At 37.5% G+C, this 70,851-nt stretch overlaps 7 protein-coding genes across 9 annotated transcripts in view; 4 read left to right on the forward strand and 3 right to left on the reverse strand.

The window, feature by feature from the left end:
• Positions 1 to 26,606: 26,606 nt before the first annotated feature.
• Positions 26,607 to 30,580, forward strand: LOC103454268 (squamosa promoter-binding-like protein 9). Its single transcript, XM_008393866.4, has 3 exons — positions 26,607 to 27,494; positions 29,503 to 29,642; positions 29,788 to 30,580. Exons 1-3 carry the CDS (start codon positions 27,115 to 27,117, stop codon positions 30,411 to 30,413), a joined length of 1,146 nt encoding a protein of 381 aa, XP_008392088.1. The 5' UTR covers positions 26,607 to 27,114; the 3' UTR covers positions 30,414 to 30,580.
• Positions 30,581 to 31,311: 731 nt separating this feature from the next.
• Positions 31,312 to 32,658, reverse strand: LOC103454339 (F-box protein At5g49610-like). The gene has a single exon (XM_070811679.1). The coding sequence runs from the start codon at positions 32,656 to 32,658 to the stop codon at positions 31,312 to 31,314; it is 1,347 nt and encodes a 448-aa protein (XP_070667780.1).
• A 1,062-nt stretch (positions 32,659 to 33,720) lies between these two features.
• On the reverse strand, positions 33,721 to 37,132 carry LOC103454266 (uncharacterized). Its single transcript, XM_008393865.4, has 4 exons — positions 36,964 to 37,132; positions 36,183 to 36,728; positions 34,365 to 34,430; positions 33,721 to 34,242 (listed from the first exon to the last, which is right to left on the reverse strand). Exons 1-4 carry the CDS (start codon positions 37,048 to 37,050, stop codon positions 34,183 to 34,185), a joined length of 759 nt encoding a protein of 252 aa, XP_008392087.3. The 5' UTR covers positions 37,051 to 37,132; the 3' UTR covers positions 33,721 to 34,182.
• Positions 37,133 to 37,892: 760 nt separating this feature from the next.
• On the forward strand, positions 37,893 to 43,699 carry LOC103454338 (protein STRUBBELIG-RECEPTOR FAMILY 2). Of its 2 annotated transcripts, none has more exons than XM_070812532.1 (17): positions 37,893 to 38,043; positions 38,202 to 38,315; positions 39,027 to 39,159; positions 39,246 to 39,317; positions 39,413 to 39,478; positions 39,582 to 39,653; positions 39,740 to 39,811; positions 40,098 to 40,169; positions 40,261 to 40,326; positions 40,423 to 40,488; positions 40,573 to 40,937; positions 41,459 to 41,727; positions 41,830 to 42,095; positions 42,275 to 42,422; positions 42,581 to 42,720; positions 42,816 to 42,972; positions 43,131 to 43,699. In XM_070812532.1, the coding sequence occupies exons 2-17, from the start codon at positions 38,219 to 38,221 to the stop codon at positions 43,305 to 43,307; spliced, it is 2,238 nt and encodes a 745-aa protein (XP_070668633.1). In that variant the 5' UTR covers positions 37,893 to 38,043; positions 38,202 to 38,218; the 3' UTR covers positions 43,308 to 43,699. The 2 variants fall into 2 exon arrangements, with proteins under 2 accessions (XP_070668633.1, XP_070668632.1); XM_070812531.1 differs by having other exon boundaries at positions 37,910 to 38,043; positions 41,477 to 41,727; positions 43,131 to 43,483.
• On the reverse strand, positions 43,517 to 47,363 carry LOC103454265 (CDK5RAP3 protein homolog). The gene is made up of 10 exons (XM_008393864.4): positions 47,111 to 47,363; positions 46,870 to 47,004; positions 46,658 to 46,752; positions 46,464 to 46,558; positions 46,179 to 46,314; positions 45,924 to 46,073; positions 45,274 to 45,795; positions 44,929 to 45,137; positions 44,517 to 44,649; positions 43,517 to 43,818 (listed from the first exon to the last, which is right to left on the reverse strand). The coding sequence occupies exons 1-10, from the start codon at positions 47,169 to 47,171 to the stop codon at positions 43,687 to 43,689; spliced, it is 1,668 nt and encodes a 555-aa protein (XP_008392086.3). The 5' UTR covers positions 47,172 to 47,363; the 3' UTR covers positions 43,517 to 43,686.
• A 12,630-nt stretch (positions 47,364 to 59,993) lies between these two features.
• On the forward strand, positions 59,994 to 63,485 carry LOC103430996 (outer envelope pore protein 16-3, chloroplastic/mitochondrial-like). 2 transcript variants are annotated; one of them, XM_029092622.2, is made up of 3 exons: positions 59,994 to 60,259; positions 60,769 to 61,137; positions 63,075 to 63,485. In XM_029092622.2, the coding sequence occupies exons 2-3, from the start codon at positions 60,798 to 60,800 to the stop codon at positions 63,221 to 63,223; spliced, it is 489 nt and encodes a 162-aa protein (XP_028948455.2). In that variant the 5' UTR covers positions 59,994 to 60,259; positions 60,769 to 60,797; the 3' UTR covers positions 63,224 to 63,485. The 2 variants fall into 2 exon arrangements, with proteins under 2 accessions (XP_028948455.2, XP_070668635.1); XM_070812534.1 differs by having other exon boundaries at positions 60,121 to 60,259; positions 60,784 to 61,137.
• A 5,222-nt stretch (positions 63,486 to 68,707) lies between these two features.
• The window catches only part of LOC103454270 (rhodanese-like domain-containing protein 9, chloroplastic), a 2,603-nt gene continuing 459 nt past the window's right edge, over positions 68,708 to 70,851 (forward strand). Inside the window, exons 1-4 of the mRNA XM_008393867.4 lie at positions 68,708 to 68,955; positions 69,991 to 70,250; positions 70,454 to 70,604; positions 70,688 to 70,773. Of these exons, the coding sequence (XP_008392089.1) occupies positions 68,912 to 68,955; positions 69,991 to 70,250; positions 70,454 to 70,604; positions 70,688 to 70,773 (541 nt within the window). The 5' untranslated portion in view covers positions 68,708 to 68,911. The remainder of the gene's footprint in view (positions 68,956 to 69,990; positions 70,251 to 70,453; positions 70,605 to 70,687; positions 70,774 to 70,851) is intronic.

Here is a 70,851-nt window from a genome sequence, read left to right on the forward strand (position 1 = left end):
ATTTGTGCCTGATGGTGGGAGGTAACTGAATACATGAAGTACATACATGAGCGCTGCATTACGTTGAAGCGGAGGGCGTGAACATGAGCTTCATGTGTATAAAGGTTTACGGCAGTTTTGACAAGAGAGTTATTTCTCTTATCAAAAGGGATTATGCTCTCTTCTCAACAAGCGTGACAAGGTGTTTTGAGTGAGTAGGATGCTTGTAAGTACCCCCTAAATTCACTTGGGGATATCTCCCTAGAACGCAATGAGCATGACAATGGAAATCACAATCTGAGTAGGAGTACAGCCAATGAATCTGAAGACGTTTTCATACGCAGATTTCACAATAATATTCACCTAGCTCGTTGTTATCACTATAATAGGTGAGCTTACGAGGATGAGCATTGTATCTGTGCCAAGCAGTAAGAAGTACAATGTCTGTCTATTTGTCTCGTTTTGGATTGCATTGTATATGTCGTTAGGTTGATGAATTTTGTATGTAGTTCGTTTTGTTTTACTCCATGATAGCTTATCCTGGTAGCATGTCTTTTTAAGACGCAACTTTTGTTCCTGATAATCACGTTTGAGTTTGAGATAACTTTTTACACTATCATTTTTACTCTCTATTGGTGCTTGAATAAAACATCTTTTCCAAAAAAAAAAAAAAACACTGAGGGAGATGAGGTGCGAGAGAGAGAGAGAGAGAGAGAGAGAGAGAGAGATCAGACCTTCTAAATGCAAAATGCGGGTTTAGGCCTTAGTTATTTTACAATGATCCTCCTTTTTTTTTTTTTTCTCTTTCTCCCCTGCTGTTTTAAGTGGGCTTTGGTTACAAATAAGTAATGCTTTTACAGTCAATGACAAAACAATGCAGAAAAAAAAAACAAGAGTTAACAGGGTGTGGATGAGCAGTATGCTTGTAACTGCTACCTAACTTGACTTGCGGATACCTCCCCAGTCCCCAGAAAGCAATGAGGATGGCAATCAAAGTCTCAAACTTCGTAGGAGTTAGTAGGATCTCGTCCTCCGATCCTTCACATGTTTCACAATAATACTCACGTAGTTCGTTTTCAACTTCGTGATAGGTGAGCGTACGGAGAGGATCATTGTGGTATTTGTACCTTGCAATAGGAGGTAGTTTAACACATGCAACACACAAATGGAACTGACACTTGATACAACTGAAGCGTGCGTTGGTAAGAGAAATACCACAGCCCCTGCAATCTTCTTTGTTCGGCTGAAGGTTGACGAAGAGCGGATGCCTATGCATCATGCGTATTCGAAACCAAAATGAATTGGAGGTCAAGGTATAAGTCACATTTGTTACGATAAGCCTTGACTCAAGCTCCGGCACATATGACACTTAAACACTGTCAAATGAAGGAGCCACCGAGAGGAGTGTGAGGTGGCGTCGGTGAAGCGGGGGGAGCATTGTTAGAGGTAAATGAGCACAGATTTGGTGGAGATTGAAACGGTATGTATTGTTCTTGTTCGGCGCAACAACTATAAATGGCACCGGTGCTCACCATTGTTCTTGTTCTGCACAACAACTATAAATGGCACCGGTGCTCATGGTGTGACACCAAATTTGGACTCGTCTAATTATCATGGTGCATTCATCATATTTAAATTAAAGATGGTTCATATTTTCATTTAAGTTCATGATTAGTCTTGCATTAAGTTTTTGCTTAGTAACCTCTTCATGGAAGGTAGAAGGTTGTTCCATGCCTAGCTATTTAAAACCATTACTCATGTATGGAAATACAATTATTCAGAAATTAAGATTTACTTTTGAACTTGGTTTAGTGAAGAGTGTTTTTCTTCTTATCCATAAACTCTTATCTCTTTGGTGGATTCCTTAGAGTGGCGAGTTGTTTATCGTTGAGTTTTCACTTGTAGTTTCTCTTTGATCTCCGTTATCCGGTGTCAAATTGGTAATCAAAGCTCTATTCAATCATGGTTGGGAGGCATGGGCGTCGCGGAGGCCGACAAGCTCGCCAGTACTCACCACATCGTGAGAGAGATCTGTGTGACATTGAGATGGACGACCTAAGGAGACAAGTGCAGTAGCTCCAGCACCGTCTTGAGCGCTACGAACCTCTAGAACATGATGATCCCCTTCATAAAACAGAGAATGATAAATTCAATGAGAATTTTTTGTAGGCGACAAATTTCTAAATCTTAATCTTCCTCCAAAGTTTGATCTTTGTCAAGTGGTTCTTGTGAAATTTGTTGTGGTATATGTCGACATAATTTTGTCTATGATGATGGTGATGACGAGCATGCAATTGATGTGGTTGTTCCATGCCTAACTATTTAAAACCATTATTCATGTATGGAAATACAATTATTTAGAAATTAAGATTTACTTTTAAACTTGGTTTAGTGAAGAGTATTTTTCTTCCTATCCATAAACTCTTGTCTTTTTTTTTTTTTTTTGGGTGGGGGGGGAACCTTGATGGTACAAGGGTAATTTTATTGATAATGAAAAAATAAGTTATACCTAGTCAGGGGGGACATAAACCTTATCCCTTAAAAAAACAGAGACCACAAAAAGGAATATTCTAAAAAAAGGGGGGGACATAAACCATACCCTTCTAGAAACAAAAAACAAGAATGATACAAAGAAAAGAGGGGGGACATGAAATCTAACCCCTTTAGAAACAAAACATAAAGGTCTAAACCTGCAAAACAAGTCAAACAACACCAGGAGAAAAAACAAAAGATAAAGAGTTTATGGATAGGAAGAAAAAGTGTTCACTTGTGATTTCTTTTTTATCTCCGTTATCCAGTGTCATGGCGATGGGTCGCATGCAACCCTCACAAGTAATTGTACCATCAAGATCTCTAACCACTGCATCACTGAGGATGAAGAAATGTTGATCATGACTAAAATGCTTGATCTGCTGCACTGCCGGTTCTGTCTGGTAATCTTCCATGTTCGGCTGCTCTTGACCAAGCATAAGATCGTCATTGTCATATCATCAAAGGTGTCGGTTATTTCGTCGAAGGTGCAAAGTGTCAGCAACATACCACACCGACAATAATAAACAGCGCGGCTTCTATCTTTGCTCATTTGCTTGTATAGTAGATTTTACAAAACTGGTGTTGGATAATATGCTAATCTAACTATTAATAAAACTTTCTTTGTCATCTAAAAAAAATGTGAAAAGACTATTTAGTCTTCTATCACAAAAAAAAAAAATAATAATAATAATGGGCAGTAATGTAAATTCCAATACGCTAATCTAAACTACATATTAATAGAATCATGTCTTCCTACTCACACGTTCTCTTTCTCCCTCTCTCTTTTCTATTTTAAAAACAAAAATAAAAAATGTTAACGCAAGTGTGTAGGCATATACTAGTAAATAATAAACACAACTCAGTAAATTACCAAATAATAAATAAATGAAAATAATATTAAGCAGATAAACTGAAGATTGAGGCTTACATACAGCAATGTCCTTGAAACAGAAATTTCCCCCTACTATGTGCTTATAGTTCTGTAGGTGTCTCAGCTTCACCAAGATTCAACGATCTAAACTAGGATTCCATCACTGAAAAACTTAGTTTCTGGCGAATTTTTTTGTGGTTCTCTTAGTATGCTTGTATAGATGAAAGAATGATTTTCGATGATAGAATAAGATGCACATGCATGCATTTATATTTGCATAAACCTGTTCACAAAAGGTACCAAATGAGCGTGAGGCCGTGTTATGCGGCGTAGTAACGGAAAATTTTTTCATTGTGATCGGTACACGAGGTGGTACACTACATGTTACTATATAAATGGTGGGATATGTGTGTTAAAAGTTAATAATTTAAAAAATAAAATTTTCCACTACTTATATAAAAACACCTTGTGCGGTCAAAATGAAACATTTCTGGTAGTAACGAATGAGCACATCCTTTGTCAATCAAGAGGTGGGAGACGATACATGGATACGAGACAGAATCCCATGTTCCGCCGCAGATATGATGCACGTGACGGCGATCCTCAAGAATGAGGCGCCAATTCAAAGGCACATTTGATGTCCCTGAGATCGCAATCGGAACAAGTGTAGGCTAACCGGCAAGGCTGGGGGCAGGAATCGCAAGTGTAAACTGTGAAAGGATCTTTGTAACATTGGAATTTGAGGGGGTGTTTGGGTTGGACCGGGTGGCTGATCTCACGGGGTAGCTCAGCACATGATTTGTGGAGATTGTAGGGGAAAAAGGGGTCGACACATTGGTTACATGTGTAGCAAAGTCCATCCACTGTCTCCTCGCACCCGTCGCAAATGATGAATCGACCATCTTTTCTCTGCTCTTCTCTGTACGTCAATGAATTGTATTAGTCATCAGATAATCTTCGCCAGGCCTTTAACTTAATTATGTGAAAAATGAAGAGATATTCTATAATAATATATATTCTGGTGTGTGTGGAATTCAATTTGTATATATGTGGGAGGCTTTAACGGGATGTTTTTGTGCAACTTAGTATCAACTTTTAGTTTAGCAAAGATATTCTTTAATAAGTTTCATCTCGTAGCCAGCCATTGAAAAAGGCTGCTAACTAAGATACGAGTGGGAGACGGAAGCAAATACAAGATTAGCATAAACAATGGTGGAATCAGAAATTTTTAATAGGGTTGGTTACCAAATTTTTTTGGTGATGCCTGACGAAATTGGCCGTAGAATTTCTCTCTACACTAACTACATTTGAGTTTAGTACAATTAGGTTTAAGGATCAGTTTGATTGACAAACATTCAACATAAGAAGAACTACGTTTAGGAATGTTTTCTTTGCTAAAAGGCTACTTGTGTAATAGCACATGGTAGTATTATATGTAGCTACACCAATAATCATGACTGAATATCCTCAATCACTTAAGCTTCAGTTTGTTACAATAATAACATTCTAACAAAAACCACTTTCGATATATTATACTAGTTAGTACGTAGTTTTTGTATTTACCATAGGATAAGTGGGGAAAATGAGTTAAACAATATTATGCGTTGGATATTGCCAGTTACGCAGTGAATAGTATGATGTTGACCACTTTTCTGAGTTTGCTTCACAATATTTCTTATAACCTGAGCTGGTCATTTTTTTATGTTATCACTAAAAGATCAAATATGCAAAAATTCACTCAAATATGAAAGTGTCTACGACTTTATAGATAGACGCACAAAGTGTTATTGATAGATAATGAAATCTTCACAATAATAATCAAGGGGTTAAATAATTTCTGATTAGGGCGAATTTTTCCAAGAGTGATCTATAAATAAGAACCTAAAATGAATGGCTATGGTCATGAGACTATCAAACACTTGAGTGAAGAAAGTTTAGGTTTTGCTATAAAACCAATTGACAATATGAGAAGTAAGCCAACTACTTATAAGCACATGCAAGGTCTCTCATTTCCATGATGTGGGATTCACTTTCACCACGCCCCCTTTTGTGTGGCATATTTTCAAGTTTAGTACGTGCACAACACAAATGAGATGACATGGAGCACGTGTGGCCATTCGGCTTCACACATGTGGGATAACCTACTCTGATACCATAAAAATTTGAGGTCTACCAAAAAACAAATTGATAATATAAAGAGTAACTCAACTACTTATAAGTATATATAAGGATTCTTATTTTTCAGATGTGAGAAATACTCTCAACATTGAGTGCTCCTATATAATAAGTTTATTGCTATTTTTTTCCTACCCTATGCGACACATGATAGCACATAAACTCATTGCATTTCTTTTTTACTTAAGAGAAAAGAGAACAACAATATTGCAGTGCCTATTGGCCTTGCCTTGTAAAGTAATTGACAACAGAAGTAAAATTGTAGAGCATTGTCATCACTTTAAGTTTTAAGAAAATGATAACTATATAGTTTTTTTTTTCTCTTTCTCTACAAACACATTTGTTTAATTTATTTGTAAAATATATTTGATTTATTCAATTTGACGGTTTGAAATACAGAGCAATATGTAAGAACAAAAAAAAAAGTATAGTTATAATTACCCCATATTTTATGGTTGTCAAGAAGTTGGTTAAAATAGAGTAGATTCTCTCCTATCCAAATCTTCTCCCCTCCTTTCTTACTTTGTCTATCTTTAAAAAAGTAACACAAAATATTAAAGTAGCGTAATTGTGATCATTCAAATAAAAAGAGACTCTCGATAGAAATCTTATTCCGGTCAAAATGTTATATTATTACTTGATAGTTGTTCTTCTCCTGAGCAGTTCTCTAGGGATCCTATGGATCCCGCAATCTTGTCCGTTCATTTTATATCGTGCGGTCAGTTTTCGTTAGATACTATTTATATTTGAATTTTAAAATTTAAAATTTAAATAATTTCTAACCGCACGATATACGATAAACGGACATGATTGCGGGATTCCTAGGATACCTAGGAAACTGATCAGGAGAGGATCCTGGTTCATTCCTATAAACAAAGCGACCACAGTATTTGCTTTGTTTTGTACTAATTAGTCCTTGAAAAGTGTGAACAACTTGCAAAGAAAATATTCGTACATAATCATACCATACTCTTCCTTTAACAGGAAAGAAAACCAGTTCAGTGATACTTTTTATGTAAATTACTGTATGGAGAGGTGGTTTCGTTTGGCAATTGCAGATTGATCAAGCATTTTGTCCCCTCAAAAGAACAAAACAATTATACCAAACACCGCAAGAGCAAAAAGAGTAACACGCTGTTGTAACAAGAAACCAACCCACTTTAAGATTCCCCAATGAGGAAGCAACGCTTCTGGGATTAATCATAACTGACTGCTCAACTGCTGTTAACTTGCTATAACTTCAGGTTATTGGCCTCCAAAAGGACAGTCACCTGCCACACCAGAAAATGCTCACCATTTTTTGGCATAAATAATCAAATCATTATTCTATGCTTTAGGTGAAAGAGGGCAGCTGGCTCATGCAAGACGGGGAGATTTTTCCAAAACTTGAAGTTGGTCATTTGCTGATGAGTGATTCTGATAGTTTTTTATGGCTTTTGTAAGTGGGCTGGCTTGTTGGGAGTATGCTATAGAATTGATATTGACACTATAAAAAAAAAAAGGTCATACAGTTTGTATACTTTTTTTTTTAATGTTACATAGTATGGAGTACTTTAAGTGTTTTAATCATTAGATCTTGGTTTTTGTATTTTTAAATAAATACCTAACAGTTAAAACACTTGGAATACTCGTTACTCTAGAGCACCCAAGAAAGTCCCTAGTTTGCAAGAGTGTATTTCTCAATTATGCTATCGAGTTGATATTAACGCTTTAAAAGATGAGTGTAGAATGATTTTTGGGAAGTGTTGATAACAACTTAGTTATTAATAATGGGTTTGAGAGAAAAACTTCGGTAGGGCAGATGCTCCTCCTCTGACTCCTCTCGCTTTCACAAACACTATAAACTCTTTTTATTTGATGACGTCATAAGCTCGAATACGTGATTCCTTATTAAAGGAGAATAAAACGAGTTAATAATCACATGATGTTCCAATCTAGTAATACATTGTCATGTGTTGAAAAAACTACACATGTTATTGTTTTATTAGAACAGGACGTCACAACAGCAAAAATCGTTATATATAAGGCTCTCGTACCGAAGATTCTCTTTCATTCAACAGCCAGCCTTCATGTAAGGAAAAAGAAGAATTCATTGAAGTCCAACCAAATTGTAACCAAACTAAAACTAGTTACCAACCTTCGACTCCTTTAGGCCATCAAGTTTTCCCTTTTCCAAACACAGCTCTGATTTCATGTAGTTTCACTGGAAACGGAAAAGAAAACAATTCAGACACCTCACGCACTCACAGGGTTCAGAATTCAGAGTGAGATTCTTGCCAAGATACATGCAAAGCAGGTCTAGGACTCGTTATATAAAAATATAAAATATAAAAAAAAAATCAAAAGTACAATTTCTCAGGAAAAGGATCATTTTTTCAAAGAATTCTAGAGATCTTGTGAGCGTGACCGTTCATCGTACATCGTGTGATCAGTTTTCGTTAGGTACTATTTATATTTAATTTTAAATTTTGAAATAATTACTACCGCACGATGTACGATGAATGGTTACGATCACGGAATTTTTAAAATCCTTTTCCAATTTCTCACATGCAAAACACCCAACAAATGTCACGTCTTATTATTTTCCATAAAAAAAAACCAACAGGATCCTCTTCGGAATCTTTTGGTGAGAATCTTGAGAATCCATGAATCGTGTATGTTTATCGTATATCGTGTGATCAATTTTTATCAAGTAATATTTATGTTTATTTTTAAATAAAAATATTTAAAATAATTTCTGACCGCATGATGTACGATGAACGGACACGATTCACGTATGCTTGATATCCTCACAAAGAGAATCCAGCGAGAATCTAGCTCCAAAAAAAATGTCACCTTCAAGCTTCTATTTACAAAAAGAAACAAAAAAAAATTAAGAAAATGCTCTAATCTACCACTATTACAGTTTAAAGTGAATGAATGACCAATATTGCATTCACTTTGAACTGTACTAGCAGCCGCTTAACTAGTATTCCGTTTACAGTAATAGTTGTAATTTGGAGAATTTCTGAAAATGTTACTTTTTTTCTGAAAAACTAAAAGTCAATAGATGCTAGTTGGGCGGTGGATTGAGACCTATCGTTTAGGCGGTTAGGTGGGGCCTAACAGATTTAAGTAAATTTATTATATATCGTATAAATAAGTGTATATTTATACTTCAAAACACATAATTGTATTAGATTAGATACATAAATTGCAAAATAGAATGACATATAGATTATAAAATGTTAGAACATAACGCAAAATTAAAGTTATTTATTTTTGTCTAAGTGAGACTCGCAAGACTAAACGAGCGCCTAGGTGGTTTGAACAAGCTAAGCGGGCGCCTAGACAGTCTAGGCGGGCGCTTAGGCAGATTTAGACATCATTTTTTAATTTTCAAATGTTTAGGAATTAATCGAGGTCGTGACTAGCCGTCTAGCACCTAGACGTGGTCTAGGTAACGCAAAGTGGAAATTTTTAAAACAGTGCTTCCTTCTACTCCTACAGGGACGTTGGAATTTCAATAAATATCAAGTTTGAAATGGAACAACTCAAGGCTGAGTAGATGGTGACTTGTACAAGAGCAAGAGACAGATCTTCCCATCTTTTAACATTGGTTTTCTCGTTAGAACAATAAGATATGAGCCTTGGTAGCAGGAAACTAACGGGGCACTCAAGGCGAATTACTAGATTTTGACCACTGCTGAACACCAAGAGACAGTTTGTACCCTACTTTAAGGCAGGACTAGAAACATGTTCCTTTGTTTTGCCTTATTATGTGCGAAAATTCTACAATGTAACTGGTATAAGGGATGTACACCGATGCACTCGAAGACTAAATTTTAACAAATTTAATTTACCCATTCAAATATTTGTGCATCTCAAACACCAATGTGTTAGAGAGAAACTTTCATAGGCTTGTTTTGTATGATTCATCATTAACACGTTTCTGTGCAATCTCTTCATATGACATTTTGTTATTGAACTGTAATACCTACAAGTTGTTCTCTAACAGTACAGGTTGATACACACTCCAAGGTAATTATTGCCCTAGCAAACATGTCATGTTAGCATGACGAGCAAAGGCGTAAATGAGGGTGTGCCATATGTGCAACAACATAGGGCCCCAAAATCTTATTTGACCCCACAAAATATTATGCCACAAGTGATTATCCCAGATGTTATGAAGTTTTTATTGACATGATTGTTGAAAATTGAACTGTTTTTTTGTGAAGAAAAATTGTAAGGAGACTCTTTTAAAGTAGGACTTTTTATAAATTCCTTGTTACTTTACATTTTAACGTCAATTCTTGTACCAACATTACAAAATATTATACAAAAAATATAAAGTACGAAAAGTCTAAATATAGTCCTACTTTTGAAAAAGTCTTTTAGCATTTCTTTTAAGTTAATCGATGATGCTTTATATTTGTTCCTTTATTTTTTTTTTATGTTATTTGTAAATTAGTAATTTTTGTTTGCTAAGGAGGGCCTCGTTTTAATATTTTCGCACATGACCCCTATTATCTCAACCAAACAGTGATTTGAGTGTAAAATCATGTCCTTATAAATCAAGACTCCATAACATAAAACAACACTAAAAAGAAACTCTCATAAGAAGAGACTATAAACTCGCACAATAAACACATAACGAGTTGTTGTAGTTTATTCAGACTCACAAAAATTTTGTAACTTGAAATAACCCCAATGGCAATTCATATCCAAAGCTGGAGCCAGAAAACCACTTGAGGAAACATATCTTATTTTCACGATAAAAACATCGTTTGACACCATAAATGTTAATATAGTCATTCTTACATGTGAATAATGACTAACACATACCAATAATAACTCATTAAAGTTACAAAAAGAAAAGTTTTTGCATGTATGTGTGTTGACTCTAAAAATTATGAAGCCTACATGACGCGTATGCCGAACAACTATGAGCTAACTACGTCTTTCTTTTGAATGCGGACCTGACACACCCTGACCGGAATTGAGGCATGTTGGGCGACACCCAAAGGTGACGTAACCAAAAGAAAGTGATATATAAAAATATGGATAAATTTAAGGGAACTTTAACGAAAAGCACCCGGTACTGTTCACTTTAACGAAAAACCACATTTTCACACTAAAAAGTCAATCCTGGTACTATTCACTTTACCCTTTATTTTGTCCTTATCATTAAAACTCAAAGTTTTCAAGCCCTTTTCATTAGTTTTCCTTAAATTTAAACCAAAGCTAACATTTATTTAAGTTAATAAAGAGAGCGCGCAATAGTGGGCAGAACCCATAAAACATAAATAGTCAAAGCATACTAACCCCTCGTTGTAAAACATGTATAGTTTCCAGAAAATCATACTACATATAAGTATGAAATCAAATGCAAATCAACAAAAAAAATTCAAAAATCCAGCAATTTTTCCACAATCCGACGAACTAGACGGCAGTGGTGGTGGACGGCAGAGAACAACCGGAGAAGAAGGAGAATATTCTGTTAAACTTAATGGAATATTCTAACGCCGTTAGACTTAATAGAAGATTCCGTCAAATCTGATGGAATATTTCCTGGGAATCTACCAGCGCGTGCAGGCACGTGGGCACGTGGGCACATGTGTGGTCGCGACCTGGCGGCGGGTGGTGGCGCATGAAGGCGCGTGAGGGCGTGTCTGGTCTCGTGGTGGTGAGTGGTTGTCGTGCACGGGTTCGTGACATTGTGTAGAATGTTTTCGTATATTTAAACCCAAGTATAGTTTCCAAAATATACATACTACTTATAAGAAAATACATACCATAGCCTGCAATATCTCAAGAATTCAATACGTCACAATATTTCGTACGTAAGCACATGACGTTCGTAAACACATAATCTCGCATAGCAACCATATCATATAGAGTGCTCATCGACACATGCTGACACACAAGTTCATTCAAAGATATTCTTACATGAACATGACTGGGTGTAATAAGGATATACGCTCTAGTACTACAATCACGTGAAGACTAGCACTATGTGCAGCACATACGAGTCCTAATTGCCTATAGCAATATAGGACAGGACTGGCACTTACAATGGATCCAAAGTAAGCGTACGGTGAGATGTGCACATACACGTGGAAGATTGGCCCTGGCCCGGTTGGGTACTAACACCGGTGAAGCAAACGATGAGTAATAACATAAATATAGTCATGCCACAGTGATTCGATAATTCTAGTCAACATAATATTATTCGTTATAATTATGGCATCAATAATAATACGCATACTTGTGCATCATGTAGGACATAGCATAACTTCATAATTTCTATCAATGCGCTATATCTTATAAATGTCACACTAATCTAGGGATATTGTAGAAAACTCTTTATGAAATGTATAAATTGAAACTAACAATTATATATATACTATATAAAAGAAAAGACCCACTCACCCTTGTTTTTCGCCCTTCCAGGTTTTAGTGCTGAGCTTTCGTGTCGATGAGGATTCTTGGCAAATCTCGGTATAGGTGGCTACCTTTGATGGTATAATTCTTATCCTGCCTTACTGTACTTTACTTATACTCTGACATCATGTGCGAAATGAGTTCATTTCCATTCACAAGCGCACTCTTAAAATTAGGCACTTTTAGGTTTAAATTTATTCTCATATCCCACTACACTACACTTTATGGCTTCGTCACCTTCCAGGTGTCGGCTAGCACAGCTCGATTCAGAGTCCAAGTGGACATTCCGAGTCAGGGTGTGTCAGGACGTGCCAACTCGCAACCAAGCTTAGTAGGGCGAGTATAATAGATATGGTTCTAGAACCTGAAGACAAGATTGCTCAATTCACTAAAGTTCAGGATCATGCGTACTGGGTTCAACTGCTTCAACTATATTCATGAGAATATAGGTGTGTCGAATTGGTATCAGGTTGTAGGGGAAAAAGTACTCAAAGAATATGAGTTTATTTATGATAAATGTGGTTCAGCCATCGAAATCTTGAACTATGAAATACACCTGAGAGTAACCAACCATAGAACACCTCACTTCGCTTGAAGGGCTAATGAAATAACCTCTTTAATTAGGTGAAAAATTTAAGAACTTTTCACCAACTAAGACTTGAACAGACAACCAACCGACCAAAAGCAATGCTGTTTATTTATCTAAACTGAAGGTGTTGTTGAATCATCTGGTTTTACGACTCTAGTGTTGTTTACTTATCCAGATGTCGTCGGTTGTTAACAAAATTTTGTTTACTTATCCACACTGAAGAGGTGTTGACGAGAAGATTATGATAGTTAGTGGTTTTCTCAAAGGTATGAGAAGGCAATCGCATAGAGTGAGGATTTTCGTGTAAAACATTTTGGGTTGTTTGTTGAGTTGAATGGGCTTTTCATATTGTAAAACCTCTTCTATTTATAGAGATAGACCTTGTAATAAACATGATTATAGACCTCGTAATAAACATGATTACCGAGGTAAAGTTCTAATAGGACTGTGCCTACTCGGTAATTACCCGAATATTTTGTCATTATCCCTTCCTTAGCCGAAACCCAATCTTCATCCAGTCTCGGCTTATTTGATATGATCTAGGATTCTGAACCTAGTCCCTCAATGCACTCGATTCTAATTCTTAGAATACTCTGCATCTCATCAGAACTTATCCTAATCCTTGACAATCTTCACTCACTTAGGAATCAACCAAGGCACTGACACATCCCGACCGAGATCAAGGCATGCTGGCCGTCACGTGAGGGTGACGTAGCCATGTGCACAGTGCGGAAGCGATAAAGATAGCAACTATACAAATAATTAAAAATTAGATTACTAGGGTGCATTACTAAACAAAAAGTGATAGAAGTTAGTTACAACAGTAAACACTCCTAATAAGAGCATAAAGTCTAGGTGCAGTCTAGTAGGACAAATACTAGTTATACAGTACCAGGAATGTCCTACTATTATTTAGATAAGTTAGAACAACTGACAATCCCGAGCCACCAACAGTAAGCTTACTTAGAACCTGGAGGGGTGCAAAACAGAAAACGTGAGTGGGCAAAAACGAATGTTTTACAAAATCATTTCATTTATCAATATACTAACTCCTCGCTGTAAAACATGTATAATTTTCCCAGAATTAAGATATAAGTATATACATATATATATATATATATAATTATATCAATTCAATTCATGCTTCACATAATCATAATCATATGTATGCCATGTCAAAATATAACAAAGTAACCAATCCAGGTAAGAATGATTTCATAGAAACATGATATGTTAGCCGGAACCCCTGAGGTAGTCTGTACTGCTGAATTCATAGCTCAAAAGTCAATCTGGCAGGAGTCACTACAATGACCTATACGGCAATATATTGCACATAAGTCGAAACCACTAAAGAGGGTATGTACGACAAGATTGGGTGAAATATAATTATGCTCAACTCTATTAGCCGGAACCCCTGAGGTAGTTTGTACGGCTGAATTCATAGCTCAAAAGTCAATCTGGCAGAAGTCACTACAATGACCTATACGGCAATATACTGCACATAAGTCGAAACCACTAAAGAGGGTCTGTATGACAAGATTGGGTGAAATATAATTATGCTCAACTCTATTATCTCATAATAGTTGGTCGATGAATCGCTAGTCACTTACGAGTCAGAACCGTGAATAAGGTCTGTACGACAAGACTATGCACTTAAGTTGGATCCAATATGAGCATATAGTACGGGAGGTGACGTAAATAAACAGGCATGTACCTCATATCTCTGGCTAATTCACAATCACTCTAGGTGCAGCTTTATGAGCTCAACATTACTTAATCACATATCACATATCACATATCACATCATCGATGATTCACACAACCAAACATAACTTATTGAACTCACCTGTGCCTTCACAGCACCACATTTATATATATATGCAACCATGCAATGCATATTCAAAATATAGAAGCATTTGGCATATTATTTCAAAGCATACTTTCCTTAAAAATGCATTTCTGGGAAATATATCAAGTATATAAATATATACTGAAAACAAAAGCCCACTCACTGGTATGTCGAAGGGTCGTAGCCCCCGAGTCGCCTGTGGATACGCTCATCCTAGGGATAAGTCTCACCTATAAGCAAATTAACTATAAAAACGTTGTTTTAAAGTACATAAGCAAAACTAGCTAATAACTTCTCATACATTGCTCAATTTGGGTATATGAATATACCACAGTGATCTACACAACCTCACGAACATTGTGATATTTTTAGAAAAAAAATTCTATGGCTCATGTGCCCTCATGTGCCGGGGAGGGCACGGCCTCACGTGTTGCCCACGCGCATCGTCTTCAACCTCCAGACGCCTGAATAGTGTCGCCGACGCCGGATTCTGGGTAGACCTGCAATTGCCTTTTTCTCACTCGTTTTTGCACCATTTTCATGCAATTTATACCAAAATGAAGCTCTTAACTTGTAGAACATGATTATACTAATTTAAAGCTCTAAAAGTCACGGGATCTCACCGGAGAATTCCAAGAAAATCAGCCAAACTTCGTCCACACGATCCCGACGTCCAAAACCTTCAAACGAAGCATTCTAAGCTTCCTTGGGACCTCACTAAGCTTGCTATGAGCTTGGATTGTCCTAAAACATAACCATTTAAAAGTTCGTGAATAGTGCTTAACTCGGAGCTTGAATTTTTAACGTGATATCGAACGAGTTCTTACCTGAAATGGGTACCTTTAAACTCGTATGATCCTCACGAACACAATGGTACTAATTTTGGCCACGATCCATGAAGTTTCAAGGGTCTTGGGTGCTTGTTCGCCCCATTTCGAATGAGAGAAAGTGAAACCGAGAGAGAGAGCACGGGAGAGTGAGAGAGAGAGACAGGATTTGTGGTCCAGATTTTTGGGTCACCAATCAAAACAACCCATTTTCCTTACTTCCAATTGGTTCCAAAATAATAGGACCTTAACACATTGGTCCTCAACCACACATAGTCCCATAATGCCACAAACGCTCAAGGGCATTTTAGTCTTTTCACATCAACGATAACAAAATAATGTACATTTCCGGGACGGGTTGTGACAGGCACGCTTAACCTTGACCATTTCACAGTTTTACTGCTATAGGACTTAGTCTAATTAGAGATTTCTTGGACTAAAAGCCCACTGGCCTAAGGAATTATTACTGGGCTGAGAATTATAGCTTTTCAACTTGGGTTACTCGTTCTTGGCACAAACCTTTATTTCAGGCTCAAACAATGTGAAACTGTAATTTGTCTGCAATAGAAAATGTGTGAAACCCCACCCCCATTATTAATTTTTAAATTCATTTTGTCCCTGAAAGTTTATAAAAATATGCAATTTGGTCCCCTATCCTAATTTAATCCAGACCTTTCATCTAGATTTCCTTTCTCCCCCACGCTGCCACGTGGCACCACCTTAACTTATCCCCTATCTCTCTCTTTCCCTAATCTCTGTCTTCTCTCTCTTGTACTCATGCTCCCCTTTTCCCAGCAACACCACACCCACACACACCTACACTGTCACCTAGACGAAGGCATGGCACCTCCACCACCCCAAGGACATTTTTTCTCTCTCTCGTCATAGTGAGGCTATAAAGCCTAGAAAACCCAGGAGAAACCCCCGGCGCACCCGCAACCTTTCAAGCCCAGATTCTGGCCGTTTTTGTCCTCTTCACGGTGATCGGAGGTATGAAACATCTCCCTCTTTTTCCTACTTTCATTTTTGTACTAGTTTGGAAGCCTAGTTCTAGCGCCACTGTCGACAGGAGCATGGGAGGTTCCGGCCTCTTTTCTCGGCTTGTTCGAGACCAGGCCCTTTGGGCCACATAGAAAGTTTGGGCCTTAGGCCCGTTGTAAGCCCTCAGAGGCTTAAGGCCTTCGGGCCGTTTCTTGTCACCACAAGCCCTTGACTTTTAGGCCGGTCTTTAAGCCCATTTCCCTGAAACCTAAACCCAAAATCCCAAGTGTTCAGGCCCTGGGCCAATTGGAAGTCAGGTCTTAGGCTCATTAACCCAACCCATCTAAAACCTAAGCCCAACCCTAAACCTAGCTAAACCCTAAAACCCAAAACCCTAGGGCCCAACCCGGTTTAGACCCAAACCCTAAATCGGTTCAACCCGGTTAACTCGACCCTTTGACTCTGACAGACCCGGACCTATTGAATTTGACTCGATCAATGTTGACCGTTAACAGTTGACTTTGACCGGTCACGTTGCCCGTTGACTTTTCGGGTTGACTTGTTCAGGTTTCATTCATTTATGACATCCTGGACCCGTTTATGATTTCCATTTCTCCAAATTAAATCGTTTGAGTATAGTTTTATTAATTGTACTCTTTATGTGTTTAGGTGTAATTACTAACAGCGATTCCATCATTCCTATTTCGTACAGCTCATCTACAAAGGAGTATTTGTACCCTTTGACTCTGACCGACCTGGACCCATTGACTTTGACCCGATCAATGGTGACCGTTGACGGTTGACTTTGACTGGTCACGTTGCCCGTTGACTTTTCGGGTTGAGTTTTTCGGGTTTCATTCGTTTATGACATCCAACACCCGTTTCTGATGTCCATTTCTCCAAATTAAATCGTTTGAGTATAGTTTTATTAATTGTACTCTTTATGTGTTTAGGTGCAATTAATAACAGCGATTCCGTCATTCCTATTTCGTACGGCTCATCTACGACAGAGTATCTGTGAGTGGACCTATTCTAAAATGCATGTTTTAATAGTAGAAATGCATACATGAAAAGCATGATTTAATGTTCACGTTTTAGATAACGTTTTATGAGTAAATTGGATTTACCTTATATGATTATCATGCTTACTTAGGATATTTTGGAATACTATATTTTCTATAGAATCCATGGTCTTTGTAGGATATCTTATAGATAACGACATACTATTTAGAACATGTTTTTACACATTTCTTTATAGTATAGATGATGGATGACTTTATACACTGAAGATAGTTTTGAGATATTTATGTACCTATGTTTAGAAAGACTATGTTCAATGTTTTGTGCGTATCTAGTGGTCACTGTTCAGCCTTTGAGTAATGATACTTATATTGGCCTTCTGGTTGGGTGATGTAGGGGCCTTCCGGTCGATTGAAGATTTATATATTAAGCCTTCAGGTCGATTATGATACCACTAGTTAGCACACTATATACGAGATATGTTTTACAGAAAGGTTTTATGGCATGCTAGGGTTTTCGGAAAACCTATCACATATTATACTATTAGTTTTCATAAAACTTTGGGGGTTAGTATGTTTATAACTATTTTTATTATATATATCAACTTGGCCTACACATGTTTGTTTTGTGCCCCCTCAGGATCTAGGCACGAGGAATACGACCCGAGCTACAAGGCATTCCCATACCAGTGACATCGTGCCATCTTCCCTGATTGGCTACTCTTGTAATAACACATCCCACTTGTACTCTATTTTAGAATATGCTCTGAACATGCCAAGCATCATCGTTGTGAATTCATTGTTGGTAGTTAAATATTATTTATATCACTATTTTCACACTATGAATTGTCACATCTTATTATCTTGCTACAAATTAGTTGCATGTTCTCAGCATTTACATTTATAAATGGCTTACGTCACCTTTGGGTGTCGGCCAGCACGTGACCATTCCAATGTTCGTGGGACATCGGGATCGGGGCGTGTCAGATTGATATCAGAGCATACTTAGGACTTCATTATTTCAATTGGTAATCATAATCCTTTTTGTTCCCATAATATGCAGTCTTTTTAAATCTTGTCTGTTTCTTATCTGAATCATGGAACATCTTGGTGGGAATGTGTCTCGATGACCTCATTCTGGTCTTATGGGGGGATTTCAGCAGTTGACCTCTGTCATATGGAATGCTCTTCCTGGTAGTAGTAGATCGAGTCGTACGTACATGGAAATTGCTCGTAGCCATGAAGTTATAGAATTAAGGGTAGTTGGAGCCTGTGAAGAGGTTGAAGATTGGCTGGAGAAAATAGAGGATACTTTAAAGGCCATGAAATGCCCAATGACTGAATGAGCAACTACTTCTGGTTATTTCATCCAGGTGACGCGAGGTCTTGGTGAAGATCAATTAAGAACTCTTGTCCACTTGGTTCTTTGATGACATGAGCTACTTTCTGGAGATTTTTCAATGCACAATTTCTGAGCCCCAACTATCAGTTAAGGATAAGGCAGGAGTTCCTAGAGTTTCGGCAGGGCGATATGAGCATCACGGAGTTTGATAGTACTTTCCGGTGCCTATCGAGACATCATGAGGGAACCTATAGGAATCCGCATGAAATGAGGATTCAAACTTTGATTGCACTGAACCCAGACTATATCGCGAGATTGTGGCTGCTCAAAGTCTTAGATCCTACGAAGATATAATCGAGATGACTTTGAATATCGAACAGACAAGGTGGGATAGTTATATTCAGGATCAACTTTAGTTTCAGAACCAACCTCGGAGATAAAACCGACCTCGTAATCAGATTAAGGGGTCGTTTTGGCCCTAGACACTCTCATTTATTCAAACGATAGGGCCAGGGTTCGGGATCATTGACTGACGGCTTAGGAAGCGAGTCAACGAAATACTCATTCAGTCATTTTAATATGGGTGCTGCTAATCCGAGCTTGTGTTACTGATGTGGCAGTTTTGGACACCTAGCGCGTTATTGCGCTACTCCACGTCAGTCAAATAGTTCTACTTCTGGCTCGGGTTACGGTGGTAGTAATCGTCCGAACACCCAAAGCTATGTTGAAGCAGTAATACACAGAGTTATGGAGGTAGTGGTAGCCATAGTACTCAGTTTTCTGCCCGACATTAACCACAGCAGTCCGGAGTAGCTTCAGGTAGCTGTAATCAAGGGAACAGATCAGGTCGTAACAACTAGAGCCCTAGAACTCGAGGTGGCCGTAACAGTGGTGCAGGATGTCAGGTCCATGAGCGTATCAACACCATGACTCAGCATAAGGCTGAACATGATCCCTGAGTCATTACTGGTACGTTACTCATTTGTAGTTATCTGGCTAGAGTTCTGATTGATTCAGGTGCTACATTTTCATTTGCATCTTCATCATTTGCACGAATTATAAATTCGCAACCTACACCGCTTGGTTTTGATATGCTAGTACAAGTGGCAAATGGAGATCTCTTCTGTGCGTAGTTGGAGTATAGGGATTGCCAAGTGGTAGTTGAAGGGAAACTCATGGAGGTTAATTTAATTCCCTTCAAACTAGCGAAGTTCGATGTTATCTTAGGAATGGATTGGTTATCCAGGCACTATGCTTATGTTGGTTGTAAGGAGACGTTTGGGACGTTCAATCGACCTGGACGACCGTTAGTCACATTTCAGGGTGAGCGACGAATCATTCCTAATAGTATCATTTCTGCTATCCAGGTGACTAAGTTGTTGCATAAGAGATGTGTGGGATTCTTAGCCCACGTATTAACGAGGGATGAACCTTTTTTGCATCCTGAAGATGTGTCGGTGGTGAAAAACTTCAGCGATGTATTTCCTGAGGATTTGCCAAGGTTGCCACCAGCGAAGGAGATCAAATTCACCATCGATTTGCTTCCATGAACAAACCTTATTTCCTTAGCACCGTATCGAATGGCACCAGCAAAGTTGAGAGAATTGAAGATATAACTCCAGGAGTTAGTGGATAAGGGTTACATCCAGCCCAACATGTCTCTCTGAGGTGCTCATGTCTTGTTTGATAAAAAGAATGATGGGTCGATGAGACTTTGCATCGACTATAGACAGTTGAATAGGGTGACGGTGAAGAACCATTATCCTTTGCCTCAGATTGATGACCTATTTAACCAGCTGAAGGGTGCTCAGGTATATTTTAAGATTGATCTTCGATCAGGTTATCATTAGCTACTGATCCGTGAAGAATATGTGTCAAAGATTGCCTTCCGCACTATGTATGGGCACTATGAATTCCGTGTCATGCCTTTTGGATTAATAAATGCACATGCAGCATTCATAAATTTAATAAACAAAGTATTCAAACTGTACCTGGATCGGTTTATGATTATGTTCATTGATGACATCTTAATCTATTCCAAGAGTGTTGCCGAGCATATAACGCATCTGAGGTTGGTGTTGGAAAGGTTAAGAAGCAATTAGTTGTATGCTAAGTTTAGTAAATGTCGGTTTTTGCTGAACTAAATCATTTTTCTTGGACATGTAGTCTCTGCTGAGGGAATTAGTGTGGATTCTCAGAATGTTTTAGTAGTGTCTACTTGGGAGTAACCGAGAAATGTTACTGAAGTGAGAAGTTTTCTAGGTCTGGTTGGCTATTACAGACGTTTTATGCAGGACTTCTCAGCAATTGCCCTGCTTCTCACTAAGTTAACTCGTAAGGGGGTCAAGTTTGAGTAGGATGAGAATTGTGAACAGAGCTTTCAGGAGCTTAAACGACGTCTAACTCAGATTCTCGTCCTTGCCCTTCCAAACGACGGTGGTGAGTTTGAGATTTACACTGATGCATCTCTGTCAGGTTTGGGTTTTGTTTTGATTCAGCATAGGAAAATTATTGCTTATGCTTCCAGGAAACTCAAGAATCACAAGAGAAACTACCCCACTCATGATCTAGAGCTCGGAATGGTGGTTTTTACTCTCAAGATCTGGAGACATTACTTATATGGCGAGAAGTGTCGTATATTCATTGACCACAAGAGCCTGAAACATGTATTCACTTAGAAATAGTTGAATTTAAGGCAAATGAGATGGATGAAGCTCATCAGTGATTATGACTGCACTATTGAATATCATCCCGGACATGCCAATGTAGTGACGGATGCACTTAGCCGGAAATATCACGGACAACTTGCCTCCATTCGAGCTATCCATGTTCCACTATTATTTTCTCTTCTAGAAACCGGTGTTACTATGGAACCAGATAAAAAGGGAGCTTGGTTAGCGCACTTCCAGGTTAGACCTGTTTTGGTGGATATAGTTAGAGAAGCTCAAGAACTTAATCAGGAGTGTGCCGACATAAAGAGGCAGGTACATAAGGGAAAGAGAGAAGATTTTAAGATTCAGAGAGACAGAGCCTTAGTGATGGGAAATAAGTTGTATGTGCCTAAGGATAATGAAGCGGTGAAAAAGGAAATCCTTGATGAGGCTCACATTTCAGCGTATGCCATGCATCCGAGAAACACCAAATTGTATCACACTATCTATCTGTTCTATTACTGGGTTGGAATGAAACAAGATGTGGCAGATTATGTGAGGATATGCATTATCTGCTAGCAGGTGAAGGCAGAGAGACAAAGACCTGAATGGCTATTACAGAATCTCCCGATACTAGCATGGAAATGGGAAGACATCACTATGGACTTTGTGTATGGGTTACCGAGGACGCAATCGAGATTTGATGGCATTTAGGTGATTGTGGACCGACTCACTAAGACCATTCACTTCTTGCCTGATCGACAAACCTACTCATTGGAGAAGCTGGCGAAGTTGTTCATTGATAATATTGTCAGACTTCATGGTGTACCAGTCTCTATCGTTTCATACAGAGATCCTAGGTTTACCTTCAGGTTTTGGAGAGCTTTCAATGCTACCATGAATACTCAATTGTTGTTTAGCACTGCTTACCACCCATAGACTGATGGTCAGTCAGAGCGGGCAATTCAGACATTGGAGGACATGTTGAGAGTGTCTGTTCTCCAGTGGAAGGGTAGCTGGGATAATTATTTGTCGTTGGTTAAGTTTGCATACAACAACAACTATCATTCTAGTATCGGCATGGTACCTTTCGAGGCACTTTATGGGAATGCGTGCTGGATGCCGTTATGTTGGACAGAAGTCGACGAACGGGTATTAGTGGGACCAGAAATTGTTAACACCACTAATGCTAACATCCAGTTGATTAAGAGAAACCTAAAGGCAGCACAAGACCGACAGAAAAACATTGTAGACAAACATTCTAGAGACCGTGAGTATAAGGTCGGTGATTTTGTTTTTCTGAAGTTTTCTCCCTAGAATGGTGTAGTTTAGTTCGGTAAACGAGGAAAGTTGAGCTCTCGATACGTTGGTCTTTACCAGGTTACAGAAAGGATTGGTGTAATTGCCTATAGATTTGAGCTACCACCGTAGTTGGCACAAATTCACAACGTTTTTCATGTTTCCATGCTCCGGAAATATGTATCAGATCTCTCATGTCCTCCAACCGAAACCACTGAAAGTGAATCAAGATGCGAGCTATGTCGAATAACCAGTGGCTATCATTAACCGACATGATAAAGTACTAAGGAACAAAGTTATTCCGTTTGTGGGAGTAGTGTGGAGAAACCATGTCGTTAAGGAAGCGGCATGGGAAACAGATGAGTTGATGAGGAGCCAGTATCCATTTTTATTTGGTTCAGTTGTAATTTTAGGGACGAAATTTTTATAAGGGGGTAGATTGTGAAACCCTACCCTCTTTATTAATTTTAATTACATTTTGTCCCTGAAAGTATATAAAAATGTGCATTTTGGTCCTCTATCCTAATTTAATCCGGACCCTCCATCTAGATTTCCCTTCTCCCCCACGCTGCCACGTGGCACCACCTTAACTCATCCCTTATCTATTTTTTTTCCTCGATCTTTCTTTTCTTTCTCTCTTTCACTTTCAGTTCTCTCCCTTTTAACTTTCACTCTCTCTCGCACTCACGCTCATTTTTTCCCGGTGACACCACACCCATACCCACGCGCACCCACACCCACACCCACACCCACACCATCACCCAGACAAAGGCACGGCACCTCTACCACCCCGATGACCTTCTTTCTCTCTACCACCTCGTTTCTAGTCGCCATGGGCCCTTGGCCTTTAGGCTGGGCCCTAAGCCCATTTCCCTGAAACCCAAACCCAAAATCCTAAGTGATAAGGCCCTGAGTTGATTGGAAATCGAGCCTTAGGCCCATTCACCCAGCCTACCTAAAACCTAAGCCCAACCCTAAACCTAGCTAAACCTTAAAGCCTAAAACCCTAGTGCCCAACCCAGTTTAGACATAAACCCTAAACCGATTCGACCTAGTTAACCCAATCCGTTGACTCTGACCAACCCGGACCTATTGACTTTGACCCAGTCAATGCTGACGGTTAACCGTTGACTTTTTCAGGTTTCATCCGGAACCCCTTCTAAGCTAATTCTGACGCCGTGGACCCATTTATGACGTCCGTTTCTCCAAATTAAATCATTTAAGTATAGTTTTATTAATTGTACTCTTTATGTTCTTAGGTGCAATTAATAGCAGCGGTTCTGTCATTCCTATTTTGTACGGCTCATCTACTTCGGAGTATCTGTGAGTGGACCCCTTCTAAAATTTATGTTTTAATAGTAGAAATGCATACATGAAAGGCATGATTTAATGATCACGTTTTAGATAACATTTTATGAGTAAATTGGATTTACCTTATATGATTATCATGCTTACTTAGAATATTTTGGAATACCATATTTTCTATAGATCCCATGGTCTTTTAGGATATCTTATGGATGATGATATACTATTTAAAACATGTTTTTACACACTTTTTATAGTATAGATGATGGATGACTTTATACTATGAAGATGTTTTTGAGATATATATGTACCTATGTTTGGAAAGACTATGTTCAATGTTTTGTGCATATCTAGTGGTCACTGTTCTACCTTTGAGCAATGATACTTACATTGGCCTTCGGGTCAGGTGATGTAGGGGCCTTCGGGTCGATTGAAGATTTATATATTAGGCCTTCAGGTCGGGTGATGTAAGGGCCTTTGGGTCGATTATGATATCACTAGTTAACACACTATATACGAGATATGTTTTACGGAAAGGTTTTATGGCATGCTAAGGTTTTCGGAAAACCTATCACATATTATACTATTAGTTTTCATAAAACTTTGGGGGTTAGTATGTTGATAACTATTTTTATTATATATATATCAACTTGGTCCACTCATGTTTGTTTTGTGCCCCATCAGGACCTAGGTACGAGGAATACAACCTGAGCCATGAGGCATTCCCATACCATTGACATCGTGCCATCTTCTCTGTTTGACTACTCTTGTAATAGCACCTACCACTTGTAATCTGTTTTAGAATATGCTCTGAACATGCCATGCATAATCGTTATGAATTCATTGTTGGTAGTTGAATATTATTTATGTCACTATTTTCCTGCTATGAATTGTCACATCTTATTATCTTGCTACAAATTAGGTGCATATTCTTAGCATTTACATTCATAAATGGCTTGCGTCACCTTTGGGTGTCGGCCAGCATGTGACCATCTCGATCTCCTTAAGCCGTCCATAGTAGAATGAAAAATTAAGTTTGATTCCAATCTTATAGGATTCAAACTCCTATAGTAAGTTGTAAAATTTGAGTTCTATGAGAGTAATACTAAATTCATGAGTATAATTATGATATAGTTATTTAAGATTTGAACTCATAACTTTGATTCCTATACAATACACCTTTTTAAGAAAGAGAAGAGAATGACCAGTAGTAGATTCGAAAATATGTGTCCCGCAATTAATAGATATAACTCAGCTCTAATAAGCTCACACTACTATAGCAATTGTGTTATAAAAATTAAAGTCAAAATGCCGAATCCCTGTTTATAGGAATCAAATTCACTCAAATTATTGAGAAAGACCTGACATGTATGTAGCCAAGTATTTTTCATGTGCTAATTATATGAACCAACTATATAAGAAAAAATGAAAGCGTAAGAATTTGATCATAGTGGAATAAATTTAAGGGATAATTTGATTGCGCTCCCTAATCTTTAACATTCTTTGATTAAAACCTTAATAGTATTCAAAGTTTGATCAAGGTCCCTTGACTTTGTACACCTCATTATATTACTATTAATATTTATATTCTTATAGTTTTGCAATTAATTGTTTGATATTTTATGAGATTTATAATCCTATAAATTTAAAATCCTTCATTATAATACTATTAGAAACGGTTATAATAAAAAAAATTCAAACATTTTAATTGAATAAATGGATAAAAACTATGTAAAAATAAGAAATAATAAATGGCAAAAGAATGTATCCATAGTGTTAAAAAAATTGGTATATTTTACAAAAAAATTGGTACATTTCACATATAACAAAGTGGTACATTACTAAAGAAGAATGGGTACATCATAAATAAATTAGGGTACAAATAAAAGATTAAAAATTATGAGTACAAATGAATTTTTAAAAATATAGGTGCTAAAAGAAATTAATAAATGGGTACAAAATAAAACTAAAAAGAAAATACTACAAATTTAAAAAAAAAATGTTGCAAATTAAAAGTGGGTACAAACTAAAAATATAAATATATGGTACAAAGTTTAGGCATAAAACATAAATATACCATATGTAATTTTTCTATCATTGATTAAATATACAATGTCACGTGATGGTATACACATGGGTACAAACACAAATAAAACTTTAAAAAATATGGGCACAAAAAGAAACTAATATATGGGTACAAATTAAAAATGAAAAGAAAATTGGTACAAATTAAAAAAATATTTGCAAATTAAAAATTGGTACAAACTAAAAATAAAAATATATGATAAAAAATTTAGCCATAAATATAAATATACTAATTGTAACATTTTTAACACTACAGGAATATATTTAAAAATAAAAATATTTTATTATTCAAATAATTAATGATGTTATTAATACCAAGGACCTTGATCAAAAATTGAAAATGAATAGGATTTTAATCAATGAAGTAACAAAAAGAAGGATGTAAACCTAATTTTCCCTAAATTATAAGGAGTCTTTTTGCTCACCATCTTTTAAGTGATGATAATATTTACTACCTTATTCATCATTATTTTATGAGTTTAAATTTTAAAATTTATGTAATAAATATACACAAATTTCAAAATTTAAATTTATCTAATAATAATAAATAATAAATAAGGTGACCGAACATTACCTCCTATCAAGCTAATGCAAAAACAATCGGCCCCATCACCATGCACCGTCTTGCATATGGGCATCCATATCCAAGCAAAACAAAAGGAAAAAGCTTGAAATTCTTAGAGATAGAGAGTGATAGAGATTTATAAACGACAGTTTGTGTATGGTAGTAATTATCAATCGCGCAAAAGGAGTCTCTCGTAAAGCTGATTGATTCAGTGCCCCTCATCACTGAGAGAGAGAGATTAGGTACCTTATGGATCTCTCTCTCTCTCTCTCTCTCTCCCTCTCTCTCCTCTTTTCTGCATTTTGGCTCCATTATTTTTGTACAGTCACAGAGCCTCCCAGACAAAGTGTACCACTTCTCTATTTCTCTCTCACTCGCACATTTGGCACCAACAAACACTATATATCTCTCTCACACTGAGAGGATCAGAGCTGGCATGGGCCACTGTCAGATGTGTGCTTTTCACTACCCCTCCACATTCAATTCCTTTATCACTCTCTCACTACCACTCCATTAGAGAGAGAAACAAACCAAACCACCCCCCCCCCTCTCTCTCTCTCTCTATCAATTGATGACCCCCAAAAGAAGTATTATGAATGGGCTGTAGAGGACAATCAGGAAAATGGGCTCGAGTTCTATGACCGAGTCAGGGAGCTCCTCCTCCTCTTCGCCGCCCAACTCGTCAGCCGAGTCACTCAACGGCCTGAAATTCGGCCAAACAATCTACTTTGAGGATGTGGGTTTTGGAGCTCAGCACAAATCATCATCCGGTTCTGCTGCTGGGTCTTCCTCCGCCGGGGCTACGCCGCCCAAGAAGCAACGGGGCGGCGGGAATATGGGTCAGCTGGGTCAGCCGCCGCGGTGTCAGGTAGAAGGCTGCCAGGTAGATCTGAGTGATGCCAAAGCTTACTATTCCAGGCACAAAGTCTGTGGCTTGCACTCTAAAACCCCCACAGTCATTGTTGCTGGTCTTGAACAGAGGTTTTGCCAACAGTGTAGCAGGTCAGTCAACTTTTTGAATTTTGCTTGTTGGTTTATTTTCTTTACTTATTTGCAGAGGAACCCCAATTGCACGTTTTACAGTTTCAACCTTCAAGTTCTGTTAAATTTATGATGAGTTACGTACTTGGTGCTTGGTGGGGTTCTTTGTAAGTAAGCAGCAATTGTTTCCAATTTCTTAATTTCTATATGTGAGTGAGTATATTGTGTGTGTAGCTTGTTCTTGGGTATTGTTCTTCAGTGTGTTGGTTGCTTTGGACCTTGATGGAGCCTTTTGGATTTACTTGTTTCCTTATTTGGATGCCTAGTTCATTATTGTTTCTGTTTAATTTATATGTAAAATTGGTCTTGGTTGTCGTTTTTGGGTGCTGGGTATTTGTTGTTTTGAATTTGGATGTTCACTTTTTGTTGTTTCTGGCTAGGATTCTGGAGTTAGCTGTGAATTTGGCAGTATAGTTTCTTGTTTTTTTTGTTTTGTGCATAATTGTATGATGGTTAATACTTGCCCTCTGGGAATTTGTTCATGTTAATGGATTTTGTTCTGTTTTGTTGGTGCAAGGCTTTTTGGTTACTTTTGTTGTGGAATAGTTAGGGGCTTTTTGCGTTTTACTTGTAGTTGGGGTGCATATTTGGGGATGAGGATGACATATCAGTTCTATACAACGTGTTGTGCTCGTAGGCGTTCCTTAAAACTTGAACTATTTAGTAACTGTTGGGTCTATTTCGTTGTTTGTGGAGGAACAGTTCCTATAATGAATTAGAAGCCAGACTTTAAACTGCAAGTCTTATAAATTTGTAGCAGCGTGCCAAAAGGACACTTTTGAAGGTTTTTGTCTTGGCTTTTACATCGGCACAACTCTGTCCACTACATAGATGTCGTTCAGCCTCGTAGTGCAAGTAGTAATTAATGGAAATAAGTTCATTGCATATCCTCAAATTTCTTTTTTTGGGGGTTCTCAATCAACCAAATAAGAACCAATCAACTTGTCGTACGGTATCCGTAAAGGTCTCTAAAGCTGTCCTTTTGATTTCTGCAGATGTTCATAAGTTTGATAAAAGAAAACACTCACTGCATCGTACAATTTCCATTTAGTTACTACCCTAAAACTTGCCAAACTAAACATCTATTTTCGAAAACCAGACTTTAAAATTGGCTCAAAAGTCCTAGACTAAGAGTCTCCTATTGTTTGTAGGTGAACGTAATATTACTCCCCTCCTCTATATTTGATATTTTGTGGAAGTTCATGTGCTTTTGCCTTTTGGATCATATTATTATGGTGTAACTTTCAACAGTTCGTTGATTTGAGAAACTAGGATAAAACCAAGGATCTAAAATTGCAAAAACGAATTAAATTTTTAATGATGCGTTCCGAAATGTTGCATTTAAATGCTTTACTTGCAAGGACCGTATGCTAAAAGTTACAATGGAGTCTATTTTTCATGGAGCTGTACAGTTCAACACATTACTCATCCCATATACCACAAATTGTGACTCATGAGTCGCTTGCAGCAATAGCGATTTGACTAGCAACTAGGGTTGAAACAACTGATCAATGCTGTTTATTTGATGTTACACTTCTTAAAGTTATAGAAGTCCTTGTGATTGATTTGATAACCACGGTAACCCTGCCATTCTTTTAAATGTGCTGTTCAAGTATCTGATTGAAATTTAGCATTAAATGTGATATTTTTTTGGGGATTCACGATCTATGATTGGATCCATGTGATGGTAGGTCCGCTGTTAAAAACAAATCATTACGTGCCTATTGAAGGAGAGCATGAAACATTTCCTTCACCTATGCTGCTATACGGTAACCATGCCCCTTTTTTGCTGAGGGCATTTCCTCTAACTAGATTTGTATTAGACATTCAGTGGTAGCATACAGTGAAACTAAACAAGCAATTACCCTAGTTAATGTCTACTTTTACTTTTATTAGTTTACAAATTTCATCAAGTCTAGTTCAGTCCCTACGTCAATGATAAATAATATTCTTACCTTGCATTTCTCAGGTTTCATTTGCTTCCTGAATTTGACCAAGGAAAACGTAGTTGTCGTAGACGTTTGGCTGGGCATAATGAGCGTCGTAGAAAGCCACAACCAGGATCCATATTGTCTGCGCGTTTTGGCCGACTTTCTTCATCTCTCTACGGTTAGACATCATCATATCATTAGTTGAACTCTTTTTTTTCTTGGTTGAATCATAAGTTGCACTCTGTTCCTGTCAAATGTGTGTATTTTCAGTTCCTCTAACCCTACTCATAAACTGCTACAAAATCTTTTACTTGAAATGATAGAAAACAGCAACAAAGTTGGAAGCTATCTGATGGACTTCACTGCATACCCAAGGGTTTCTGGGAGGGATGCATGGACAACAACAAGAACGTCAGAGCGAGCACCTGTTGTTCAAAATGCCAATGACGCAGGGAAGTTTCTCCAACAGCCGTGGCAGAGCAACTCTGGGATTACTACATCCGGCTTTTACATGCAAGGTTCAGCAGGCGGGACTAGTTATCCTGGTCCTGGAATTCCTCCGGGAGAATGCATCACAGTAGCCACTGACTCAAGCCGTGCTCTCTCTCTTCTGTCAAATCAACCATGGGGCTCTCGAAACCGAGTATCGGGTGTCGGGATGAATTCCTTGATGAACACCCAAGGGATACCTGTGGCTCAACCAACCCCTCATGCTGCGACCTCCAATCACTTTCCGACGACTTTGTGGGGTTTCAAAGGAAATGAAAATGGTAGCAGCTCGCACGAAATGCTTCCGGACCTGGGTCTTGGTCAAATCTCGCAGCCGCTTAGCAGTCAATACTCTGGTGTGCTGGAGCTGTCTCAACAGGGTAGGAGGCAGCAACACATGGAACTCGGACACACCAGGGGCTATGACTCCACCAGTCAGCAGATGAACTGGTCACTTTAAAAACTATGGATTCTGTTTGCAGGTTTTATGTCTTGAATGGTAGAACCCTGAACGGACTATGCTGTTTGTTAAAAGACTAATTAAGAAGAATATTATCATAATCTAGGTTAGCCTTCAAGGCTTGAACTTCCTACCTAGCAATAAAGCTAATGTTTGGATTTTGGATATCCTTGTGATTATTAGTGGTTTGTGTTTTTATTTTTATTTATTTTTTGACAGGCTGAAGTGGACCAACAAATTTTCAAAGGGAGAAGTGATTTTCACGCTCTCATTTTCTCATTGTGCATTTCTTTTTTCTTCAAATTCTTTGATTCTGTTGATTCACATCTCAATAATTTACGTGCCTCGATTTGATTAGTTAGTATCACCGTTTGGCATTGTCATGTGGTACTAGAGGGAATGAGGAGTGCGGAAGCCACTCGCTACAATTTATGCTCGAAAGATTTGTTGTTAGCCCTAGGGCTTTGGGAAAAAGAAAGACTGAGGAGGGATGTGCTGCTTGTCTTTTGGTAGGAAAGTGAAGGGAAATTCTGAGCCGGCCGTACAAATGTATGATCAACTACAATCAAATGAAATTATGAGCTCGTTTAGAAATGCTTTTAAAATGACTAAAAACGCTTTTGGTGATTTTGGGTTCTAAAAGCACTTTTAAGTACTTTTTGGAAGAAGCACCAAATATCTGCTTCTTGCAGGAAGTACTTACAACGCTTTCTAGGATCCACTTGGATTTGTACAAGGGATTAGTCTCGTACATATAAATTCTTTCGTTACAGTAGAACAGTCTGCGTAATAATCTAAATGTAAATGAAATGCAAAGAGCAGCTTAAGTAGAGGAATCCACATATCCCACGTACGGCATTGATCACCTAAGTTGATCGACGGAGAGAAAGTGATCGATCTAGACAGGAATTAGGCTCTCCACATAATTTACTCCGATACCAAACAAGTTCATTTCTCCATGATTGAGAATCTTTCTCTGCGTCTCACTTCTAGGGTCATACACGAACAAGTTTTCCGGCGGCACAACATCATTTGTTTCTTCTTCGTGTGTTTGTTTTCTTGTGAGTAAAATATGTTGATCCTTCCATACACCTACAAACAAGCGTCCTGCTGCAAATGCTTTGGATCTGCTTATCAATTGTCGAACCCAAGCTGGCTTGGTCGTCGCAGTGGTAGTGCTACTACTCATCACCCAAAGCACTTGGTCGTAATATTCATCATCTAATGAAGACGTAGTTGTTAGAATTGCAACTGAATTATTCCATGAGAATAATGGTGCCAGGTGCTTGAAATCCTGCAATTCTCCTGGCAGATGCATCACATGGAAAACCTCGTCGTGTAAGTTGAACGAAAGAATAGCGAGCTCGTACCCCGTCTGCAGTACCAAACAATACAAGACTCCATTCAAGGTAATCGCCCAACTAGTGAAACATCTTTTAAATGATGGAAACTCCAATTTGTTTTCGACTTCTCTCCATGAATTTGTACTCTGGAGGAACACTTGGGCTTCGAAAGTAACTATTTCTCCATCATCACCATTACGTGTCGGGAGAACTCTCACCACTTTGTATTGATTTATTTCTCGTACGAAATCAAAACCTAGAAGAGGATCATTTTTACCATCCCATATACGTTGAGGACACCGTCTGTGAGAGAAAAGAACAGGTTCCGGAAGATACCTAAATTGTTTTGTTGCTGGATTCCATACTACTATTGAATCAACATAGTCCTCCTCGACCCCCTCCTCCTCCTCCTCGTCCCCCTCATCCCCCTCGTCCCCCTCCTCATCCTCGTCGTCGTCGTCGTCGTCGTCCTCCTCCTCCTCCTCCTCCTGCGTCTCATTACAAATTCGCACAATACCGCAAACCAAACCATTACTGGATCCCACTATGTTAAAGCTTGCATAGTTCGGGAGAAACGGTAAATCCAAACTCAAAAGTGGAGTTTCTTCGTCACAAAGCAATGCGACTCCAAGTGATTTCGGTTTATATTTTTCAGTGCTAACTCCCGAAACAAGGAGAACAAAAGGATTGATAGCAGAGCGATGAAGGTGTCTAGCAATGAAATAAGAACTTTTGGTAAGCGCATACCACGCTTTTGAGACACTTGAAAATCTAATCAAAGACTTTGCAGGTAGTTTTGAGAGAATTTCTACTAGGACATCTTGGTGTAAACACTTGATCAAGGATAGTTTTCCTTGGTTAACCTCACCGTTGATGATAACCGACTCATCACGCTCCTGCATTTTGCCTCCAAACATGCAACAAGCAGCTAGCAATACCGATCGAGAAGAGCCTTTTGGTCCAAAACCCTAGCAGTACCAGTATTATTTATATAGGATTTCGTCTACTAGAAACTAAATAGAACCCGTACTGGATTCAGTCAACAAATACATTGCGGAGTAGGAGTTTGAATAGTAAAAGGGAAAGGAAATTGACAAATACTTATGCTAATGGGAAAAGGAGGAGGGTTTGAACTTGAAAGGTAGTGGGTTGAAGATGAAAACCCTAACCACCGGAGGAATCCACCACTTGTAAGAAAATTTTCTTTTTACTCAAGTGATTTTATTAAGTTTGGACAGCTTAAACTGAATTTGATGAAGTGTGCCGCCAATTGGATACCATGAGCCTACATGCAGTTTGTGATAAACTGATGATCATTGTTATATTTGGCTAGCCAATCCAAACTTACAAACATAACCGTTCAATCCAAGCAGATTTCCCCGATATAAATCTAGCTAGTTTGAATTGTCTCACAAAAAAATACAAGTTGTTGACGAACTTTACTAGCTGAACATACCAATTTTCAAGCTTGACTTGTTTCTTATTGATCTAAACATAAGCTTGGCTTGTTTCTTTCACAAGTCGAGCTTCGATGAGCCGAACTTGGTGCAAGCTCATTATGTTTGTACATTCTCCCTAATAGAAGTAGGACCCACCAACACATGTAGATCCCATCTCTATTAGAGAGTACAAATGTGATGTGAAAAATATGGTAAGAACATCATTTTTGAGAAAAAAATCTCGAGATGTTGGTTATAAGGTTGTATTTGTTGGGTGTATTCCCAAAACAAAATATTATTTAAGCTTTCAGGATCTAAATGGTCGTTTCATATTATGACATGTAAGTCATTAAATATTGAAATTTTACGCGTCTTAACAAATGTAAAATGTCAATGAAACTACTCGATAAATTATGGAATTGGATGGGTGTGATGAGTAAATACTAACTGGGTGTTGGACTCGTTGATCAAAATATTACAAACATAACGATACTGGGCAGAGGGATTGGAACTCGGGACCTCGAGTAAAACGGAAAATGCTCTTAACCAACTCTTACAAACGAAAGAATAATTTTAAATAATAGTATGGGCAATAAAATACTCTAACAGTTACATTGTTGAACTTCGGCTCTTGTATTTGGGGCTATACATATCCACACACTATGACTTGGGAGCTAATTCAAATAATGCTCTCAGAGGTCTAGAGTATAGGGATTTCCCTAACCTAGTAGTTATGTGGGTTTAGCTGCTCCAACATTCAATTCAATTTCTTCGTTACCAACTTCTGTGCCTTCACTCGGGTTTCTGACTCAGAAAGTTGCACGTCAGATCTTAGGAACTTCCGGATCAATTGGATGAAGAATAAGGAAAGATATCTCCATTGCAAGCAAAGTGCATCCATCTCAAAAGAAGACCTGCATTACCGCTTGGAATTATCTTGTCAAACAAGGAAGACGTTCTGGGGGTCCATGCATAAGGGAACTTAGTTCAGTGGTCGTCTTCCTCAGTTCCAGGGCAGTACGACAATAGTGCCTCCGTTGATTCATACTGAAATAAAGAGCACGGTTCATAACATGACCATCAGAAATGAATTAATAGCGATTCACAGTTGCAAACAAGTTATTTCAGCATAAATTTTATTTTGGAATGCAAATGATAAATACGCTCACCTGGCATCCACAAAAGAGGCAGTACCTATGTTCATCTCTCAGTTTCATCAATATCTCATGTAAATCCTGCAGCACAGAGCAAGGATAACTAATAAGTCAACTTTCCCGAGCAATATCAAGCAACATAATCACAGCATGTCAAGAAAAGGAGCGGAAACATTGCACCCAACAAGTCTTAAAAGACTTGACTCAGAATGAACCGTTTTCAACCCATATGCAATTACATAACAAGCCTACAAGGCCTGGAAACAGACCTAATGCCTGCTACACAAACGACGAGAATCTAGCAAGCAAACTTTAAAAAAAAGAAATCTGGATGCTATCAGCCAAGATTTCCCCAATTTATCTCTTGGTGGTTAAATTTTTAAGAGATGAAACCCTCACATCTAGTTACTACGTATAATGTTCTTTTAACATGTCCTCAAAGTTTACCCTAAACACCAAAACATGAGACTCCACTTGAACATTAAGCTAGATAATAAAAATTTGATTCCTAAGGTAAACCAATGCCACACTCAGCAAGACATGATTTCAATTCAACATTCAACATTATATAACAGCCACAAGAGTGCAAACAAGAAAAGGACAATATTAACTTTCTTTATCATGTTATCTCATGAAACTCAAAGATGACTGGACTTGTTCTCAGAATTTCTAATTCATGAGAGATGGAACTAACTACAACGTAACCGAATAACGTGACACAGTCTTTCATAAATACCAACAGAGTCTCCAAAAGACATGAACTCTACGTAACCATGAAAGCCTCCTCATACTAAAAACTGATACAGAACAACTGGAGAAGCAAAGCAAATAGTATCAGGCTTAAACAAACTTATTTCTTGGATGATAATAGAAGTACACTGTCAGATAAGACTTTGACATCAATTTGGAGGTATTATTACACTTTATCTGCACACACAATCTCAATCCACCCATTATAATATGCAGAATTGAATTTCACATAAGCATATCTAATCAAGCATCTTTCAAAATAGTTCAGCTATAAAAGATAAACTTTGGAAATTAAAAAAAGGGATGATTTGATTCCGATACAATTTTTGCAGCCTAGGGACTTCCAACGAATCTGTACAATTGTTGCAGCTTGGAACTGCAAGCCAGGGCACTAGAGTTTGACAACCTGATACTATCAAACCCACTAAGAAGTATCAGTTCATATGCCAATTGTTAAGAATCTAATTCTAATGCTGGGCTTTGAAGACTAGATTCCCAATTATTATGCCAATAATTTCACAATCAAAATTGTATAATAACGAAAGATCGGGCACTTGTATCCTTCCTTCTTGTCCTACTTAGCAAAAACTTACAATCTCTGCTTCCTAGTCGACTTTAAATTTCTTGGGAGAGAATCTATTTTGCACAGCTTAGGAATTCCTCCATCAAACAAGACTTTGTCTGATTACTCTCTGTTGAAGCTTTCTTGGCTTTCCGTACATTTAACACCCATGTGCTTTTGCCTCCAAGACAATGTCATGTATCAATTTAAAAGAACATTTCAACCTTACAGCTCCAAGGAAGTGCTTTAGCTTCTTTACATTTGGGTACTATAAATTCGGGATTTCAAGTACACATTCAGCGGGAAATAGTTACGTTTTATATATACAATGCAATTCCCATTGGATGAACACTGTAAACAGAATTTCTAATTTGCATTGAAATCATCTAATTTAAGTTCTTGGCTATGCTTGTCAACTATGCCTTAGAGCTAAACTCAGTCATACATACATAATGCATAAAAAAGATGCTCATTTAAACACGTTATAGTCTAAGAAAACACATACAATTCAAGAAACATACCTCTTCTGTAATTTCTTCTTCTTCCTCTTCCTCCTCTCCCCCTTCCTCTTCCCCGTTCTCATTCTTCTCCGGAGGCACAACTTCCTTATTCTCCAATTGATCCAACGCCGCATGTGCCTTCTTAAAATTAACCACAACTCTCTTGTTCCGCCACTGTGACTTCTGCCTAGACCCAAACTCCTCCATCATAGCCTCCTCGGTCCTCCTTTCCGCCCAAGTCCTTATCTCCTCTCGCTTCCTCTTCTCCTTATGCGGATCCTCCCGCCCAATCCCAGCCCGTGAGCGCCGAATGTCAATCTTCACCGGCTCAGCCTGGCCCAAGCCCTCCTTACCAAGTGCGGAACCCGGGGTATACCCCATTTGCTTCAAAAGTTTGAATCCAATGTTGGATTGTGGAATTGGAGCAGTCTCTATTTTAGCCAACGTTTTCTCATCCTCTTCCTGTTGCTTTCGCTCCCTATCGATTTTACGTTGTTCTTGCCAGTTTAGCAGTTTAGATTTTTTGTTCGAGGGTTGAAAATTACTTGGGTTTTTGGTATTCAAAATCTGAAAATATAGATAGATAAGTAACAGTTCGAGATTTTGTTCACCAACAAAACCAAGAATTAGCTTAAAACACACAAAACCCATGCTCCATTTGGATGTACCTAATCCTTTGGATTACCCAACGCCCATTTTAGAGATAAATTGGTTGACAAATGACAATCCCAGAACTAGGTTTTATGATTCTTCCGCGTTATTTTCTAGGGAACCAAACAGAAAATTAAGCTTGCAAGCGTACCTTTTTGGATGAAGCTTTTGGAGGGCTGGTGACTTCTGGAGTGAGGAACTGAGAGAGGTCGCCCATGTAATCATCTTCTTCCGCCATAGCCAGAGAGTTGTCGAGCACGTTCGCCAAGCAAAATCAAAACCAGTAAGCGATCTTGAAGGATTTTCGTATTATTTTCTTCCTTTTTCGAACATTTAATTACTATAGTACCCCTTGAAACGTTTGCGAATAAAATTTCGTTTTCTGTAACTATAAACAAGGGCAGATTTAATAATTATTCAAAAAAAAAAAATGACAACCAGTGAGAATTTACGATTGTTCACTTCTTTCTTATTTGAAGAGACTATGAGAAATTTTACTCCGTCAGTAACAATCTCACCATCTCGGAACAATCTCCTTAATGTTGTTGAACTAATATCTTTTTAAAATGGTTAGCATACTTAAATTTTTAAACATTTTTTTTCTGCACAAGGAGCTGAATTTTACTTATTGATTACATTATTGACAAATGTGTCACACCATAGAAGACATGAAAGAAAGTGGTCAAGTAAAATAAAAACCGTAAACTCTGAGCAATAACATGAAATTCATGAACACCTTTAGATGTTAAAAATACAAAATAATATTCGAAATATATAATATTCTGAAAATTTTAACCGTGAGATTTATAATACAAAAACATAAAACCAAAATGTACTAACAATTAAAAAGACTAAAATATCCGAGATTTCGGAGCAACATAGAAAATTAAACTTCTGCAGGCCCAATACTTTGGGCTTGTGCCCGGCCTTTTATTTAGGCCCAGTACTCCAACAAACCCCAAGAAGCGGCCCCCGCGAAGAAACGAAACCAAACGGCTTTGTGCCTACGTGGACTCCAACCACTCAACGACTCGTTAAGACATTCTTCTCTCTCTCCTCTCTCTCTCTCTCTCTCTCTCGCTCTCTGCATCCTCCACAGCACGCATTCCAAACCCTCTCTGCTCTCTCTCCGTACCCGTTGCTTCCTCCACACGTACATCTTGTCATCTACAAACCATAGCTTTTCTGCACTTCAATTCACAACTCCGACGTCGGTTTCGTCTCCAGAAATGTATTCTTCATTGCGTTTCGGTCATTAATGCTGTCTTTCTTCGCACTTTCTGTTCCGTTTGGTTGCCAAGAAAATGCGGGAAAATGAAAGAAAATTCACTTTCGCTTTCAGTTCGTTCAGGTTATTCTGACGGTTTTCCTTCCGGTTGATTGCTGCAGTTGGATTCTTCGAGAATATGGCCGCCAAAAGGAGTGTGTGCGTGTGCTTCGCCGTAATTTTCATCTCGTCGGTTCTGGTTTCCGGCGCCGGAGCATTTACCGATCCGCTTGACGGTTAGTCTTGATTTTCTTCCTATCATTTCTTTACTTGTTGATTTTCTTGGCGTTCTGTATATATGGAGTCTTGTCACTGGAAAGTTGATGAAGTTCGTTGTTTTGGAGGTCCGTTATCTCCTGTTTGGTTGCCGAGAAAGTGTAGGGAAATTTGAGAAAGGCTTAGAGAGATAGGATAGAATCCGAACCTATAAACTTTCTGTTATGCTTGACGATTATATTAAAAAGGGAAGAACGGAGTGTTAATTTTAATTTGTTAATTTGAGGAATAGAAGTTTTAGTTTTCCAGGGATTTATCAGTAACCAAACAGAAAGGTTGGAAACTCCTACAGTTTGCCGTAATTTCTTTTGGATAGAAAATTGGGCGACCGCTTTGGCGGGAAAATAAACAGAACTGTCGTTTGTGAAAACGACTTGTCGTTGTAGATACCGTATAGAAATAGGAAAATGTAGCAGTCTTTGTGCTTTGCAGGGTATTGTGGTCACTAAAAATCGAAATAATGGTTCAATTTCCTGTTTGGGTGCTAAGAAAATCATGCAATTTTTTTCCGGAATACAATTATGGTTCTTACGCTAGATTTTCTAGGGAACCAAACAGGAAATTAACAAACCCAGAACAAAAGTAAGTCTTATGGTTCTTAGTACTTACCCTAGATTTTCCGGGGAACCAAACATGAAATTTACCTCATAATTGTACTCTGTGCATTGCAGTCACGGCTCTTCATTATTTTTACCGGGCCCTTAACAACCCACAGGAGCTGAAGGGGTGGCGATTGGATGGAGGGGATCCTTGTGAAGAGTCATGGGATGGAGTTTCATGTTCGGGGTCCTCTGTGATATACCTGTAAGTAATGCAACTCTTCCATTCACTATATTATTAACTATGTGCAAAACTTTAGTTTTTCTTTGATCACCTTAATAATATTGCAGCAAGCTTCATAGTCTGAACCTTTCTGGATATATTCCTGAGGAGCTCTACAGTTTGTTCAACTTAAAGCAACTGTAAGTGATACTGACTGACCATTTTGCGGTCTTTTTACTTTGAATACACAAGTGTTGCTGAATCTAAATATTCATCTGGTTTCTTCTTCTTAAAGGGATGTTAGTTCCAATTACATTGTGGGTAAAATTCCTTATGTCTTGCCCCCCAATGCCACCCATATGTAAGTACGATGTTAGCTCATTGCCGCATACAATTCTTTAGTTAAATTCCACAAATTGGGTTCTCTTTACTCCCTTCTAATTTTTATAATTCGGCACTTGTAGAAATCTGGCATGCAACTATTTGACCCAAAATATTCCTCATTCTTTACCTACCATGAAAAGTCTCCGATATTTGTGAGTAGCTTGTTCCGGACTGTTATCTTACTGGTTTATGGGTTCTTGGTTATTCTGCGATAAACTGAAGTGTTCCTTTCTTCCAGGAATCTAAGCCACAATTTGTTATCGGGACCTGTTGGCAATGTATTTACCGGCCTACAAAATTTAAGAGAACTGTACGTTTCTTTTCACATAGTTTTTTAATGTTGGATTCTAATTTCTGAGTGAAACTGAAATAAGGTTCTAGCTTTGATTCTCTAAGTTGATGTGGAATAAAATGTCATATAAAATTCCCACAACTTTTAGTCTTCTGTATTGGTATATCAGAGGTTTTGACTTTTCTTTTATCTTAAATGAAGGGAAGCAGAGCATAATTGTCATTTGATGAAATTATCTGTTTGATATTTAAAATATTGTCATTGGACAATATCCCTTTCTTATTTGTGAGTTTGGTTTATGCAGTGATTTGTCATACAATAACTTCACTGGAGATCTACCAAGTTCTTTTGGTTCCATGACAAATCTCACTGGATTGTGAGTTTTCATTCCTTTCCGCCCGCTTGCAGTGTTTTACGGCTTGGTATAATGTATTTCTGTAGTTACATGTCCATGGGTGCATCTGCAGGTTCTTGCAGAATAATAAATTCACTGGATCAGTTGCCTATCTAGCCGAGCTTCCACTAACTGATCTGTAGGTTTCTACCTACCTGCCTTTAGCAGCGTTTTGCATTTAGTTGATCTTTTTTCCTTTGTCTTAATTTCTTGCTGGCACATTTTCTGTTGGCAGGAACATACAAGATAATTATTTCAGCGGCATCATTCCAAATCATTTTCAGTCCATACCAAATTTATGGTAGGTGATCAGTTGTGAGTACTTCTCCTTATTTGCCTGCAAAGAAAAAAAGAACTAAACATTGTAGATTTGATTTCCTTTCAGGATTGGGGGTAATATTTTTCATGTAGGGGATAACTCTCCACCTTGGGATTTTCCTCTGGAAACACAGGCAAGTTCTGTCATACAAAACATTCCTGCGCCCCCTGCCACCCCCGCCACCCCAGCCACCCCAGCCACTCAGTCAAGTGCCATTGAGAAGAATCCTCCCATGAAACTAGGAGGACACAAGAAGAAAAGGATGAGTCCTGGAGGAATAGCTTTTTTGGTTGGTGGAGGCACTCTAGTGGCATCATGTGTGGCACTTTACATTGCAGTTCGCATTAATCAATCCCGCACACAGAGGCTTATAATCTTGGGGGGAAGTAACAGCTCAAGGAATTCACTCCCGATAAGAACCAGTGCCAGAGGTGAGTTCTCACTCACTTGCACAGTGATAATGGATATAATGTTGAGTAAACAATCGAAGTAGACACATACACACGCACACCCAAACATCATAATTACGAAAAAAATTGAACTGGCTGGTCGGTGTAAAGTTACTGAAATTTGGGATTGATGTTAACAAATTCTCCTCAATAGAATGAAACAAAATCATCAACAGCCCTGAAATGTGGTACTTGCCAATCGGATTCAATTAAGGAGTATTCCTGTGCTAGTGAAGTCCAAAGAATATTTAAATGAGCCAACTGTTAAGACTCAATCTCAAAGTTCAGAATATTTACCAGATAACATATGGTATCATCTCACTGATTAGTTTCATTGTAGCTTTAATAGTGAAAACTTAGGTGATAGCATCTGTGTATGGTTTGTCCACATGGTGTTTATATATGAGTTATAAAAACAGACAATAGACATGTGAAGTTTTAATCCACTTCGTGTGTTTTAATCTTTCTTTCTTCCAATTTTTTGTTTCCTCCTTTGGTTACAGATGGTTCTTCTATTGCAGAAGAAAGCCCACCAATGTTTCCCTTCAGGTCACCAATGCTACTTCCAAGGCGACTGGCTCCAGTTTACCATAGCAAACTGCAGAAAAATACTAGAAGAAAAAGTTCCTCTGATAAATACAAATACCCAGTGAGAGCAAAACGTTACACTGTGGCAGAGCTTCAATTAGCTACAAACAGCTTTAGTGAAGAAAACTTTCTGGGCGAAGGATCTCTTGGTTCGGTTTACAAAGCTGTGTTTCCTGATGGCCAGGTATAAACCTGAAATAACCTTGGAATAGTTATTTCCACCTTATAGAAATAAAACTCCTATGAAACTCGGTAGAATTATTTGACTGTTATACCTTGATTACAGACGTTGGCTGTGAAGAACATCAACATTGTAGGATTGTCTTTCAATGAAGAGGAACAATTCTTGGATGTCATAGGGACTGCTTCACGTTTAAGGCACCCAAACATAGTTCCACTTGTTGGCTATTGCATAGAGCACGGACAGCATCTTGTTGTCTACGAGTATGTTAAAAACTTATCCCTTGATGATGCTCTTCACAGTGATGCTTACAAGCCTCTGTCTTGGGGACTCCGTCTCCAGATTGCTCTTGGTGTTGCTCAAGCTTTGGAGTAAGTATTCTGTATTTTTCTCCCTACAAGTTCATAATTCGTAATGAAACGTGGATTAATATACTAGAAATTTGAATGATATTGACTTCCAAGTTCCTAGGTAAATAATTGATGCCTTCTGTGTGGGAGAATATAGTTATCCTCGTTACTAATTTGATTGGTTTTTTTTTTTTTTTCAGTTATCTGCACTCTACATTCTCACCTCCAGTTGCTCATAGCAACTTGAAGAGTGCCAATATCTTACTTGATGAAGAACTTGCTCCTCAAATCTGTGACTGCGGACTTGCAATTTTGAGGCCACTTACAAGCAATAGACTCAAGCTAAAGGTATATCTATGCTTTCATAAACCAGTACTAAATTCCACTAGAAAGCATCATTGAAAGTTTTATACTTCCTATAGAACAATTGGTAATAACTGGAACCAATAAACAGCTTGAGCTTAAGCTGCTTAAACTAAATTCTCATTGATATTGGATGTAAACAGGCTTCGGAAAATGCTATCGGTGACACTGGCTACATTGCACCTGAGCATGGCCAACCGGGAATTGATAACACAAAGTGTGACATCTATGCCTTCGGAGTGTTGCTTTTGGAGCTATTAACAGGAAGGAAAGCTTTTGACGGGTACGTATGGTTCATGCCCTTTTTTCTCATTTCTCAAAGTTATTATTGTCATGTTTCGTGATCATGGACATATTCGGCTCGTTTATCATGTGTAGTTCAAGACCAAGGGAGGAGCAATCGCTGGTGAAATGGGCTTCATTCCGGCTTCATGATGTTGAGAGTCTGGCTGAGATGATCGATCCAGGCATTGAAAGGACATTTTCCTCCAAGAATCTCTCCCAGTTTGCTGACATTGTCTCCCTCTGTATCCAGGTACAAAGCACATACCTCAAATTATGCATTGAGATAATCTCTGTCGTCTTAGGGAAGTCGGAAAAGAATAAAGGATTCAGATTTTAAGAAGTGATTTTGTTTAACTTGTATGTGACAACGTTTATTGGTGGGTTTTGTTGTCATTGAAACATGAACAGCCTGTGAAAGAATTCCGACCGCCTATGTCTGAAGTTGTGGGATCGCTAATAAGACTAATAGAGAAACTCAATGCCATGGGGAAAGGCAATGGAGCAGATGACCCGTTCGAGAGATCATTCCGTTCGATCAACAGCCAGTTCATGGGCTCACCTACAGTGAGCTATTTGTCCATTTGACAAAGCCACCGGTACTCACAAACCAAATCTACAGCGTCGATCGGATCGGATGTTTGCTAAGGCGTTCCACTCTACAATCAGCTTCTTTTAGTTCTGTATATTCTTTTGTACAGCCCTTCCTTTCATGCATTGACATATTTGGCGGTCTTTCTTTGCCTTAAGAAAGCAAAGGCCGTAATTCTACGAGCGCATATAAAACAGGAATCAAGTTACCGAAAAAAAGATAATAAGGAATGCTTTGATATGATAAGAACCAAACATCTCATTGTGTAAACGGGTCTTCGATTAAACATGTATTTTCCTATGCATCGTATGCGACACTGGGCATTGATGATGTCTCCAACCACATTAACACGTTTTAACGTCAATTTTCATCCCCTTATGCAGTAAGGCCACTCGTCAAAAGAGTATTGATCTCCCCAATTATGTTAACAGGTCTTCCATCAAACATCGATGAAAGGGTGCTTTCACACAGTTTCTTTAGTTCACGGGTTTTTGTAAGAGCAGCTTCCTGCAATTGAACCACGAGTTAGTGCTTTGTGCCAAAAATTCAAACCGAATATAACAAAAAAAGCGAGGAAGTAAATTGAGAAGAGGTGGCAGTTTTCCACACAACATGAGCTCAACTTGATAGAGGTGTTGGTTATTAGTTAACGCAAAACTTTCAACAATACAACCGGCTAACACAAGTAGATTAAACACGATAACTAAGCCTGTTTAATCGGTAGTGTAACTTGACAACACAACAAGACATGAGCCTATTGCCACACTTTAATAAAGAGACCTCAATCTGAACAGTACATTGCTAGCTTAGGAGTCACCGAATACACCCACCACAAGTTCTCACTGTTTCGTTACGTTTTGTTCTGCAAAGAACAATTAATGCAATGGTACAACGCTTAGGGGCTTAGAACACAAGTCACACTCAGCCAGTATTAATAGTGATACTTGATACAAATTGCGTTCCAAAGAGTCACACTCTACAGCCCGTACTAACTTCTCGAGTATGCACATTTTTCTGAACTTAGAAGAAAATACTCAACTAAAGAGCCACAACACTCTTCACATGCATGGGGCATGTGCACGATGGCACACACAGAGAAGCATGGCTTTTAATAGGGCCAGAGACCCAAAAGTTAGACAACATAAAATGACGGATTGTTGTGTAATCTGAAAAACATTATCAAAAGCTATCAACAAATACGTCACCTGCTTAGGCCAGGAAGAAGATAATGAATTCTGCAATTCCATGCGTTTGCCAGCTATGCCATTCAGACTCTCTTTCAACTTAACTTCATGGTGCTTCTTTTCTTCCAATGAGCTCACCAATCTGTCTAGAAACCTGAAATTAAGGTTGACATGAATTAGTATTCTACTTCAGTTCACAGAACAGAAACAAAATAAAAAAATCCGGGGTTCCAGGATAAAGGTATGGCTACTTAAGTATAAATTAACATGCTAAATGATACAGCTATAACAGATGAGAAATTTGCCCTGTACCTATTCATTAAGACCAAACAAAAATAAAATTATCAGAAATAAGATTAGCCAAATCTAGAGTTGCAACCAGAAGAGACATAAACCTTAAGATGAAAATTATACTCAAAATATTTGGTATTACCTTTTGGAGTTGAGAATCATAATCAAGTCCCGTGTCTTCCTGTTTGTCAGCAATGAAATAGCCGAGGACACATCAGACAGCATTGTTTCGATGGCATCATGAGCATATTGCTGCAGCACAAAGGGAGCAGCAGCCTGAACTTGATGTTGCAAGGACAAAGTTTCCTCATTCTTTAACTCAACTAACCGCTGATTTAAAAAAGCTTTGACCTGATAGTAGAAGATCAATATAAAACATCAATTCATGAAAGGGAAGCCCCATGATGAGACCACAGATATCAAACGGGAACTAAACAAAATGGAGCAAATAAATCCAAATGCAAGAATATGAAGAAGTGTCATATACCTCATTCAGATCATCAAGAATCTTGTTCCTGTACTCTGTCTCCAAAAGTTGGCTCCTACCTTCCTTGATTTCAGTTGTTTGAGTTGAAGTATCAAGAGCAGATGTTTGATTGTCCATGATTACATTTGACAAATTGATATCATCAATCATGTCAACCTGGGGAGTTTCAACACTAATATCCCAAGATATCTCTGATACAGAGACCTCTGGGGTCGGATCAGACTTCACACGTTCATTTGCAGAACTCTGCACCTCACTCGCATTAACCATTTCGTACGGACCCAAACCATTACCAGTATCATCTGTTTCCTCCACCGTACCAATATCCCAATCAATCTGGGAACTTTCCACAGAAAAATCCCAATCTATACTATCTTCATTTATTTCGACTGCTGCATTGTTTATCTCATTGTTGCTTGATTGAACATTCCCGGAATCAACCACCTCTGAGCCCACAGGGACATTCAATGATGGGGGATGTTCACGTACATCTTTCAAGTTTGTCAACACATCCAAATATTTCTGTGATCACATTCACAAATAACAGAATTGATTTATCATATTAGTCATAATGATCTCAACTTTCCATCAGCGTCTAAAATCAATAAAGTAAGCTAGTATTCGTATAAGGAAACAGATTATTTCCTTACATCCTTTTCTGTGTGAGCATCTCTGACAAAGTTAGAATAATACTCCAGAGCCTTTGACATAGAATCACCATTTAACACTCCCAAAATCTTGCTAAATGTGCTTGGAAGTGATTTTGCAGTTTCTAAAAGCTCTGACCTCACGTTTTTTCCCTGAAACAAGAACCGATAGGCAGATACTATTATGCATCAGATTTAACAAGGAAAACCTATCAAACCAATTTAGAAAACCATGCGCAGGGAGGTCCAGAATATGACCTGTAGTCCAAGCTCTTGGCAAGCCTCTACATACTTAGCAGCCGATAGAGCTGCACTTCTCTTAATATCAGCTTCCTTGTGGTCTAGTTCTGCTAATTGTTGCTGAATCTTTTGCACCTGCTTTTTCTGATACGGACTTCACAACAAAGACCAACAAAAAAGAAATCAATACAGATCACATTCGCGTCAATGAAATACCCTTATTATTTACCCAAAAAATAAATAAGTATCCTAATACTATTCTTATCTTGAACCAAGCAACCAATGGCAATGCCACAAACTTACATCTCATAGTTCACATTTTGCACCATTATCTGAGCAGCCTCGCCGAGATATACATAATCCTTCTCAAATGAACGTACAATCGATTCCCAAGCACCCTGCCCAAACAAAACATAAAAACAAAAAGATTTAACATTGCAAGTAAAGTAGGTAAATTTACAGAGGATAAAAATTTAAAGAGAGTGTCAAGTTCTCACAGCAGCACCCGATAGCCGGCCGAAAATATTCCGACTTTCTGGAGCTGACTTCACAAGAATATCATATATTTGTTTGGCCTCTAAGTAACCAATTCCTGGAAATTGCATTCCCAGTTAACAAATTGAACCGAAATTACAAATTTTTACAGAACCCAATTCAAATTTCAATCATTTAATCACAATTCACACAGGTTAAAATTTGAAAAACCAACCATCAGATTCCAAGCTATGGAAATAGGGATTGATATCTTTGGGAAGACAAGCGAATTCCTTTGAAATTCGAGCTCTCACTGCCGCCAATCGTTTCCTCCAATCTCCCGGTATTCTCTTCCGATCAACCAGCCATTCTTCAATTCAATCCCAGCGTAATTAATTACCAAACCTAAATTAAAGTTTGAAAAAATTCTCCAAAAATAAATGGAAAAAATTTTGAATTGTGATGGTTTTGTGTACCTCCGAGACGAGAAAAGGTGATGTCGATTGGGAGCTTTCCAATGTCGTCGGGCGTCGGCATTTTCCGGGAAAAGCAGTTTGTTTTCTCAGAATCTCAGGTTTGTTTTTGATTTGAGAAACGAAGGGAGTGATGGACAGAGTCTGAAACCGGTGCACGAGGTTTTACGGATTAACGGGTCAGGTCAAGGTGAACGAATCGGTATCTATTATTATTAACATGGTCGGGGCCCAAAAGCAACACACCAAGGATTGCAATATACAATTTAGTCACCGGGTTTATATCATAAATGTCCTGAAATTGACTCTCGTCATCAAATCAATGTAGTGCCTAAAAATATATGTCATAAATCAATGTAGTTATTCCGTTACAATTCTGTTAAAAATTATATTAAGTGCTGATGTGGTACATAAATGAGATCCACAAGATTTACGGATTTTTATCACAAATGATCATTGAAATTGACTCACACCATCAAGATGGTCCCTGAAATTGATCCATTTCATTAAAATGGTCTCTAAAATTGAAAATCGATTAATGTAGCCTTTGAAAATAAATGTCGCAAATCAATATGATCATTTCACCATAATTCTATAAAAAAAAAATTGTTGGGGAAACTTTGTCTCCAGTCCTTAGTTTGTATAATTTTTTGATTGAAACCTAATTGAATTTCAGTTTCTAATCAAGGTGCCTGAGCTTTGTACACATCAACATTTTACTATTCATATATTTCCATATCAACTTTTTATTTTATTTATTAAAATTTTTAATTTATAAATTATACTTGATATCACTCATTATCACAACAAAATAATTGGAGAACATTGTAACTGAAATTCCCAAATTTCAATCCCCCCAATTCAAGCTATTCTGTTTCAATTTATAGTTTGTACCCAAGACAGACTTTATGAACCCCATGCAATAAGATTGTACCCCCCACACAGATGGCCTTTTTAGCCCGTTGACAGCAAAACTCTTCTAGTAGTTATGTTTAGGGACACTTTGGATGCGGTCCTTATCTATTAATATTCTTTGATTGAAACCTTGTTAGTTTTTAGTTTTTGATTGAGGTCCCTGATATTAATGTAATAATGTAAGTTACTATATTTTTTTAATTAAAAATTAAAAATTGAAATTTTTAATTGTTTATATTAATGAGATTTTAAATAAAACCCATAATTTATGGGATTAAAAATAATAAATTATAAATTATTCTCTCTATTATATTGTGTGTGTGTGTATACATATATGTATGGGTACATTAACCAAAATTAACAAAAAAAGTTATTGTACCAAAACATGGATACATTATCAAATCAACGAAAAAGAATGTACCCATATAAGTTTAAACATGGATTAAAAAATTTGAATGGATTTTATATTAAAAAGGGTACATTTTACATATAACAAATTGATATATTTGAGAATGGGTACATTTAAGATTAAAAAAATTGAAAAATTATATGAATGGGTACATTTAAGATTAAAAATTTGAGAATCTTTTTATATATAAAAAAAAAACTAATAGGTACAAACTTAATTTAATTTAATTTTTTATTATTTTGAAAATGTTTGAATTGAAAATTAATTAGAAGTTTAATAGAGGTGTGAGTATTAAACCTTAAATTAATTACTAATTTTTATATTAAAAAAATTATATAATAAACATGTAAATTCATTATCACATTAATGCTAGGGACTTGAATCAAAATTTAAGAACTAATAAGATGTTAGTCAATAAACAATAAAAACTAGGGACCGGATACTAATTTTTCCTTATGTTTACCTAATTAGCTAGTTTGTACCCAAGATTAAAAAACTGATTTTGCAGTCACCATATATGCTAACAAAAAATGTACTCAACGCAATAAGATTGTACCCAATGCCTGGCCTTCTAAGCCCTGTAAAGGGAAGAAAAAAATACAAAAAAACTTATTCAAACATTTTTACAAACACTTGTTGTGCATACCAAAAATTTGCATAAACAAAAGTACAAGCTAAAACGAAATGCTTGCATATTCAAATACAAGTCGTTAATTGAAGATACAAAAACACTTGTCAAAAAAGAAAGTAAAAAAAAAACACTCTGACAGGTCGTAGGATCACCAAGTTCCTCTGCAAATGCAATGCAGTTCTTCTGTGTTTGAAATACCTTCGATTGGGTAGAACTATGGTACAAAGATTACCCATTTAAAAATCTTAGCAAAGTCTCTCCGAAGTAAGAAAAAAGGGGGTCGGTACCTTCAAATCTTCTGTAAAAATTTGTGTTTGTTTGAATGCTTTGGAGAGCATATAAGTACTGCTCAAATCTCAAATTTTGGAGAAATTTGAATGCAAACGTAAAAACAAAAAAGGGAATAGCTTGAAATACCTCCGACTAGGAGTTTCAGTTACATTGATTATTTTGATAGTGATAATGAATGATATAAGGGGTAATTTATAAGTTAAAATTTTTAATAAATAAAATAAAAAGCTGACATGGAAATATATGAAAATGTTGATGTGTACAAAGTCCAGGGACCTTAATCAAAAACTGAAATTCAGCAAGGTTTGAATCATAGAGCATTGGTAACCAGAGACTGAATCCTAATTTCTCATTTTTGTTATGTGTTGATACATGTTTAATACAACAACAACAACAACAAAGGATTTTCCCACTAAGTGGGGTCGGCTATATGAATCCTAGAACGCCATTGCGCTCGGTTTTGTGTCATGTCCTCCGTTAGATCCAAGTACTCTAAGTCTTTTCTTAGGGTCTCTTCCAAAGTTTTCCTAGATCTTCCTCTACCCCTTCGGCCCTGAACCTCTGTCCCATGGTCACATCTTCGAACCGGAGCGTCAGTAGGCCTTCTTTGCACATGTCCAAACCACCGTAACCGATTTTCTCTCCTCTTTCCTTCAATTTCAGCTACTCCTACTTTACCTCGGATATCCTCATTCCTAATCTTATCATTTCTCGTGTGCCCACACATCCAACGAAGCATCCTCATCTCCACTACACCTACGTGTTGATGCTTCACCGCCCAACATTCTATGCCATACAGCATTGCCGGCCTTATTGCCGTCCTATAAAATTTTCCCTTGAGCTTCAGTGGCCTACGACGGTCACACAACACGCCGGATGCACTCTTCCACTTCATCCATCCAGCTTGTATTCTATGGGTGAGATCTCCATCAATTTCTCCGTTCTTTTGCAAGATAGATCCTAGGTAGCAAAAACGGTCGCTCTTTGGTATTTCCTGATCTCCGATCCTCACCCCTTACTCATTTTGGCCTTCGTTTGCACTAAACTTGCACTCCATATATTCTGTCTTTGATCGGCTTAGGCAAAGACCTTTAGATTCCAACACTTCTCTCCAAAGGTTAAGTTTCGCGTTTACCCCTTCCTACGTTTCATCTATCAATACTATATCGTTTGCGAAAAGCATACACCAAAGAATATCATCTTAAATATTAAGTTTGTGATCTTCGCTAGATTGCTCCGGTCATTAGTGTGGATAAGTATCTAAATGGATAGAGACAGGAAGCAAACACAAGATGTACGTGGTTCACCCAGATTGGCTACGTCCACGGAGTAAAGGAGTTCTCATTAATTGTGAAGGGTTTACACAGTATATAGGTTCAAGCTCTCCTTTAGTGAGTACAAGTGAATGATTTAGTACAAATGATATTAGGAAATATTGTGGAAGAATGATCTCGTAATCACGAAACTTTTAAGTACCGAAGTGTGGTATCGTCTTCACTTGCCTTATCTGTCTCATAGGTAGATGTGGCATCTTCTTTGGAAGTACTCTTCCTCCCTCCAAGGGTGGTATCTTTAACTGGTGGAGATGCACAAGGTAATGTATCAATTTCACTTTACGCTTACTTGTAGTTTCAGGCTTGGTCAAGCGCGATACAAACCATGTAGTATGAGTCCCCCAAGTCGCCGAGCTAGGGGATTTGCTGAAAGAGGTGACAGACAAGGTAAGCAATCAGAGCTCCAAGCAATCAGTCCCAGATCAGAAGTTTGATTTCGAGTTCCGGCTGATTGTTATCCTTCTCCTTATCTTGCAGGTAGCATGAAGGATAAAGAGAAGAAAAGGAGAAAATGTGATATGAGATACTTTTGCTTTTGAAGAAGTAACTTTCCACATGCTTATTCTTGAACTGGGCTGGAGGGTTTTCTTGTTTCCGCCAGAGTATAAGGCCGACTGAAGAATTTGAGGGTCAAAACAAGTCCATTAAATCTAGAGTACGTTCGACCCTGCTGATATGGGATATTTTTGCTGTTGACAAAGTAATGGATGTATCGGCACGTGTTCTGTTGCGCTTGTCTCCACATGCTTCCTTGTATCATTCTCACTTGCCCTATTTGTTCCTCAGGCAGATGTGATATCTTCTCGGGAAGCATAAGATGTTGAAGATGAGTACTCGAGAGCAATGGGGTTCCAGGCAGTCAGTTCCGAACTGGAAGCTTGATTCCAAGTGCTGACTGATTGCTCTTTTTCTCCTTGTCTTGCAGGTAAGAACAAGGCCAAAGGAAAAGACAGGGAAAAAACATGATATGGGATACTCTTGCTTTTAACCCTGATGATATGAGATATTCTTGCTCTGGTGTAGCTTGTTTGCAGAGGTATTCTCAGGGGGAAAGAAAGCTGAGTATTTCGAGAGGCTTCGTTGGGAGTGCCCTCTCAGATATGAGGAAGGGTTGAGCATTTTTGCAGGTCTGCCTGTCCGTTGAGGATGGAGGTCGGCATATATAGGAGTTTCCCTAACAAGAAGGAGTAATACTATTCTTTTACCCTATTTGTTCCTTAGGCAGATGTGATATCTTCTCGGGAAACATAAGATGTTGAAAATGAGTACTCGAGAGCAATGGGGTTCCAGGCAGTCAGTTCCGGACTGGAAGCTTGATTCCAAGTGTTGACTGATTGCTCTCTTTCTCCTTGTCTTGCAGGTAAGAACAAGGCCAAAGGAAAAGACAAGGAAAAAACATGATATGGGATACTCTTGATTTTAACCCTGATGATATGAGATATTCTTGCTCTGGTGTAGCTTGTTTGCAGAGGTATTCTTGGGGGGAAAGAAAGCTGAGTATTTCGAGAGGCTTCGTTGGGAGTGCCCTCTCAGATATGAGGAAGGGTTGAGCATTTTTGCAGGTCTGCCTATCCGTTGAGGATGGAGGTCGGCATATATATGAGTCTCCCTAACAAGAAGGAGTAATACTATTCTTTTACCCTGCTTGGTCATAGCACGGTAGTGGGAGCTGCCAGCTTTACGTGTTTTAACTGTGTCAGAGCACTTTGAAAAAGTGGTATGTGGTATCTGGAAAGCTGATGTTACGTGTGAAGATTACATACAAGCTTTATCCAAGGAGATCTGGCTCTCGAAGTTGAGAAAACGGTGTGAGGATTACAGACAAGCTTTATCTAAGGGGCTCTCGAAGTTGAGAAAGCGGTGCCTCTTCGGTTTTCGAACAAGAAATCCTGTCGGGGATCTGTCTCTCGAGATTCGGAGAACGGTGCCTCTTCGATTTTTGAGAAAGCAATCCTGCTAGGAGTCTGGCTCTCGAGATTCGGAGAGCGATGTCTCGTCGCTTTTTGAGAAAGTAATCATGTTGGGAGTTTGGCTCTCGAGATTCGGAGAACGGTGCATCTTCGATCTTGAAGCAAGCAATCTTGTTGGGAGTGTTTTCTCGAATGTGAGTAAAGGTTAGGCCTGTTTGCTAGTCGACCTTGCCACGGAGCACAGAGGTTGACCCACAGGGACTTTCCAATTATCCAGTAGTGGTCATGTTCCTTCACCCTTGTGGGTAATAATATGGTAGCTAGACCTTCAAAATTTATGTGTCTAAACTTTGTTAGTGCTGTTTCTTTGCTATTCTTTTACCCTTCTTGGTCATAGCGATGTAATGGGAGTTGCAAGCTTCACGTGTCTAAATTTTGTCAGAGATTTTTTGCAAAGTTATCTGTGGTACCCGTGAGCTGATGTTGCGTGTGGAAAGTGAATGATTGAACAGTAACATTCACGTGCTTTCTACTTCACTAGAAATCTTTGACAGAATGCCCGTAATTTCCGCAAAGTTGAGTGTGCATGTGACAGGTGCTGACAAGGCTGAAAAAGGAGGAGGGGGAGGGCGTCAGGTAGTCGACAGCCGGCACTCCATAATTACGTCGAATCCTTATGACAATTGATACATGTTTAATAATTAATTTAAAAAGTTATCTAAATACCTTTTTGCACACTATAATTTTTTTTCTTATAGTAAGACCTACTTCGAAGAGAGATCTCTTCCATAAATTCTCAAAGGCACAAGGCTTAACTAAGGACCAAGATGGGGTTTGGAAATAGTTTTCAACCAACAATAGATACACCTTAGTTATAACCTCATTATATCAAGGCAGACCTCGCCGTTCTTTGAGTCACCAGACCACTAGGAAAGCATCGAACAAGCTCTCCAAGATTAAGGTTGTGAAGATTTTGATCGCCTAAATGTTAATAGTGATGTCCCAGAAATCATTGTCAATTAGCCAAGCCGTCATCAAAGGTGATCTCGATTCAAGTTCAATTTGGTAAAGGGTGTCAAAGTGTGTAAAGATTGATGTATTGAGATTTTTTAGAGAATAAACAGCGAATGAGGTAGATGAATGTGGACTGAGATTAGAGATGATTGTAGGATTGGGTTTTTGGATTCACGACTTTTTATTAACTATTAAATTAATAAACCTATTTGTAATTTTTTTTTAAATTTAATTAGACTTGTGTGATTCATTTATGTATCACATTAGCACATAACATATTTTTTGACAGAATTGTAACAGAATGACTATATTGATTTGGGAACTTACTTGCGAGACTACATTGATCAATTTTCAATTTCCGGAACCATTTTGATGTCACATGTCAATTTCAGAAACAATTTTGATGTTGCAGGTCAATTTCAAGGACCATTTGTGAGAAAAAAAATAACTTATAGGACCCATTTATATGCCACATTAGCACTTAACGGAATTTTTAACAGAATTGTGACGAAAGAACCACATTGATTTACGACACTTATTTTTAGGGACTACATTGATTGATTTTCAATTTCAAGGACCATATTGATAGTGAGGGTCAATTTCAAGAATCATTTGTGATAAAACCCCTTTAGTGACCTATTAACTAACCAGTGCATCTCAAGTTTTTAACACAAGATTTGAACTTAAGATTTCTCATTTATAAGTAAATAGAATATTACTAAATCATAGTACTAAATGGTAAGGTATGTGAAACAAATAGATTTGCATAGCGGATTGGTGTACCAAACCTGGGTTATAAATTCTCGTGGATGGGAAGGTGAAGAAAGTTAAAGTTCTATTATAAAACCAATTGACAATATGAAGAGCAGCCTAATCATTTTATACACATGCAAAATTTCTTCTTTTCCTAATATGAGATTCATTCTCTCAACACCTCATTCACATGTGGCAAATTTTCAAGCTTAACACATGGACAACACAAATCGTGTAACGTGGATCACAAACTTTACACAAGGAACAACCTAATGTGATACCATGAAGAAAATTAAAGTCATAAAATAATTAGCAATATAGAGAGTAGTTTAATTACTATTGGAACAAAAATCATGTACATTCGTGGACGAAGGCGTTACTTAAGTGGAATTACCCATGAACTCTGGTGATCGGAGAATGAGGTTGACTGGGGGTGTGATTGAATCCAGATTGGACTGGTGTGATGCATATCTTTGAAGAGAAGAATCAAATTACTAATGTAGTTCCAGATGAGTGGTGTGACGTGTGCAACATCATTAACCATCATTGACGGATAGAATATGGCTAATTTTATTTTAATATAGGACTTTGGTCTATGTCAATTAGAGAATAATATATATATATATATATATATTAAAAAATTTAGAAAATATTTTAAAGTACAGTATAGTTTCGAACATGTAGGAGATGCTTCTCCATATCTATACACAGACAAACGGCATGTATTGGAGAATATATGAGCTTATGTTAGGCATAAAGAATATCAATTGTATAAGAGACTCTTCACCATCGGAGACTTATTAGAGAGAGCTTGGGTATTTATAGAGATCCTTAGAGAATAATTTCAATTAAATCTGGAGCTTGTTTAGGAGGAAATTTAAAATAGGGAACTTTAACGAAAGGATCCCGATACTGTTCACTTTAACGAAAAACCACATTTTTACACTAAAAAGTTGATCCTTGTACTATTCACTTGAACTTTATTTTGTCCTTATCATTAAAATTCAAAGTTTTCAAACCATTTTCGTTAGTCCTTTTAAAATATGATATCCCATTCTCCTAGTGTGACAACCCGTCCCAAATTTTATTATTTTATAAATTTTAAAATGTGAATTTACGAGAACACCCTAGAGGCGAGGGTATTGATTTCCGTTGATCACTAGTTCATGACGTGTATGAATTATTATTGTTATTATTTTAAGGGTTGTGGTTGGAAAAAAAAAAGAAAAAAAAAGGAAGGAGGGCTGCCTGATGGCAGCAAAGGAGAGGGGGGAGAAGATGGGCGCTGCCCAATCAGGAAAGAAGGGGAAAGAGAGAGGGGACAAATCAGAGGGAGAGATGGGAGGGAAATGAGGAAGAAGAGAAGGAGAGGAACTAGCCAGGTTCCCATTTGACCCGCGCAACCCGTTTCAAAACTCGGCCACCCCGTGTGATTTTTCGATGGTTTTGCACCATTCCTTCGGCGAATTTCAGCCACCCACCATCTGGAAATCAACTCAGCATCATCTCCTCTTCCATATTCAACCATAAACCAACACAAATTGATCACGTTTTCGTGAGATAGCATCGAAGGGGTGCGCGGTGAATGGTGGCGAAATCCATCATTTCTAAAATGAATTTCCTCGATCTCCACCACCATTAGACTCCCATTGAGCCCTTGAAAAAATCCCAACCAGTTAGAGGGGCAGCGGAACACCGAGGAGGGAAAATTGAAGCCACCAAAATTCTAGGGTTTTCCGGCGGGTTTGATGAAATTGGGGCCTTGCCCAGCCAAATTGGACTTGGTTGCAGGTATAAAACTTGCTCTACTCATTGAGATATTCATTTATGTGAAATTTGGTAATTTTTTGAAATAGTTGGATTTTCCGGCGAGTCGTGGCGGCCGACCGCCACCCACGGTGGCGTGTGCGGCAGTGGGTAGCTAGTGGGCCGCCAATACTATTTTTAGGCTATGTTAAACATCTTGAATGCAGTTTTGATAGTTGAATGACTTAGGTTGATCATTTGAACCTAAATTCTCTACGATATGTTAATAGGTATTTATGTGAATCGACGATCCAACCGTTGGATCATCACCAAAATTTGTTACATTGTAGTACATAATATTTGAAGAATGTAGGAACTTACAGATTGGGAATCCGACGTACGGATCTTCCCGAATTGGATTTGTAAGTTAATAAAATAAAACATTAACCGCTAATCAGTTTTGGAAATTGGCAAATATCCAACCGTTGGATCGTAATGAAACTTAAGTATGTTATTCTAGAAGCATATTTTGTATCATGAGAAGTTACGGATTGAAAATCCGAGTTGTAGATCTTCCGGATCGAGTTTTGCAGGGTTGTGTACCTTCAATCGACGGTTAATTCTTAGTCAATGGGTCTCAAATTATTCTTCAAGGTCTTTGAGGATATGTTTTATGTAAATTATGTACTCTATCGGTAAGAACTTTGAGACGTGATTTGATAATTGGCCACAGGCGACGATAATTCGTGATGTCTCGATATTCGTGCAAGGGAGTCATAGCGTGGACCTGAGGTGAGTAGGCATTTTCTCTTATATCATATATATATATATATATATATATATGTGACATCTCCACAAACGTTTATAAATTGATTATTGCATATAACTACTGTGAATGCTTTGAAGTACTAATGTGAACTACGAATGGCTTGATCCCTGTTTAGGGTACATAGGCAGTCTAACGAGATATTAGATGTAGCCATACAATAATTGAGACAATAGCCTGAATTGAGCAGTGTGAGAGACATTGGTGGAAAATATGAGATTTAACCTTATGATTTGGTGGTTAAATGTTGGTCATAAATCAATGTGTAAAGGATCAAGAATTTGAAGTAAGGAAATGTAAGTAATGATAATTAATTAAACTAGTGTCTAGTTGGGCTGGTCACCGATAATTATTCCCGAAAATAAATAATTCGGTAGTAGGGCTTTACAACTTATGCATTTTTATGCCACATTATATATATATATATATATATATATATATGTATGTATATAATTGGAAATGTTATAACGTGGTTGAGTATCAGATTTCATCATGGTTTATCTATATGTATATTACCTGCACACAATTATTATGAACGCTTTGAAGTGTAAAGGTGAACGCAGGACACCAGGTAAGTTCAGGTGAGTTTATGGTATTAGCTGAAATGATGGGGTTATGGTATGACTACATGTATCTTTAGGCAACTCTGACACTGTCGTACAGGTTCCCATGAATCGTATATGTTACAATAAATACAATTATAGCTCATAAACCTGCACCCTGGTGTTAGTGCTCCTGCCCGTGGCCAGGGCATAGTCATTCACGTGATGTTTACCTCTCGCACCTTACGCTCACCTTGGATCCAAGGTAGGTGCACAATCCTGTCGTACAAACCACTATAGGTGGTTTCGACTCATAGGTGACCTGCGATTATTCGCACAGTCTTCACGTGATCGTAGCACTTGAGCGTATTTATTTACACCCAGTCGTGTCGTACAGACCACTTTAAGTGGTTCCAACTCGTGTGCAGGTATACTTATTGAGCTATGGGTAAGTCGTATAAGTCACTAAAGGTAACTCCGACTTATGAGTAAGCATATGTGATGAAATATGTGATGAGCTAGCATATATAATGAAATATGTGATGAGCTAGCATATGTAATGAAATATGTGATGAGCTAGCATAAGTGATGAGCTAGCATATGTGATGAGCTAGTATATGTGATGAAATATGTGATGAGCTAACATATGTGATGAGATATGTGACGAGCTAGCATATGTGATGAGATATGTGATGAGCTAGCATATGTGATGAGATATGGGTAAGTCGTATAGGTCACTATAGGTAACTCCGACTTATGAGTTAACATTGATTGATGAGATATGGGTGCAGTCGTACAGGTTACCATAGGTGACTTAGACTTACGTGCTAGTATAGGTTATTAATCATATGATTATTGATATTGCTGATGAGATGTTGTGTTGTGGTATATTTATGATTTTTCTGGAAACTATACAAGTGTTGTAGTAAGGGGTTATAATGTTTTATATGGTTTCTATTAAACATTTTATGTCTAGGGCCACTCACCCTTGTTTTGTTTTCACCCTCCAGGTTCTAGCAGCAGAGTTTCGTATCAACGAGGATTCGTGGTGCTTTTCAATACAAATGTCTTCTTATGATGGTATAATCATTACCTTACCTTACTGTACCATACCTATGCTTTGTATCACGCGTGAAATAGGTCCAAACCCGCTCACCGCGCACTCAGGTACTTAGGCACTTTTAGGTTTTAATTTAATCACATTTTATACATTATCACACTTTATGGCTTCGTCACCTTCCAGGTGTCGCCCATCACAGCCCGATTTGGGGCCCTAATGGACATCCTGGGTCGAGGTGTGTTATGATTACGTTGTCTAATCCCAAGATATCATAATTTGACTTCAATTAGAGTTTTCCTATTACTTGTAATGGACTTAAAGCTAATGGAGCCGTGTTGGACAACTATGACTTGTGGTAGTACAATCCGGAGTACCCATGTAGTTCGAATCTCACTGTGATGCCTTTTTGGTCATTCTAACCACCTTGAGTGTCACATGTCATGGCCTAGAAAATCATGGTTCCACTTATAAACACAGGCAATACCTTTTTTTCCTTGATGTGAGATTTATATTCTAAAAAAACGTGATTAATCTATTATCAATGTGTGATGTGACTCTTCATATATTTATAAAAAAATAAATATCTTATTATACTGCATTTGTCTCAACTTTTAGTGATCCGTTAGAGACTAGTTAACTAACGAATCATGTAACACATTATCTTAATGGATAGAATTTGAGTTTTGATTTTCCAACCATTAGTTTAATATGTTTATACGATACGACCCGTTTAGATAAAAAATTAACATGAGCATGGTAAATACAAGTCATTTGCCAAAACTAGTTACAACTATGAGCCAAAACTTACTTGACAAGCCAAATGAAAATCAAGCTCAATACATACTCCAATTGTATCAATTCGACTTAGAACCCTAACATTCATCATCAATTTTGCTGAAACTGCACTTGTTATATAAGCCGGTCATTCATATGATTGTAACTTAAGCTCGATACAACTTAACTCAACTTTCTTTCAACGTGTTCAAGCTTGACTCATAAAAAGCACAAATTAAATCAAGCCAAAACTCGATAGATTTTCTCATATATAAGTGATATCGAAAAAATGAGGATAAAACTTATGATCTCAAGTGCAAGAGTGAATATTCTTAAGGGGTTGAGGGAGTGGACTAAGTCTCACAATGAGTTATCAATAATGTGATTCAAATTTGCTTTTGACAAGAATCGAATATAAGACATCTCACTTACTAGTGAAGAAAAATACCACCAACCATAATACTAAGTAACAACAAGCTCAATTTAATCATTATGATATTCGGCTTGGCCTGACTTGTTAAGACTGTTTACTAACGGATTTGGATCCCATCCGGATTTAAATTGTGAGAATCCTATGAATCCTTACATCTTAGCCATTCATCATGCACGATCAGAAATCATTTGACTTTTTTTATTTAAAATTAAACATAAATAGTATATGACAAAAACTGATCGCACAATATACAATGAACGGTTAAAATGTGAGAATTCCTAAGATCTTCACAAAGTGGATAAAGATTCTCTTCCTTTACCAACTACTAAATACAAGAGCCAATTTTAGGGAGGGGCAAAACCGTCAGTGCAGAAGTAATGATAATCTAGTGTGAGGAAGAGCAAGCAATAGCTAAAAATTCCGTTTCCTCCCATGTTTTCTCAGATGGTCTTTGTTCCTGTGTTCGTAGTGAGAACTGAGTAGAAATCGCCGACTTCTGATTTTCCCCTCGAAGGTAATTTACATTTTCTGATGAGCTCCTGCTTTCTGGTTGGCTTTTTCATGGATTCAAATCCTCGATCATTTTTTTTTCCTTACAAATTTAGGGTTTCGGCTTGTTAGTTAATTTGTTATTTTATTGATGATTTGATACTCGGCTTCGATTTTTCTTGAATCAACGTGAATTTTGGTGATAATTATCACCAAATATTTGATTTTTTTGGGGGGGAATTTGTGTTTAATTGCATCTATGTCGATGGTTTTTAAAAGAATTGAAATTTGGGATTTATTTACTTTCTTCCCCGAATGCTTAGTATGCTACTGTGGATAAATTTCTCCAAGAAATGAAATTTGGGTTTGCAGTAATGGTCACTTTGTAAGATTCGAACCCTGTAAAGCTTAAATTTTGATTACCCATAGCGGAAGAGGACAATGTAGTTTCTTTTTGTGTCTTGCATTGTATAAGCTGAAAGATTGTTTAGCGAACGGGGCGTGAATGCTGATATATGTGTTATTTGCCTGCAGTTTTTGTTGTGCCAGGTTAGTAGATAGTCATGGACTCCTTGGACCCCGCAGAGCGTAGGTATTTGGAGGATGAGGATACTCCTCTGGTGAAGACACTTAAGGGTGCAACAAATGGATTTGTTACTGGAACTATCTTTGGAACCATAGTTGCTACTTGGTATGATGTGCCTCGTGTTGAGAGAAATGTTGCTCTTCCTGGGTTGATAAGGACCCTGAGGATGATGGGAAACTACGGGGTAACATTTGCTGCAATTGGGGGAGTGTACATTGGCGTTGAGCAGCTTGTACAGAATTATCGGATGAAAAGAGACTTTATCAATGGAGCTGTTGGTGGTTTTGTTGCTGGGTCTACTGTTCTAGGTTACAGAGGTGAGGATTTCTTGTGATCCTATATTTCTTATTTGAACTTTGAATTCCTGCTATCATGATTGGTAATCTCTAGTAATGTGATCTTATAATATTTTGGTATTTCGACAAGCCAAATTGGATTTTAGTTTCTGAACAAGGGTTTAGTTTTTAGGGCGAAGATTTCTTGTCTATGTTCATTAAGAAAGCAAGTATTTGAGGTTTTCTTTCGTTGAATTATTTCATAGGTTTCATATTTAAACTTTTACAAATGTTTAGTTTGGACTTTTGCCAATACGACTAAAAGATTGACGTGGTAAATGATATGGTATCTAGAATTTTTTATAAATTTGACACTTGTGCTGACTAGATAGGAGTGTGCTCGATTTTATGTTACTTATCCAAGATTTCTTGAATCCTGCTAAAACTAGTTAGGAATATGATATTTGTTTCCAGGAAATCCATGTTGCTAGTGAACATTATCTGCTGCTGGCCATTAAGATATGTCACCCTTTACGATAGTTTTTTTTTTTTTTTTTAAATAAATGAAATAGGGTAATTTTAGCAAGAGATAGAGTGAGAGAGTTTTGGTGTATGGTGGTAGATGTATGGAACATTAATAGACCAGTAATAATTTGTAGATTCTTAAAGATGGTAGATGTATTATGTGAACTAAAGTTCAGCAAGAGAGTGAGAGTTATAACCATACAAAGATACGACATAGTAATTTGTTATTTCATGTCATATGAAATAGAGGAACTCTCTTTTTATTCTTTTGAGTTTGGCATGAAACAAGATGTTTGTATTTCTTAGAAGAATAAATTTCTTGCAGAAATGCATCACATATTATCTTTGTGGATATATTGTGTGAATCCTGTAAACATTAAAAGCAGTATGGCAACATGTCACTGTATGTTTAATACTTGGACGCAGAATCTAAGAGAACATGGAGAATATTAGTAATGAAATGTTTATGTAAGAGCTCATTTCCAACAAAGAGAGACTATCTTAGTAATTAGGTTGTCAAGGTTATATGGTTGTCTAAGGAAAGAAACCTTTTTGAAATGACTTCACTTTCACATGAACCTAATTAGTTGGTATACAATTTGTACATTTCTTCTCATCCTACAATATTTCATCCTTAAATATCACTTTGTGAATTTTTTTTGTACAGTAAAATATCCATTTATGTGTAAAATCTGAGTTTATGGTCATCAGCTTCTTTAATTTACACAAATGGTAATAGATTAAAGCCCATTGAATGGCTAATGTTGTTTGAGACATTGTTAGTAAAGGTTCAAAATTTATGTTGATTAATATATGAATTTACGAAGAGGTCGCACTTGGTGCGATGGCAAGTATCTTCGCCCATGAGCGGTAGGTCTCGGGTTCGAGACTTGGGAGCAGCCTCTCCATAAATGGGGGTAAGGCTAGCCGACATTCACCTCTCCCAGACCCTGCGTAAAGCGGGAGCCTTGTGCACTGGGTACGACCTTTTTTTTTTTTTAATATATGAATTTACGAGGCTGATCCTGTCCCTAAAGTCAATATTGAATTTGAAGAGCATACATTAATTTTTCACTTTTTTGTTACTAAACTTAAAAGTAGAGTAATTACTTAGGAATTTGCAATCCATCAAGATGGATCCGAGATACAAAGCATCTTTGTGTCCGAAAACGGCACTATAAGCATTTCTTATTTACTTTCAGCTTGAGCTCATACAAAGTGCATAATTGACATGTATCTGTGTGCGTGCTTCCCGAATATTTTTCCACTCAATGCCCGCTGCTAGCATTATCGGATTGGTTTGCATTCATATTGATTATTGAGCATCTGCAGTTGACCTATTATTTCATGGGGGAAATAAATTGGCCCTTTGGACTCTCCAGAACAAGTTGAAATCTTTGCTTAGCAGGTACTTGTTCTCAATTACACGTATTATTTTGCTGTCCATTTTACAGGAAAGAGCATTTCAACTGCAATTTCTGCTGGAGCAGCCCTGGCGGTCACTTCTGCGCTCATCGATGCTGGGGGCCAGACCACGAGAATTGATAATGGCAAGGAGTACTATCCTTACACCACCAAGAACAGATCTACTGCTGATTCATAAACTTAACTGATGAAAAGGTGGAACGCTTGTTTCTTGAATTGGCTGTATTTCTGGAGATGTAATCTTACTCTTAGTTCTCTTTCGCTGACGTCCAGGTTTATGTTTTGGACCTTGGATGGACGTCTTGAATAAATTTTCTATTTCGTGCTGTTGAAATATGTTGTTTTGTACGAGAGTTTTTCAAAATTTAGATCGGTTTTGATTCCGGTTCTTGAAAGTTAGTAAACATGTCCTCTTTCTGATTCGAAGCATTCAGCAAACATCTCGACGCGTCATTCAAATTTCGTTCCTTTCATTGTGATTCGTCCTAACGCCTTCGGTTGATTATCTTATATTTGTCCAGGAAATAAACTCATCATTTACCAAATCCCTTCTAATTTGCTGAACAAGTGTGTCTATTTCTATGTTCAAAAGAACCACATTATAGAATGCGAGATGTGGGTTCCTATCCCTTACGAAAAAGTGTGCGAATGCAACGTCATTTGCATTCTCGAATGCTATTTAAACACACAAAATTGACCACAATGTGACATTCTAATACAGGTTTGCTCTATCATCGTATGTGGAGGTCACCTGTATTCGATGGTACTTCAACAATCTGATCTGTTTTATGCGACTAAACAGCGTTACTTGTTTTATTTTCATTCTCAAACTTCTGATCTATGAAGCAAATGATTTTTGTTTGTTTTCTTAGTACAAGCGGTATTTTAACGTAATCTACAATAAAAGAGGGGAAGACTTTGAAGCGACCAGTTTTCGTTTCTCATTTTGCCTTCCTCCTGGGAAAGAAAATGAAATTATATGTATAAACCAAATAATTAGAGGGCAAACAAAAAAACTCCCGTACTATTAACTTTAACAAAAAATCACATTTTTACATTAAAAAGTCAATCATGATTCTATTTACTTTATCTTTTATTTTGTCGTTATCATTAAAATTCAAAATTTTCAAGCAATTTCAGAAATCTTCCATTCACCTTCTGATCCTCACCGATCTTGCGGTGTACATGTATAGCCTCAGAAACTCAGCCACCGCCATAAACACAGGATTGAAAAAGCATGCAGGAAATACAAAAAGTTGAGCGATTAAATAAAATAATTTACAGACGACACAGATTAGGATTGACGGGGAAGTGTGGAACCAGAATTGACACCACCGGAGATTCAGAATTCAGTGGCTGCCTCAGGCTGCTCGCCGTGTCACCTCCTGCTGCTGTTGCTGCTGCTGATCCTTCGACACAGACACGAGAACGATGATGAAGGCAGCAACAGATGAAAGACAAAAACCCCATGATATCCTCCTGATGGACCTGACCTCTCTCTCTCTCTCTCTCTCTACAAATTTTTAACATTCAATTTGAGTGTTGCAAATAGCAATAGGATCATCATTTTAACAAGGTGACTTTTGACTTTGTTGGCCTTTTCCATTTTCACTAATCAATGCTAGACTGTGAGTCGCAAGTAAATATTACCCTCCCTTTCTGGTTCCATTTACAAATGCACCACTTTAATCCTATCCTTAGAAAATGAAAAGCTAATAAAAACACTCAAAATTGGGCCATCTTAATATTATGGACAACAAAATTTAGTTAATCGACGGCCTGGATTAATTTGAAGGATTTTTTTTTTTAAAAATACAAATTTTTTAAACCACACACTTAACAAACTTATAAAGTTCAACCATCTTTTTCGTTCGTCTTTTATTTAATTATGCTTGTATGTGATGCTATGCTTTGATTTGTATTTAAAGTTAAATTATCGGAATTAAATACGGAGTTTTACTTTTAAAATACAAACATACTAACTACGCAATTACAAGGCATAAAACATAAAAATATATATTTGTTAATAGCCTTTGCCCTTGCGGTTACCCTTCATTTTGCTTAAACGGATGGACTTGCACAAAGACAATTGCAGTTTAGAGTGAATAGTAAAGATAATTTCACCGACCTTACTTTTGCCTTGCTCTTGCTTAAAACGGGTGGAGATGCCTTGATGACAAAGCAAAAGAGATATCGAGGAGTAAAAGGAAACAACAACATTCCACAATAAAAAAAACAGTGCCAAATGTCATCTACTTTCAGAAATAGTGCAAATAATTGTAACTTTTCGTTTTGTTGAAGTAAAATTCACATTTACATCTTCACGAAATATAAAATGTGACCAGCATATGATTTTTACATTTTAAATTTGCAGCTCGCATGCGAAATGCTCTAAGGAGGAACTTCGTCATAAACACAGTAATTTTGTGGAGTCGAGCAAAATTTTTTTATCTAGTGTTAAACTCAAAGAACACGTTGTATAAAGTTTATCCAAAGGAGTGCGAAAAGACGACGAGCAAAAGGTTGGGAATATATCTAACATCCAATACTAGTTGCAATGTTTTGTAATTCGGTACTTAGCAAGTTTGTTCTTTAAAAATAAAATTTTGTATTTAGCTCCGATAATTTAACTTTAAATATAAACCAAAGCATAGCATCACAAACAAGCAGTTATAAAAAAAAAAACAATTACCACGTGGCAGAAACCCATTGCCACACCCAAATTTCTTGGGCCATTATTGGCCGTTGATTGAGTAGACAAGTGATGGGAGGACAGAAGAAACTCAAAGTTCGAGGGTTCCAGAAACTCCGACGATGGCAGGGATTGGCTCTTGCTGTACAACTCTATCCTCCACAACTTTGGCTGTATTTCTGGAGATGTAATCTTCCTCTTAGCTGATGTCCAGTTTTATGTTTCTGGACCTTTGGATGGACGTCTTGAATAAATTTTCTATTTCGTACTGTTGGATTGTTGTTAGTAATTAAGTTGCAAAAACATATTGTTTTATACGAGAGTTTTTCAAAATTTATGACACGTTTTGATTCCGGTTCTTGTGAGTTAGTAAAAATCGCAACTAGAATAAAACATGTTCTCTTTCTGATTCGAAGCATTTAGCAAATATCTCGACGCAATTCCTTGGGTTGATTCTCTTATATTTGTCAAGGAAATAAACTCATGATTTTTATTAAATCCCTTTTAATTTGCTAAACAGGTGTGTCTATTTCTATGTGCAAAATAAACAGATTATAGAATGTGAGATATGGATTCGTATCCATTGTCTATAGAAAAAAAGTGCGAATGCAACATTGTTTATATTCTCGAATGCTATTTAGACATACAAAATTGACGACATTGATATGACATTCTAACACAGGCTAAACAACATTAGTCGTTTCATTTCCATTCTTAAACTTCTGCTCTATGAACCAAATGATTTTTGTCTTTTTTTTTTAGTAGAAATGGTATTTTACAGTAATCTACAATAAAAGGAGGGGAAAGGTTTGAATCTAGAACAATGTGAGTTGAAAATGAAGATCCTAACTATCAGGAACCAGTTTTCGTTTCTCATTTTTGCCTTCTTCCTGGGAATGACAGTGAAATTAAACATATATACCCAATATTTAAAGGGAAAGAAAGAATCTTCCATTCATCTTCTGATCCTCACCCATCTTACGGTGTACACCTATAGCCTCAGAAACTCAGCCACCACCTTACACACAGGATCCAAAAAGGAAAAACAAAAAGTTGACCTATTAAATAAAATAATTTACAAACGAGAGATATTAGGGTTGACGGGGAAATGCGGAACCACAATTGGCACTACCGGAGATTCAGTGTTCAGAGGCTGGCTGCTGCTCACTGTGCTACCTCCTCCTCCTCCTCCTGCAGCTGCTGCTGGCCCTTCGCCGCAGACACGAGAACCATGATGAAGGCAGCAACAGATGAATGACAAAAATCCCATGATATCCCCCTGATGGACCTGATCTCTCTTGATTCTCTCTCTGTAGAAATTTTATACATGTAATCTGAGTGTGCAAATAGCAATAAGATCATCATTTTAACGTAATATATAGATAATATGTTGCGTTAATAACAAGGTAACTATTTTTAATTACCACAGGGTGCACCAATGGCTGGGGTAAATTTTAGGTTTGTATTTCACACGACACATCTTGAATTTGAATATTAGTATTGGTGAATCGTACGATGATGGCCAAAAGGATGTTAAAATGTATCTATCAATCTTTTCGGCTTCCGAAAAAGTAGACTGTCATAAAAAAATGGGAACTTTAACGAAAAGCACCCGGTACTGTTCACTTTAACGAAAAACCACATTTTTACACTAAAAAGTCAATCCTGGTACTATTCCCTTTACCCTTTATTTTGTTCTTATCATTAAAACTCAAAGTTTTCAAGCCTTTTTCATTAGTTTTCCTTAAAAAAATCACCGACAAATTTAAAAAAAATAAAAATAAATAACAAGGTAACTTTTGTCTTGTTGATCTTTTCCATTTTCACAAGTAAAATGCTAGACTGAGCAGGTCACAAGTCAATGAAAAGCTAATGAAAACACCGAAAGCAGGCCCTCTCAATATTAATGACAACAAAAGTTTTTTGGATAAGGATCGTCTGCCCTCCTAGTTGTGCCCTTTCATACCCTCCTATTTTGTGCGATCACGTTAAGCCACGTTAATATTTTATATTAATTTTTAATGAAATAATAAGATAAAAAATAATAAAAATATAAAATATTGACGTGGCTTAACCGTGACCGTACAAAATAGAAGGGCATGAAAGAGCATCACAACTAGGAGGGCAGACAATCCTTATCCTTATTTTTTAACGTGGATGTCACTTAATAATGTTTCTGAACGTCGATGTCACTACTGGTTCTTTTTCCTCCTCGTGCTGCTGACTGTTCTGCTTAGTCTTCATACTCCATTACTTTTTGAAGAAAAAAAACGCTCTTACCACTTGCTTTGGTGTACGAAAGAAATTTCAACTTTATGCTCAAAGAAGAATTTGGCATAAAAACTTTGGACAATGATTGTCTGCCCTCCTAGTTGTGGTGTCCTTCCATGCCCTCTTATTTTGTGCGATCACGGTTAAGCCACGTCAATATTTTATATTTTTATTATTTTTTGTCTTATTATCTCATTAAAAAATTAATATAAAATATTGACGTGGCTTAACCGTGACCGCACAAAATAGAAGGGCATGGAAGGGCGCCACAACTAGAGGGCAGACAATCCTTATCCAAAAAATAATGCAATTAACTGTAATTTTTTGTTAGAGTACAATCATATTTACGTAGATTTTTATATTTAAAATATGCAGCTCCCTTTCGAAATGATCTAAGTAGGAATTCCGTCATAAACACAGTTACATGAAACGGCTACAAGATATTTTGGAAATTACGTAACAATTTTGTGGAGTTAAGCAAATTTTTGTTGGATAATGTTAGAACGATCAAAATTTTAAATCAAATTTGTAAAATAAATAATGTATTACCAATAAAAAGTAAGTACATTAATTAACAATTAAATAATAATTCAATTATCAACAAACACATCATTTAATTTACAAAATTCGATATAAAATTTTGATTTTCCTAACATTACTTTTTTTTTTTTTTAATCTGGTGTTAAACTCAAAGAACAGGTTGTATAAAATTTATCCAAGAAAGAGAGAAAAGACGAAGGGCAAAAGGTTGGATATATATCTAATATCCAATACCAGTTGCCACGTGGCAGAAACCCATTGCCACACACAAATTTCTTGGGCCATTATTGGCTGTTGATTGAGTGCACAAGTAACTGGGGAGAGAAGAAACTCAAAAGATTGAGGATTCCAGAAACTCCTTCGATGGCAGGGATTGGCTCTTGCTCTACGACTCTCTCCTCCACAAGGTAACTTATTCCCTTCCCTGTCTTTCTTTGTTTTCGTGTTGGAAAGACTGCATTTTTACTAGGAAAGTTTCCTACTCTGAATACTCTCTCGGATTCTCGATGGCGGGTTTTCTTGTTTGGTTGCTGAGAAAATGTAGAAAAGTAAGATTATTCAACAACTAACAGAATCTTTTGCTCTTTTGAAGCATTATGAGATACAGAAATACGTTCAACTACTCATCTAGCCAGATGTGTTTTTAGCTTGTTTTTATACCAAATTTTCATGCATTTGATATGAACAGCCACATCATTTGAATTAATCAGATTTTTAAATTTAATTTATTATTTAATAAACTAATAATTAAGAAAAACTAGTTAATTAAATGATGATTGTGATATACGAGGCGTCTTTTTCCTTCATTTCCTTCGGTTTTGTAAAATTTTTAAATGATGTGGCTGTCCACATCAGATGCACCAAGGAGTATAGAAATGTGGTATTAAAACATGGTATGAATAATATTACTCTTTCCTATAACCAAAAACGTTTATGATGGCGCTTAGTAGGAAAAGCTAAAAGTGATTATGACTTCTGGAGAATCACCAAGTTCCAAGTGCTTTTCAGAAAAGCGCATGTTGGAGAATAGAATCCCACATTGGAAACTTCACATAGGAAAATTACACCTTACATTGTATGGTTCCATTTCTAGCTAGTTGCACAGAGGCCAACAGCTGCCCAACCGTGTAGTGGTTCAGTTGGAACACTATCGGGAGGTGATTAGTAATTTAGTAGTGGGCCGCTAGCTCGACTCTGAAATCTTGACAACACCTGTTTCCAAATGCTTTTTGAGCAGCACCTTGAAATTGTACCAGAAGCCTAGCACTTGTTTAGGTTCAAATCGCATATGCATTACAAAATTTACTCCTTATTTTGTTACATTTTGTTTCTTTTGGATCACTTTGAACGCAGTTGGTATCATGGTAATATATGTTAGTGAATCTAGTGAAATTGTTACACACACAAAGAAAAATGAAGGGGTAAGAAAATTTTTTTGACAGCAATTTCTGCACATCTTGGTTGAAACTTGGCACCCGTACTCATGGTGGAGGAACCATCTTAGGGCAACCAACCCGCCATCGACAAAAATTCTCAATCAGAGCAGAAGTGAATTTTGTAAGTGCAGAAGAAGCAAAAGAACTTGTTGCAGTTGAGGGATATACAGTCATTGATGTCCGGGACAAATCTCAGTATGAACGAGCTCATATCAAATCTTGCCATCATGTGCCCCTCTTCATTGAAAACCAAGACAATGATTTTGGTAAGCATTTCTTTCTTGGACAACTCATTTGTCACAAATGTGGCGTCATTTTTATATAATAATAATAACCAGAACCGTTCGTTCTTTTTGTCATCATCTAAAGATCATCTTCAAATTTTGTATCTTTTGTATTAAATTTGAGCATTTTATGATTTTCATAACCGAAATGGAATTTGATTTTGTTAATGATGAATTATGGGCAGGAACAATCATAAAGAGGACTCTCCACAACAATTTTTCTGGTCTCTTCTATGGATTGCCTTTTACTAAACCTAACCCTGAATTTGTAGAGTCAGTTAAAACCAAGTTCTCACCCGAAAGTAAATTGTTACTGGTGTGTCAGGAAGGGCTGAGGTAAGTTTTTTCATATGTTAGCTGCTATGTTTTTCACCTAGCAACCGTTTGACAAGATCCTTTTGTTTCCTTTTAATTTGAAGGTCTGCTGCTGCTGCCAATAAGTTGGAGCAAGTAGGTTTTGAGAACATAGCGTGTATAACATCAGGTCTTCAAAGCGTAAAACCCGGTTAGGATTCGAGCTAGCTCCAATGTCTTTTCGTTCTCTGGATTATGATCTGTTAAAAAGATTATTTGGATCTAATGC

Source organism: Malus domestica, chromosome 14, assembly GCF_042453785.1.
Source record: "Malus domestica chromosome 14, GDT2T_hap1".
Lineage (NCBI taxonomy): Eukaryota > Viridiplantae > Streptophyta > Magnoliopsida > Rosales > Rosaceae > Malus > Malus domestica.

Bases quoted from the DNA above. Each gene is read 5' to 3' on its own strand.
- LOC103430996 (XM_029092622.2), top strand. From the start codon at position 60,798: ATGGACTCCTTGGACCCCGCAGAGCGTAGGTATTTGGAGGATGAGGAT. The intron at 61,138-63,074 runs GTGAGGATTTCT...TCCATTTTACAG, and splicing joins TACTGTTCTAGGTTACAGAG to GAAAGAGCATTTCAACTGCA.
- LOC103454339 (XM_070811679.1), bottom strand. From the start codon at position 32,658: ATGCAGGAGCGTGATGAGTCGGTTATCATCAACGGTGAGGTTAACCAA.
- LOC103454265 (XM_008393864.4), bottom strand. From the start codon at position 47,171: ATGCCGACGCCCGACGACATTGGAAAGCTCCCAATCGACATCACCTTT. The intron at 46,074-46,178 runs GTCATATTCTGG...TTCTTGTTTCAG, and splicing joins GCCAAGAGCTTGGACTACAG to GGAAAAAACGTGAGGTCAGA. The intron at 45,796-45,923 runs GTAAGGAAATAA...ATGTGATCACAG, and splicing joins ATGCTCACACAGAAAAGGAT to AAATATTTGGATGTGTTGAC.
- LOC103454266 (XM_008393865.4), bottom strand. From the start codon at position 37,050: ATGGCGGAAGAAGATGATTACATGGGCGACCTCTCTCAGTTCCTCACT. The intron at 34,431-36,182 runs GTATGTTTCTTG...TCTGTGCTGCAG, and splicing joins AAGAAGAAATTACAGAAGAG to GATTTACATGAGATATTGAT. The intron at 34,243-34,364 runs GTGAGCGTATTT...TCTTTATTTCAG, and splicing joins GCCTCTTTTGTGGATGCCAG to TATGAATCAACGGAGGCACT.
- LOC103454268 (XM_008393866.4), top strand. From the start codon at position 27,115: ATGGGCTCGAGTTCTATGACCGAGTCAGGGAGCTCCTCCTCCTCTTCG. The intron at 27,495-29,502 runs GTCAGTCAACTT...TGCATTTCTCAG, and splicing joins TTTTGCCAACAGTGTAGCAG to GTTTCATTTGCTTCCTGAAT. The intron at 29,643-29,787 runs GTTAGACATCAT...TTGAAATGATAG, and splicing joins ACTTTCTTCATCTCTCTACG to AAAACAGCAACAAAGTTGGA.
- LOC103454338 (XM_070812532.1), top strand. From the start codon at position 38,219: ATGGCCGCCAAAAGGAGTGTGTGCGTGTGCTTCGCCGTAATTTTCATC. The intron at 39,318-39,412 runs GTAAGTGATACT...TTCTTCTTAAAG, and splicing joins TTGTTCAACTTAAAGCAACT to GGATGTTAGTTCCAATTACA. The intron at 42,096-42,274 runs GTAAGTATTCTG...TTTTTTTTTCAG, and splicing joins GGTGTTGCTCAAGCTTTGGA to TTATCTGCACTCTACATTCT.